Genomic DNA, 72,089 nt, shown 5'->3' on the forward strand with positions numbered 1-72,089 from the left:
AAGCTCCTGAAGTGAAGTGGACACCAAAAGCAAGCAATAGTTGCCTCTACAAGTCAATACAGAGTCTTTGTCATCGAATGAAATAGGGAAAAGCTCAAAAAACGACTTTTTCTTTGAAAACACTTAATAGGCTCTCAAAAACCACTTCGCATAGCCAAAGTGACTTTTCCAAAGGTTCCTCCAAGGTCTCTATACACTCGGATGCAAGTAAAGTCACCCACAAAGCTTCCCACAGAGCTTCTCCTTCCTCCCACAGAGCTGCTGAGCTTCCAAGCATTCACACACGCTCAGCTAGATTACCTGGGCTCTGATACCAGTTGAGAGTGCTCTAAACGGAAGCAAGAACGGAAGAGGGAGAGAGAGAAATAGAGAGCCACACAAGTTTTGGTGGGTGTAGAACACCCTAATCTTCTTTTTCATTCATTTATATATGTGTTTGAGTATTGTACATAACCGGGGTAAAGGCACAGTGACCTTTAACCCCCACATGTGTGTGTGTGTGTAGTAGTAGTAGTAGACATTTACAACACCCCTTTCCATAGTGAAGAGTAGACAAATCAGGAGTAGGAAAGAGAAAAGTTTAATAGATAAACTTTGCAACAATAAACATCACAAAAAACGAGGTAGCATCATTAAAGGATGAACAATTTTTTCCAAAAGAGAAAATGTGAGCAGTGAAGCTTTGATAAGTCATTGGCAGCATCACTTTTATTGAAGAGGGGAGTCTGCCTACCTGCCACCATCCAACAAGCAAAACAAGCAAAACAGAGAGAACCAATTTCAACTTTGGTTGGGTAAACAGGTGTCATCAACACCCCTCCCTTGTTATTAGAGTCACAATAAAAATCGATGCTTTGGCCATACATTTATCAAGCTAAAGTAGTGAAGATAATGAATCTTTATAGAAGAAGGGTTGGTTTAATACAGAGTAATGTTAGCACAATCAATCTAAAGGTTAAGAAGTAAAAATAATGCACCTTTGTAGTAAAAAGTGAGGGGTTAATAATAATTGAAATCAGAGATGGGGGGACAAAGGGTTTAATTAAGAGAGAGAGAGAGAGAGAGAGAGAGAGAGAGAGACAGGGAGAGAGGGAGAGAGGGGGGATTAATGCAAGGGGTCTTATGAAGGACCATAGATTTAAAAAGCCAAAGAATTTAAAGAAAAATAATGTGCCATATATTAACAAGAAGTAGAAAAGAACAAGGAAAGGAGTTTTTAATTCTAATGTGAGGGGAGATAATGCAAAATAGAGAGGGGGAATTTTAAAAAAACAAAGAAGGGGGAATTGTATGAGGAGTAAAATATATAAAGGGGGGGGGGGGAGAGGGAGCAATAAAGTGTGGATGGACCTATAAGTCCAAAGTCGACGCAGGGATCGAAAAGCAAGAAGCAAACATGTGGTCATCATACGGACACCAAAGAGTCATTTTAGTCAATCAGGTACAGTAAGGGATAGGTCATCGCCGTAGAGATACGCTGCACTGGGTGCAGCACTGCTGTAATAAAGGCTTTGACTGGGGTAAGTATAGTAGTGTTGCAGTCGAGGCCGAATGGGTAATTGAATGCAAAAGGCTAGAGGAATAGCAAAGGATTAGCGCATAGGGATAGTGGGCACAGGGTTCTAGACAACAGTAGTGCAGGGTCACCTTGGGGAGCAGCCGCGGATGTAGTACAGGGGGCAGAGATAGCCTGGGTAAGGTAGTAAGGGAGCTTGGGGAGTAGCTAGGTGAGAGGAGGGGGTAGAAGGAGGGCATTATATAGTGTAGGGGAAGGAAAAGGGGGAGCGATGTAGTTAGACAATTGGAGATAGTCGGGGGTTCATGGGTAGTGTAGTTAAGGAAAAGACTAATCAAGGGAAATTAAAAGCATTTAAGGGAACATAGGGAAAATTTGGGAATTAGGAAAAATAGGAAACTTAAGGGAAAAAGGGGGAAATTAAGGCCAATTAGGGAGTAAATGGGGCAACGAAGAGGGAAAAAGAAGTCGGGCATGGGAGTTGAGGGGAGGGGTCAATGTAGTCAGACGTGAGAGTTGAAGCGAGGGGTAATGAACAATGATGGGGTAAAAGGAAAAAGGGGGGGGGAAGTTAAGGTGGTTTAGGGGTAGTTAGGGGAACAAGTTAGTTAGTGAGTATAGTTAGGGAAAAATAGGGGGGGAAAGGAGAGGGAGGGAGAGAGAGAGAGAGAGAGAGAGAGAGAGAGAGAAGGGGGGGTTGAGAAAGATAAAAAAGGAAGAAATTGGGAAAAATTAGGGGGAATTTAGGGGGGGAAATGGGAGAAGAACTAGGTGAAAATTAAGGGGGAAAAGGGGATTAGGAAAATTTGAAAATTTTGAAAGGCTTTTAAGGAAAATGAAGAGAAATAAGACATGATAAAAAATAAGGAAAAAGAAAATATTAGGGAAATTTAAAAAAAAGGGGGGGGAAAGGGAAATTTTAATTAATTAAGGGGAGAATGAGGGAGTTTGAAGGAAAAGAAATTAAGGAAATTAAGGGGGGTTGTCGAGGGGAGCTCTAATGGAGCAAGTGGTATAACCAATGGAGGAAGGGATAGTAAGTGTGTGTGTGTGTGCGGCCCACCCCCAACCCAACCCAGAGGGTAAAACCACATGGTGGGGAGTAAGCCCACCATGACGAACTTACTCCCCACCTAATAGAATGCAAACTGAAATGTATATTAAGGTAGAAAACGAAAATGTATTATGTGTAAAAAGCGTTTTTTCACTGCCATTAGTGGATGCACAATATAAATTCCCTTCTAATTTAATTTTCTTTCCCCCCCTTCTAATTTAATTTTCTCCCTCCCGTCCTCCTCCCCCTTTAATTTAACTTACTCCATCATTCTAATTTAATTTTCTCCCCCCTTCCCCCATCCCCCCCCTCCCCCCCCAATTTAATTTTCTCCCCCTTCTAGCCTTCATCATCTATCTTCTGCCACCTAGCAAGGTATCCTACCTCCCCATTATGCTTTTCCCACTCCATTATTCCCATCTCTCCCCATATCCCTACTACCATGTTACTCTATTACACTATTACATCCCACTTACTAGCCACTTACTCTCTTGCTCCTTCACACTATTACTTCGTTATTGTTTTGCTCCATTAGTCCTGTTCCATCCTTACCTTCTATCATCTCAAAACCTCCTCCATACTTCTTTCATAAACCCCCTTTTTTCCACTTTTCTCACCTACACTCCCCTTCTACAATGGTCCTATATTTTGCCCTCTCTTACCATAAGACTCATTTTTAATCTCTCCATCACACACACACACACCCACCCACCCACCCACCCACACACACACACATTTCTGACAATCAAATGCAAGTATTGATATACTGTAATTGCCATCTTTTAGCATTACATTTAACAAGTCAAAAATCTTGTGGCTTGTTATGATCAAAGATTAACTCTCTATGTAGCCAATTCCAACAAAAGTGTTTTTTGGGACTTTTAATGAGTTATGAGGCTATAAAGAAAAAAGGGAAAAAATGGGATAAAAGCATTAAACCATGTAAAATTCAGGTCATATATCAATTAGCGCATGACCTTTATTTGTGACAAAATCACTCAAACATAAATGGTTGCTTATTGATAAATAGCATATTATTAAGCATTGCTTATTGGTTAAGAAATAAGAATTTATGCAAAAGGGTTTAATTTGCAAGTGACCCTTAATTTTTCAGGGGTAGGAATAGGAAAAGGAAATGTGGCCCTTCATTTCATGGGTGACCATTCATTTCTTAGGGAGCCCTTCATTTTATGGCGAGGACACAATTATAAATAACATGTGGGGAGCATAAAAGGTCACGACATGGTGGAATATTTGACTAGCCATATACTTGGATCATGGACTTCGTAATTCGTGACCTTCTGCATATTGAATGCTCAAAAGCTTTAAAGGTAAGAGCATACTATCCTCCTAAGGTACATGCCTACGACTTGTATAGTGACTATGTGTTATGATCTATAGTTACTAATCTTGACTCTTAAGTCAAGGCATTAGGTACTACTTACACAAGTATGCGGGTCGAGGTGACTTCTAGGAGCATACTACCTTGAAATTCCCTTAGCATTCATTATAGAATTGATGGGTGGCGTGCTAGACATTGTACATGATAATCGGAGTTTGGCTATGCAATAATACAATACTAGGTAGTGGCTCAATTCATATCCTCATACAAGGACGCATCTATGCTAGGTCGCGATCGCTGAGCAAAAGAGCTACAGTTGACATTACACTACCACACAAAACACCATCATAGGCCAAGCGCTATGCACGATATGCATGGGCATGGCATACCTTTAATGGACTGTGCGTAGAGTAGCAGACTACACAACCCAATGCATTTTGCAAGGGAGGATGGATTTCGAGGGACCTCGAGTCCTGTGGCCACAAGCCATGGGAGGAACATTAAAGACATTTAGATTATCTTAGGCTTTGCTTACGTTAAAATTGAATAAAAGCTATTTGTGTAATTTGTCTAGGCCCTTTAAGGGGACCTTAGGACCTATTATTTATACATTGGACCAGGATACCTTTTAACAAGACCAGGGGACCTTTGGACAATTGTCCATGGTGGCCCTTTTCGAACTCGTTATGCCTCAAGTACCTCATGCCCTTTTGGGGGGGTTTTTTCCTTATTAAAATTCTTTTTTCATTGGGTTTGTTAGAAAGTTAGTATTTCAGAGAGAAAAGGCATTACCAAGTTGGAAATTTGTCATTATAAAAACATATATGCCTATATTTTTCTAATGGCATTAGCTTTTTTATATGGCTATACCTTTATAAAGGGATATTTAATGTGTGTGAGGATTGAGGAATTTTACTAATCCTAATCTTTTTATTTTTTGTGGTTTAATCTTTTACTTTATATTTCGAACATCGATAACAAGTCCAGTAATGCTATGACACCTATCTTCCCTTTTGGTTTAAGCTATACTAACTTAAGCTTGTTGGATGGTGGTAGGTATCGGTGTTGCTGGTTGAAGTGTAGTGCAAAGGTTCTATCATGGAAATTTTCTTTATAATGCTAGAAATATTCTCTTTTTAGGATTCAACCATATTTTGTCTCTAGTAATACCTTCTTCATATATCATTTGATGTAAAAATGTTGTTCATATATTCTTGGACCTTCTTGAGGGGTTCTAATCTAAATCTTAAGCACACACACAAATATTTCCATCAAGGTTTGGTCACCCGGATTCCTTGAATATATAACTAACACTACATCTTATGGTTATTCTTCAGATGGCCCTATAGTGGCATGCTGATCTGGTGGATATAGGATATTCTGACAATCTTCCGATTCCTAGTCCTTGAATATATAACTAACACTACATCTTATGGTTATTCTTCAGATGGCCCTATAGTGGCATGCTGATCTGGTGGATATAGGATATTCTGACAATCTTCCGATTCCTAGTCCAGTGGTACAAGCTACTTTGGCCCTCATTGATAACAAGGAGATACACAAAAAGATCATTGAGCATGACATGGTGGCCAAGGAAGTAGGTAGTAATACACGTTGTTACATACCCTTGGCATTGAAGAATGGTCTTTGGTCCTTGATACAAGCCGAAAGAGTACAACAAAAGCCTATGCACTAATTTTTGAAATGGAAACTATGATAGATGAAATCATTTCCAACAATGATGATGTCAATGTGCGTCATCATGAAGAAATATTGCTTAGAATTGAAAAGGCTCCCATTATACATAAGGTCACTACTGAACTTTCTTGGTTCAAAAAATTTTCTATTTTTCATCTGAATAGGAGAAGTTGGATACTTTCTCCAACTTATCCACTACCTCAGTAGAACAAGAAGCTAAGGACAATCTCACCACACCACAAGGATCATCATGCATTCCTACATTGCCTGCTCAGGAGGTGGAATTTGATGTGTCGCAAGAGACCCATCAAAACAAGATGTGGAATCTTAATAATTTGAATCTATTAGCTCCTTTGAGCATAGATATCTTAAAATTTTGGGGCTTTAACTCCAGTACAGAAAGGGCTACAAACAACAAATCCCTATGGTGGAATTGGTTACGACCGTTCCTCAGGTGTGCCTATCTTTCTGACAAATGTGGTGGCTCTCTCATTTGGGCAGACCATGTTATATGGTATATGGTGAATCACTTGGATTTCTTTTACCTGGATATGAGTTTAGCAACATCCTTTACTACATTCCTCATATGGCTGAATGGACCAATGAAACCATCGTTGAAACTCTTGTCACTTTCATCTTTGTGAGATAGTTTATGATTCAAGGGGTTTTGGAATATGTAGAAAATCCAAAAGCCAAACTTTTTTCTTCAATGGATAATGAGCAAGGACTATCTATGATTGAAAAATTAATCAAACCCCCTTCCTTTTCAAGAGAAAGTGCGAACCTTGTGAAACCAAAATATGGTGGCAAAGGCAATCCGATCCCTTTTTGGGGTGGGGCCAGATCTAGAAGAAGTTTCACAAGAGGGGGACGTCATAATAGTGGCCATGGATCAACTTTTCCTTGCCAAGAAATTATGGACGTATCCACACCACCTCTAATACCCCTAGCAGTGTGGTTCTAATAATTGGGATAGTACTCTGGCTTCAGGCTCTAGCTCCAATAAGGGCAAAAGGCTTATGACCTACAATAACAGTAATGCTCCTACCTTGGCCAAAAAACTCAAATGGTCTTGTGTGTGACACAGGTTCTAGATCTCTGATGGAGTCTTATGGAAGATTGGTTTTCGTAAAAAAATCTCTTAATAAGGAAACTGCTAGCACCTTGCATCTTTATTACTCCTCTCAAGTTTTGGAGAGGATATCTCTGAGAGTGCTCTCAATGAAAGCAAGAACGGAAGAGGGAGAGAGAGAAACAGAGAGCCACACAAGTTTTGGTGGGTGCAAAACCACCCTAATCTTCTTTTTTCATTCATTTATATATGTGTTTTAGTATTGTACATCACCAGGGTAAAGGCACAGTGAACCTTAAACCCCATAACCTCCCACTTAAAGGACAATGTGCCTTTGAGGGAGAACAACTAGTGAGCATACTATCCAATGCCCATCAATACACGACAATACTCAAACCGCTGACTAGGTAGACTCTTCGTCAGCATATCTGCAGGGTTATCATCTGTATGAACCTTGACAAGCTCTATGCGCTTGTCCTCAAGTACCTCCTTGATGAAATGGTACACCTGACCTCAATGTGTTTGGTCTTTGCATGAAAGACCGGATTCCGTGCTAGCTGAATAGCTCTCATGGAATCACTATGCAATGTCGGTACACCTGTATGAATCCCCAAGTCTCCCACTAGCCAATCAAGCCATATAGCCTCCTTGCAACCCTCTATGGCTATAGCATACTCAGCATACTCAGCCTTTGTGGTAGACAAAGCAATGCACTTCTGTGCACGAGACATCCACGACACTACATCACATGCAAAGATGAACACATAACCAGAAGTGGATCTCCTACTATCCACATGCCCTGCATAGTCTGAATCTATGTACCCAAGTACACACATGTCTCCTTTACCAAAGCAGATGCACATCTCCTTGGTACCCTTCATGTACCTCATGATGCACTTAACTGCCTCCCAATGCCTCGTTCCTGGATTAGCCATATACCGGCTAACAACTCCCACTGCAAATGCAATGTCTGGTCTAGTAGCTATCATAGCATACATAAGACTCCCAACCGCTGATGCATAAGGAACCTTGGCCATCATGGCCCTCTCCTCATCTGATTTGGGACTATCTTTATGACTCAATTTCACATATGGAGGCAATGGAGTACTCACTGCCTTCCCCCCCTCCATATTGAAATGTTGCAATACGCGCATCATAGCCTCTTTCTAGCAAGAAGGCTCCCCGCAATCAGTAAGCATCACATAGTCTACCCCTGGAACAAACCTATCAGGCGACCTAGACACTCTATATGATCTTCTCAAGGGCATTTTAGCTTGCTGTCCCACCTGCATATCAGCCACATTTGGCTCATCATTTCATCCAATAGATGATCCATCATCTACCCTTGATTGTATACCTGTGGGAGTACTTGGTGGTACCATTTCTTGCACATTTGGTGCATGGATAGCTTGCTATCTATCAACATATGCAGGTGGATTCACATCCTGGAAAGTGATTCTCCTCATTTCCACATCCCTCATGGGTGTCTTATGCATCTTCTTTTCATTGAAGACTACATCATGGATGCGTATGATCTTCTTTGCTTCTGGATCCCAGAGACGATATCCCATCTCTCCACTTTCACCATAACCTAGAAAGATGCATTTCCTAGACTTAGGATCTAGCTTCTTTCGAAGCTCTTTCGGCACATGTGCATATGCCTCACATCCAAATATACGCAAATGAGAGTAAGAGGGCTTCTAGCCACTCCATGCCTCTTCAGGAATACCACCATCCAAACTCTTACTAGGTGATCTATTGATCACATGCACTGTAGTCTTCATTGCCTCAGCCCAAAAACCACCAGAAAGACTTGCATTGCAACCTTTCTCGGATGGTACGGTTCATCTTTTCTGCAACTGGATTTTACTCTGGAGTACGAGCGGATGTGAGCTCCCTCTTAATCCCATGTGTATCACAAAAATGCAAAAAGTCATGAGAGAGAGACTCTTCACGATTATCAGTCCGCAGGCATTTAAGCATTCTACCTGACTGATTCTCAACCAAGGCCAGCTATTTCTAAAATACCTGGAACACATCACTCTTCTGAGCTATAGCATAACCCCACACTTTCCTAGTTGCATCATCAATGAATGTCACATAGTATTCAGCCCCGCCTAATGACCATGTAGGCATGGGACCACATACGTCTGAATGCACCAAATCAAGCTTTTCAAACTCTTTCTTTCCCCTTCTTTTATGGGCTGATTTAGTCTGCTTCCCATAGAGACAGTGCTCACAAAATTCAAAATCAGAGAAACTCAAATGCGGTACATAACCCAAATGGCATAAGAGTTTCATTCCATTCTAGCTCATGTGCCCCAACCTGCAATGCCACAAAGAAGTGCTTGGATGCTCTATTATTGCAACAACATGATCAAATACCCCTGACACATGTAAGGGATACAAAGTCCCACACTTGGCACCCCTGGCCAAAAGCATAGAGCCCTTCTGAATTTTCCAACTCTGAAAGCCAGAAGTGGTGTGAAAACCAGCATCATCTAGCTGACCCACTGAAATAAGACTCTTGGTCAACTTAGGCACATGTCTCACATTTTCAAAATAAATGCAAACCCATTTGCAAAAGAAAACTTTATGTCACCTACTCCCACTATATCACATGCATAGTCATTTCCAAGATGCACACAACCTGTCTTTCCACTATCGTAAGTGGAGAACCATTCCCTATGGGGAGTAACATGGAATGAAGTACTAGAATCCAAAATCCAATCCTAGGAATATGCATCATCTGAAGTGGTAAGCAACTCTGCAGATAAACTAGACATGAAGAGAACGTCATTGTCACTATCATGTGTGACTACATTGATCTCCTCGATCTTCACTTTTCCTTTGTCCTCCCTTGGACTCTCTTCCTTTTGATTTGCACCCCAATTTGCATTCTTTTTCTTATCCTTTTGCTCTCTTTTCAGCTTGTAGCAATCCTTTTTCATATGGCCCTTCTTGCCACAGTGGTAACACTTAATGTTCTGTGCCCTGGATTTGCTACGAGACTTCCCTCTTTCTTGGGACTTCCCCCTGAACTGTGATCTTGCCCCTTTGGCTGCATCCTGCTTGTTGCCATCCATAGACTTCCGTCTAATCTCCTCGGCCAACAAGCTACCCACAACATCATCAAATTTCAGTATTCCATCAGGTGCAGTGTTATTGACAGCTGTACGGAAGGTATCCCATGATGATGGCAATGAACATAAGAGAAATATTGCCTTAGTCTGCGTCAAAATTCATCTTCTGAGCCTGAAGCTGGCTGAAAATAATATTGAATTCATTCAAGTGAGAAGCAATGGAGACCCCTTCCTTCATCTGCAGCTCAAACAACCTCTTCATGAGGTAAACTTTATTAGAGGCAATTTCCTTCTCATAAGTGGCACATAGTTTCTTCCACAAATCTTCCGTAGTGTGCTCATTTACTACTGTGAAATAAACTGACTCTGCAAGATGAAGTCTAATAGTAGACTTTGCTAATGCATCCATCTCATTCCAATCATCCTCAGACATATTTGCAAGCTTAGCTTCAATCCCTGCCAAGGGTTTAATCTGCTTCTTTTGAATAAGCACATCCCTTATTTGTTCTTTCCACAAAGAAAAGTTTGTCCCATCAAACTTTTTAATGCTGAAAAACTCCTTTTCAGACATGGAAGAGGATGCCATGATGCAAATAAAGCAAAATCCCAAATGCTAGTGCATGCAAGAGAGAATCACACCAAATACTAGGTGCACCCAAATGTGTATGCCACAATAGACTGAAATATCACCAAAACTCAAAAGCATCAAAAGATGCAGTTGATTCACGTGCATGTACTATGCATCCATATGAGCAAATCTAGCCCAAAAGACAATGTCAACTGTAATGGCAATCCAAAATGCCAATAAGTGCCAAATGGCTCAAGCATAAACATTGTCCATGGGCATATGCATCAATAATATCTCATCCAAGAGAGCATAACACTATCAGTGCATCACCTGCAATGTGTCAAAGCTGTCCCTCAGCATAAAATAGCATCCATGTGCAAAGCGTCCATAAAAATAGCATCCCACAAGGCAATTTGGGCCTATCAGCGCATCCAATAAGGACTGCAATGCATCCAAATGGCCTATAAATCATCCACTGCAACCCAATGCACACCACAAATGAGCGCACACTGCTCAAACTATAACCAGAGTGATCTGCATAAGGTATGCTTAAGAAATCATAGTCCCACGATAATGACCGCTACTGAAAATAGAACCTGAGATGCCTCAAAACATGGGCACCATTGCATAATCGGACTCAGCAAGAAAATCTGCAAATATCTCTCTTCTGTCGGAACTCCAAAATCCCAACCGATGAGTGAGAAATGGGAGTCAACACTTTTTCACTGCCATGCATAAATCTAAGGTTTCAAAACCTTAGAATGAAAAATGCATAACAGAGAGACGAAATCGAATACATAGAGATCTATAACTCTAAAAATCCTCCACCAAATCATGTAAGAACTGACAGGTAGGGGTTTTTGGGTGTCCGGAACGCAATGGGATAGATGGTTTTGAAAACTGTGGTCTCAATCACTAGGTCCAACACACGGATTGAAAAACGTTTTTGAAAATAGAGCTATTTGTAAACTCCACCGTAGTGGGAATGATGAGCAACATAGAAGTTTTAGGACCTCCTGAGTCCACCGGAACTTACAGATCTGCAAATGGTTGCTCCAAACTTGAGTTCCAACACCCGAGCTAAAAAACGCAGAAACTGACACAGTGAGTCACAAATCCAATGAAATGATCCCAGATTCAAGAATGAAGGTGTTTCCAAGCTCTTGAAGTGAAGTGGACACCCAAAGCAAGCAATAGTTGCCTCTACAAGTCAATATGGAGTCTCTGTCATCGAACGGAACAGGGAAAAGCTCAAAAAATGACTTTTTCTTTGAAAACACTTAACAGGCTCTCAAAACCACTTCGCAAAACCAAAGTGACTTTTCCAAAGGTTCCTCCAAGGTCTCTACACACTTGGATGCAAGTAAAGTCACCCACAAAGCTTCCCACAGAGCTTCTCCTTCCTCCCATAGAGCTACTGAGCTTCAAGCATTTACGCACGCTCAGCTAGATCACCCGAGCTCTGATACCAATTGAGAGTGCTCTCAACGGAAGCAAGAACGGAAGAGGGAGAGAGAGAAACAGAGAGCCACACAAGTTTTGGTGGGTGTAGAACCACCCTAATCTTCTTTTTTCATTCATTTATATATGTGTTTTAGTATTGTACATAACCGGGGTAAAGGCACAGTGATCTTTAACCCCCACAATCTCTTAGGGATAATCTGGTATCTTGTTTTAATAAATTCTATCCGAGTTCAACTATTATACTTTCCAATCTCATCTTTGGATGCAAGTATGATAAACCAATAAGTGGGATACTTCTTAACTCAAAAGAGGTATTCCATACTTTTTCATGGGAAAAGGACGAAGATAAGTGTTAAATGCTCTACATTTAAACGATTTAAAAGGTTTACTATGGAAGTGGACGGGGGAATACATCCCTTGTAAACCTTGTATTTTTTCTATAGCCCTTAAGTCCCTAAGTAAATTTTTGATGGATTTATTGTGGTGAAATGCAACTTAGTCAATAAACAATCAGCTATGTCATCTTTCTTAAAGGATTGTGCTGACCAACTTAAAACTTTCAATATTAAAAATTCAAGAAATATGAATTTTGGTTAGACAACAAGGATGTTTTGGATGAAATTGAGTGGATAAAATCACATTTGTACATTTCAAGATCAAACAAATGTGCTAATACTATGGTATTTGAATGCATTCAATGGATACCTGATATGGCTAGCCATAGACTTAATGGGTCCGACTTCAACCCATGCATGGAAGGAAGTACATGGACCATCCCAAAACAAGTTGCCTCTAAACTCTTTAGGGATTTAATTCACCTTTTACCTAGTGTGACACCATCTCATGATAATCTACCATTCTTGTGTTCAATATTTAAACCACAAAAGGGAACTGATAGATGGATTACCAATGCTAATAACTGCATCTATTCTTCCCTTGCAAAACTTCTTATGAGAGTTTATACACAATTATTGAATGTTTTAAAGGAATGGGCACCTAGCATAACCTATATTGCTAAAACCTTTTTAAAGACAGATTCATCTTTATTATGGATAGTCAATTCTATAATTGAGGTATCTCTTAATCTATCAACAAAAATCAACTCTATTTTTTGTGCAGACATAGCAAAATGTTATGAATCTTTACCTCTATATGCGGAGGATGGATTAGTTACCATACTTGCTAAAGCAATTACTCTAACCTTTAAGCAAAAATACATGCATCCCTTCATCTTGACACATTTTAATGAGTCAAAAGGAACATGGGGTAAACCAAAGTGGTCTAAATATATGACAAATATACAAGGGTCTATTTGCCTCGACCAAGATAAATTGATCTTATTACAAACATGGCTTATCACTCATTGTTTTGTACAATGTGGTGATAGAGTTTGGAAATAGGTTAAAGGGATTCCAATGGGTTTTTTGTGCTCCCCATTATGGTGCAATTTATATTTCTTTTGGTATGAGTCTTGTTTCATTTTTAGGCTCATGAGGCTCGGCAGAATCAACTTGTTACCACTCTTTGATCACGTGTTTAGATACATTGATGATATTCTATGTATTAACAACAATTTTATAAAAGATTTTCTTCATCCAAATGCTATCAGAGATCCAAATAATCCTTTTTGGATTTATCTGCTACCTATCATTGAGATTAAGGAAACCATTCACAAATCCATTTGTGTGTTAGATAAAGTAATAAATCTATCCACAAATTTTATGAATCTCTCTATTGAAATTTTGGGAGATGGTAGCTTTATAGTGGATAAGTTTGATAAAACAAAAGCACTTCCTTTTCCTATATCCAGATTTATCCACTTTCAATCTAATAGACCTATTGGTCAAGCCAACAAAATGATCCTTTCCCAGATCTTTTTTATTTCCTACCTATGCAACAATAATGCCAAGGCTGTTATGGCTATTTTAGAAATGGTCAATTTTATGACCAACAATGGTTTCAAAAAGCAAAAATTATTACACCTCATATGACATTTGCTAACGTCCTCGGAGTTTCCTGGAGCGCTACTTAAAATACCAAAACTAGTTGAACTCCTTGAAGGTATGATTCTATATAAAGAACTTTATATGGTTGTGGAGAATGGTAGGCACTTCCCATATTGGGGTGTCTACCATCACTCCAATTATGGTGTTGTGCCCACCATGGGATAAGGGCGAGTACACACACACACACACACACACATTCCTGACAATCAAATGCAAGAATTGATATATTGTAATTGCCATCTTTTGGCATTACATTTAACAAGTCGAAAAGCCCGTGGCTTGTTATGATAAAAGATTAACTCTCTTTGTAGCCAATTCCAACAAAAGTGTTTTTGGGACTTTTAATGAGTCATGAGGCTATAAAGAAAAAAGGGAAAAAATGGGATAAAAGCATTAAACCATGTAAAATTCAGGTCATATGTCAATTAGCGCATGACCTTTATTTGTGACAAAATCAGTCAAACACAAATGGTTGCTTATTGATAAATAGCATATTATTAACTGTTGCTTATTGGTTAAGAAATAAGAATTTATGTGAAAGGGTTTAATTTGCAAGTGACCCTTAATTTTTCAGGGGTAGGAATAGGAAAAGGCAATGTGAGAGGTGAGCTTTCCAACACCATGACCCCCTCAATGTGCCTTATAGGATTATTGCTAAAGGTTTGGCTAAAGCATGACTCCCATTTCTCTTCTATTTGGAGAGCCCTTTGAAGTAGACATGCTTTATTGGGAGATTGGGCAGAGATGATGAAAATTTATGATTGGCTAAAAATTTATTGATCTCATCTAGTACACTTAGTTAGTCAACTAAGCTTTGGGCCCTGTGCCTCTTTTTCATTTTGCATGTGGTAATCTCTCTACCAAGGGATTATAGATTGGAGAGAAGTAGTGCATGGAAGGAGTTGGGTTTAGTAAAGCTGGATATAGCAATATGCAACACCACATGGAGTGTGAATGAGGACCACCCCCTAATAAGAATACTTCCTAGAATATTTCGTGACTCAATGACACTTTGACTTGTAAATATAATGAGGATAGAACCAAATCAGCCAAATAAAGACCTTAGGCTCCTCCCTTGATACCACAATACCTTGGGGCCTGCATTATATAAACCTCCTCTTGCAGATTCCCATTGAGAATGCAGTTTTCACATCAACCTGATAAATTGACTATTGAAGCAATGGAGAGATTGTCGCATCCTTACTGTTAGAGAGATTGGTTTCTATATCTGGCTGGTTCATTGTCTATTGATGAGTCTGTACATCTATTCTATGCACATAATTGAAGAAGTTTGTGATTCCACACCCCACACACACTATGTGAGCTCTTGGGCTATTCTATCAGTCTTCGGCTAGGCGTACCCTCTGTTGGGTCATTTCTAACATGGTATCAGAGCCCAAGTAGAAGGCTCACAAGTGTGGGAGCCTGAAGGCAGGGACCTTGCTTAAGGACGACCACGATTCAGAAGCTCTTGGGAATCGACTTCCACAACTGGAGGATAGAACCCTTGCTATGGGGAACATAGAAAGTCACGGTAGTCAACTGGCCATATACTTGGATTGTGGACTTCATAAGTCATGAACTTCTGCATCGAATGCTCAAAATCTTTAAAGGTAAGAGCATACCGTCCAAGTACCTCATGCCCTTTTGGGGGTTTTTTTTTCCTTATTAAAATTCTTTTTTCATTGGGTTTGTTAGAAAGTTAGTATTTCAAAGAGAAAAGGCATTACCAAGTTGGAAATTTGTTATTATAAAAAAGTATATGCCTATATATTTCTAATGGTAGTAGCTTTTTAATATGGCTATACCTTTATAAAGGGATATTTAATGTGTGTGAGGATTGACGATTAAGGAATTTTACTAATCCTAATCTTTTTATTTTTCGTGGTCTAATCTTTTACTTTATATTTTGAACATCGATAACAAGTCCAATAATGCTATGATACCTGTCTTCTCTTCTGGTTTAAGCTATCTTAACTTAAGCTTGTTGGATGGTGGTAGGTATCAGTGTTGCTAGTTGAAGTGTAGTGCAAAGGTTCTGCCATGGAAATTTTCTTTATAATCCTAGAAATATTCTCTTTTTAGGATTCAACCGTATTTTTGTCTCTAGTAATACGTTCTTCATATATCATTTGATGTAAAAATGTTGTTCATATATTCTTGGACCTTGTTGAGGGGTTCCAATCTTAATATTAAACACACACACACACACACACACACATGCATGCACGTACGCACGCACACACATGTGTGTGTGTGCATATTGTCTTGTCCAGGATTCTACATACAAGCTTAGATTAAGATAATATGTCCTTCTTTCTTTTTAGGTGGTAGGGATTAACCCTCGCACAATCAAGCACTTGATACCTTATGGATTGATAGCTCATTTAGGATGTCCTTTATGGATTGGTAGCTCATTAGCATGTCCTTCAAAGTGCACTTCTTCTTGAGGTCTCCTATATACACTTACCCCTTGTGAGCATTGAGCTTACAAGAGCATCTAATGTACAAAAATCACCTACGGTAAAGTGTGATAAGAGAAAGATTGCATGATTCTTTTCACTGTACTACACAATGGTGGATTAGTTTGTCTTAATTACTCCTTTTTACCTGGTGTGTCATGTATCTCCAACACCACTTCCAAGGCGTGGGGACTCCAGTGGGCCTAAGGCCAAATGCCTTAAAGGTTGGTGGTATGACCCTTGCAAATCCTAGCCTTGTTTATTATCCCTAATACATGGGATCCTTTCTCAAACTTCTCCCCTCTCTCAAGAGTCTAGTGATATCCGTATGACATGTACACACCTTCCCTTTGTCCTCCCCTCTCTTCACTCCTTCCTTTCAATAACTTGAACGCTTCTATCCTCCTTCCCAGCTAGAAGGCAACTGGCTACTCCCACTCCTTCACTCCTTGGCTCCTTCTCCTTTGAAAGACGGTTGATGATCCTGTTGCTATCTTGTGTTTAGCATGACATCTTCCATTTGAGAACCACACTGAGGAGAAGAACGACTTTGACTCCTTCTGTAGATGACTCACCAACTACCCAAGCATGGGCATGTTTGAGATGCAGTTTCTCTTTGTTTGCTCGTTTGTTGAGTTTCCTCACACAAGAGAACGACATATTGCATCAATACCTTGCCTTATGCATGTTGTATAGTTTTGAGTTGACCTTGACCATGAAAATTCCTTGACAATAATCTTGTTTAAGTGGCATTGCCATTGCTCACCCTTAACCTTAAATTTCTACAAGGGTAAATTTATAAGCATTTTTTAAAAGCCATTAAGAGATTTAAGTTGACTCTCTAAATGCCAATGGGAATGCACACTTATGTGAACACTCCATTAAGAGCCTTAAGTAGTGTTGCCAAACTAGTGGTGGGTTTAGGCTCTTAGAGTTCTCCCCCATAGCCCCCCCCAAGACTAGCTAGGGCACTGTCCCCATAGCAAACATGTAGTGAGGAGACCTACTGCACCCGCTTTTGAGGATGGTTCGGGTGCTCAAGGGTACCCCATACCTCTCAGAGGGAGGAGATGATGTGGCAGCCATCGATGCAATGTTTCTCCACATAGAGCTTTGAAGGTATTTGGGCATTGAATGTGGAAGGATGTGGGGACAGGGGCTCCACACAACACTGTCAACAACGGAGTCTGCAAAGTGTCGATCCTGGCCATCCCCTTTCATAATGGTAAAGGATGCAACCATGTACATTCCATCTTCCGGTCAAATAATAAAGATTCAGAGCTCCACAACACGAGCATGCCACAGAACTCTTGCGCATTGTCGGTGCCTACAATCTTGGCCGGTAGATTGACCGAAGATCTGACGAGGTGATGCTCACGAGCCATCTGATGGAGATCTTAATCTTGAAAACGCGCCGCATGAACATCCATAGATCATTGTATGCACTGTTATGTGTAACAACTGTGTTGACGGCCGTGACTCACGCCATGTGTCACCACTGTCAGACGACCGCGAGTTGCCGCCAGGCGCCCATTCGGTACTTGTGCCTATGAACATGATCAAGCATTTTGCTGGGAAGACCGTCTATCCAATTTGAGAATTTCGAATCCGCAGATACCAACCATCCAAGCAGAGATTTGGGAGGAGGCTTGCCTCTGTGGAGCTCATCTGTTGGAGTAGCCGAGCTTATGGCCTCAGGTCGGCATCATTCGCAGCCTTTGCCCTCATCTCGTTCTAGGGTAAGCTCCAATTCCTCGTCTTATTTTTCTGACCGAGAGGCTCCTCGCGATCGTGACTACAGCTACCGGGAAAGAGACTATGAGCGAGAGCATTTGCGAGAGTCCTACAGCAATGATAAGGAAAGGGAGCGGCAACGTGATAGAGAAGGGGAGAGGTATCGTGACAGAGATCGAGAGAGGGAGAGGAACAGGGACAGGGATGGAGTAGCTGCGGAGAGGACGGCTAGGTTGGGAAGAGCTTGGCATGGCGAAGAAGAAACAAATCGTCGTGTGAGTCCATTGGAGAGGCCTTCTTGGAGCGCGGCAACGAAAGGAGCCTCGCTTGGGGTGTTTGGATCCATTTCTCCTCCTTCTAGCGAGGATTCCCTCAACAGTGGAAGCACGCTTTCGGGCCAGGATCGACGCAAGTCTCCAGGTGCAGGACAGGATACAGAAAGGGAGCCTGGGGAGCTGTCGAGTGGCAGCAGGTCCGGGGACGCGGGAGAAGGAGCTGTAGCAGGCCAACCCTCACGTAAGTCATCTAGTCGTTCACAGCATGAAGTTGATGGGGGGAATGAAGATGTGCTGGAAGGAGCTGTAGCAGGGCAATCCTCTTCTAAATCATCCAGGCGTTCACAGCATCAAGGAAGTGAAGCTGATGTGGGAAAAGGGGACAATTCCAGCCCAGCACCAAAGAAGAAGAGGAAATACTCCCCCATTGTCTGGGACCTTGATGAAAAACCCTCTCAGAAAGGCTCTAGCTATGTGGGTTCTTCTCTTAGGGTGAGTCCTGCAAAACCACGCCCAGCAACCTCACCCCCTTTGCCACCGCCCCCCGCAGGTTTGCCATCCTCGCCGTTTCCTCTACCTTTGCCTCCACCTCCAGCTTTACCCTCCCTCCCCACTCCCAAGCGCCACACCCCTCACCGTCACACTGCTGCTCAGCTTTCCACTCCCCCAACAGGTGTTACCCTTGAGACTCCTGCGGCAGGTTCCTCTGGACCCAATTCTACGCCTCCTAGTGCCGTGGTCAGTGCCTGTGTGTCAAGGCCTCTCTCTCTCTCTGGAGCAAAGGCTTCTTCGGGGAACAAATCTCTATCACCCTCGCCTCTTGGTTTTACGATGTCAGCCCCCTCCCCTTTTTCTCCTGAGCATCTTCAATTCTCACCATATGATGCAGAGATGGATACAGACCAACAAAATGTACAGGCGCGAGACTCTCATAGCAAATCTCCCCTTTCTCAGGATGAACCAGAACAGGGACAACTTTTCCATAGCCCCATGCAAGATGATAATACAGATACTGCACCGCGTATCAATATTGCTGCTTCTCGCTGGGCAGAGAAGAATGTTTCCCCAAAGTCACCATATATCAGCAGTGGAAAAGCAAAGGCCCGGCAATCTTTAAGTTCAGGGAGCGATGAAGGTCCTGTATCCTCAGACGAGGAGGGAGGCAGGCAGGGTAGTGACCTTAGTATATCACCTGAGTCAGGAGAGTACATCAAAGATAAATCTGAAACTTTACCTGGGGCGGCTGCTGGAAGTTCTTCAGGGAAGGATCATGAGGTCAGACTGGATGAGCAATATGAGAGGGAATTGAATGAGAGGGAGCTTATGGACCTTGATGAAGATGAGCATCATGAGGGTGAAGAAGAACGTCCTGAAGTGGACTCAGAGGAGGAAGAAGAACCCTCTTTACCTCCTGCCCCACCACAGCGGACAATTAATATGCTGCAAGGTTGTAGGAGTGTAGATGAGTTCGAGAGGTTGAATAAGATAGATGAAGGCACGTATGGTGTGGTTTACAGAGCTCGGGACAAGAAAACGGGAGAGATTGTTGCTCTTAAGAAAGTAAAAATGGAGAAAGAGAGGGAAGGCTTTCCAATGACTTCTCTCAGGGAAATAAATGTATTGCTTTCAATTCATCATCCATCTATTGTGGATGTAAAGGAGGTGGTGGTAGGTAGCAACCTTGACAGTATATTTATGGTGATGGAATACATGGAGCATGATTTGAAAGGACTTATGGAAACCATAAAGCAGCCGTTTAGCCAGAGCGAGGTGAAATGTTTAATGCTTCAGCTTTTGGAAGGAGTCAAGCACCTGCATGACAACTGGGTTTTGCACAGGTCTCTCTCTCTCTCTCTCTCTCTCTCTCTCTCTCTCTCTCCCCTGCCCCCCTCCCCCCCCACACGCACAAAGACACATGCATGCGTACACTTACGAGGAGATCTGGACAGGTCTCTCATATTTGCCCCCCTTCCCTTCTCCCCAAAGTTTGCCCCCTGTCTATCTCATTGGAGTTATAGGGTTTTGTTGAGCAATGCAGGATAAGCTTCATGCACTCAAGCCTGGATTCTGTTATACTGGGTTGCTGGTTTCCCCTACATGGTTTTGTCGCCAGTGGATGTCGATAAACCCTGTCTCTGCAGGCCTAGTGACAGGTTGGATCTATAAGAACGCTCATGTGTGGACATACAGATGCATTGTGGCACTTGGACCATGGTTGCCGCATGACAATCTGGGATGCATGAGTGGTCCCAGGGCTGCACACAGACCACATCTAGTTGCTGGCTGCTCTTTCAGGAGCATTTTGCTTCACATTGCACCTATAGTGTATACTTTGTTTCCCTCTTTAGTGCTGTCAAATTATTCTCTGCTTCTCTGAGCTTTTGTGTCTGAAAACAGCTGCTTGCTTGCTAATGTGGCATTCAGCTTTTGCTGCTGCAAGGCCTGGGGACAAAAGTGCAGTTTATAAACAAGAAATCAGCCCCATGGGCAGATACGAAATGCAAAAGATACCTCGGGGAGGATATATTGACGTTCAAAACACATTGAATGTGCAAAACGAGGACCCACGCTCATGACCTAGAGGTAGAAAGGGGCAAGGGACGGAAGATTGTGCAAAATCTGTCCCACAAGGGAAATAGAAAATGAACAACACGTGCTTCTATTGTGTCGAGCCTATGCACACATCAGGGGAAAAAAGGCAGCAGCACTGATAGCCTAAAAAATCTCTTGGAACAACCAGCCTACAAATTCTCTTACAGCATGATGTTTGTAGAAGATGACATGTGGGCACATGGCATTGGTGCCACATGAGCAAATGTGGGGGGATGGAATGGAGCTGCTACGTGGGCAGCAAGCATGCTGCCAAATGTGCAGCACATTGTTGTCCTTAGGTTAATTTCAGGGCAGCTCTGGTTACGAGCAGAGTGTGTGGGCAAGAGGACTGGGAGAACCCCCTGCAAAGGGCCTATGTATAGGCTGTTACAAGAGCAGCAAGTCGGCATACCTGGCTGCTAGTCAGGGTCTCCAAAGGTGCTAGTCCGCACCCCTGGTCCAAGGTGGTTCCATGTAGTGGTCCGTACAGCTGTACAGCTGACTTAAGAAGTTTGTTTGACTCAGCCCTAACAAGGGACGACCTAGACCGTAGGGTCAGTCAGTTGTTACGGCAGGGCCTTGGTGCCCTATGAAACAGAACTAGCCCTAACTCTAGCTAGCTCCAAGTAATTCTGGCTGACTGTACAGTCCTAGTTTAGATTATTTCAAATCTTAGGGCAGAAAGGAATAATTCAGAGGGCGAGTTGATTGCATAGGCTAGATCACTTCCATTCATTAGCTTACAATCACAATTCTGAAATGAACATGGAGCTTTAGATTTGGGGGAGAAGTAAGTCAGGGGATGGACTTGCAACAGTGACTTGTGAGGGGCTGCACAAGGACAAGTCAAGGTTAATTCCTTATTGAATTTCAGCTTGAGCCAAGAGCTCTGCTGTAGATATCCAATCTGGCGTTATAAGAGTGTTTAGATCTAAAGCTGAGTACAAATGAGACAGCCAGGCCGTTTATAGGATTAAGGCACGTGGCAACTCCTAAACAGCCTAGAATATATAGTACTAACTACAAAACCATTAACTTAACTAACCCCTTTGTTACAGTCCTCGACATCCAAAAAGAATTTGTCGTCGAATTCTGAGAAGTCACTGAAGCAGTAAAGGAAAACAGTGAGAAGCATAGATGGCACTGGATCATCTGCAATGATGATGCTCAAAGCCTCCCAAATTCCAATTACTGCATCAGCTGAGTAGTGCTTCACAATACATGAGGGCTGCCAAGAGGATTCGTCAACCGGAATGCCCCTAGTATTCCACATATGATTTATTCCTGAGTACATGGTCCTTGAAACCAATGATTTTCTCTGGAATGTATTGAACCTATCCTTCCTCATCCATGTGAGGTAATTCCTCAAGTGCTTGTTCAAAATGTCCCAAGTACTTCTTCAAGAGTGATGCAACCAGAATGTAAATATCCTAAGTCAAAGTACAGTTGACCATTTATCTGATCATAATTCAAGAGTTTTTCATTTGTGTTAATTATGGTCAAAGAGTTATTTTAATGGTCAGAGAATTCACTACGGTCAAAGATTCTTGACTTTGGTCAAGTAAACCTGACTTCGGTCGGGGTTAACTACGGTTAACCAGAGAACCACAGAGCTGACTACGGTCAGAGAGTGTTGACTTCGGTCAATGAGACTTGGCATGCGCCAAGAGGGTTAACTACGGTTAACCAAGATGTGCCAACTTCGGTTGGAGAGTTGTGCCAACTTCGGTTGGAGAGACCTGACTATAATTAAGGGGCCTCGACCCTTGGTCAAAGCCCCTTAATTATGATCAAGAGCGTTGACTTCGGTCAGCCAGAGAATAAATATATTTCTTATATTTGTTATGTGTGCACATGTGTTTAGTGGGGACGCCCACCGTGACTCGAATTAGTCTGTGTTATTTGCATGCAAAGCGCTAACAATTAATGGGTGCCATGGTGGTGCACTTTAATTAATTGTTGCAGGTACTAGGAAGGGTTATTCTCCTAAGCGCTACGGAAGCTTAACAAGAGTCTAGGAGGCGGTTCGCGTGACCAAGTGCTTCGAAGACTCTAGAGTTGCCCTTAGTGGCATGTAATTAGGAAAGTAATGTAGAAATGGACAAGTGGCTTGTTGCTAAGAAGGGGAGCCTTAGAGCTCATGTAATGATTCATTCACGTTTTGGATTTGTATGAACAGCTTCCACGCTGAACTCATGCACTTGATTTTCTCTTTGATGAATAAAAACCTTGGGGGGGGTCCAGCTCGACGATTGTCCTGGGCCCTAGTGTATTTGTTGAGAGAGGGAGAGAAATGAGAGTGTCTTTGCTGTCTTTTACGAGGAGGATTTCATTGGTATCAGAGCGTAAGGTCTCATTTCCTTCCTAGGAAGTGACGATCCAAGTAAGATTGAAGAGTGCAGGCTTTGGCGTAGAATAGTGACGGTATAGCGTAAGCCCAAAATTGAAGGTGTAGTGTTGATCACTAGCACGTGAGAATCTAAGGCGGGCGGCGTCACACGGAATACTAAAGTTATAGTGTATGAATTCCGTCATGCTGGTGTAGAGCTGCCAACAAAGTTATCTGTCTGGAAGTTGATGCAAGTAGTGAACATACGACAATGTGGCTATTGATAGCGTAAATGAGCTCCACTGCCATAGGTCCGACGACAGCAGAGGAAGGAGAATACGCCGGCGATAACTGATATGACAGGTGTCGTATGCAGACGAGGAGCAGACGATTGCTTGACGCTCAGGGCGGAGGGCTAGGAGGGATTACTGATGCTGTCACGCGGGCACACATGGTCCCCACGCAGGACGTAGTGTAGCATGGCGTTGGCGTGACGAGTAGCGACGAGATTCGTAGGTTCCATCGACCATTTCCTTGCGCAAGGGTTGCTGAAGGGACCAGGGTGCTGGCGTGACGCTGCCCAGCCAGCCAAGGTCTGAAACCTTAGGCATACGTGGCTTTTGCTGACGTGGCCAGGGTGCCAGCTAGGAGTACACGTGGCTTGCATAGGCACTGGCGTGGCAGCCAAGCAGCAGATGACGTGGCAGACAGCTCAGCAGATCTGACACGTGGCAGGAAAGGTAGCCAGCTGACGTGGCACACGTGTGACCTGGCACGTGGCAGTGATGTGTCATATGTTGACGTGTCAAGTTGACACGTGGCAGGTGACGGGGCAGTGAGGACACCAGCTGATGTGGCAGACCCACATGCAGGGATGACGTGGCATGCACGTGTGAGACGACCTGGCATTCCGACAGGTGACATGGATGTTGACATGGCTGACTAGGGGTTAATCTAACTCAACCTTGGTTAGTGGACTGGTTAAAGGTCCAGTTAGTCGACCCAACCCGTCTAGTCTGGTCACTGTAACCAGACTGTGACCAGTCCAGTTAGTCCAGTTGCAGACTAACCAGACCAGAACCAGTCAGTCTGGTTAGTGTAACCAGCCGGTTACTTCATCCAGTTACTGTCCCAAAAAAAAAAGGAAAAAAAAAGAAAAAAAAAGAAGACAGTTGCAGAGACTGTTTCTGCTAGCAGTTTTCACCTATCTGAGAGAGTATTTACTGTCAGAAAAAGCAGAAATCAGAGAAAATCAGAGATTTGCAGAAAAAGAGTATGCATGCCTTTGAGCAGTGAAAAGAGGGAAAAACAGATGCTTTTTGAAGTCATTTGCAGTAGCCAGAAAAGAGGCACACAGCTTTAAGTTTATGCCTTGAGTTGACAGCCCGGTACTGGCATAGATTGTGAATGCAAGACACCTCTTGTTGAGGTAATTTTCTCTCTGAAAAGCAAAGGCTGCTTACATCAGTTGCATACACAGTGTGTGTGAGAAACTTGCAGATCTCAGACGAGTTATAAGAGAATGGCTCAATCACCTATCCAGTGGGATTCACAAGATAGGGATGCACATCCAAGACAGAGAAGTGTGCAGCAAAATCAGCAAGAATTCGAGCAGATGGTACGCACTCGTATGCAGGAGATGGAGAATCTCAGAAGGGATCCAAGAGCTCAGCATTTGTTTGAAGGAAAAGCTATGCCTAATGCAGCATATGATGTGCCAATGCCAGAGGCACACTCTCGTGTACAGCCAGAGAAAGAGAGATCTCATAGGGGACGGTCTCATAGCAGGAAGAGATCGAGGCATCATCACCGATCTCCCAGTCCTTCACCGTCTACCTCGAGCTCGACTTCTGTATCTTTTTCTTTATCAGATAAACCATCCAGGAAAAGAAGGAAACACAAGAAGTCTAGGAAGAGTAAGTCTTCCAGAGAGACCAAGGAATTCAAAGAGGGAGGTAAAGCTGTCAAGTTTATGACCTATAATGGACAATATGGTCATACAGAGAAAGCATTGCAGTTCATCAGGCAGTTTGATGCTGCATTCGGTACAGAAAAGTTTTTAGAATCCTCTAAGTTAAGAATGGTCAGTTTGCACTTGACATCGACAGCTAGTGCATGGTGGAGTGCACAGACCACAAATGGGTCAGCCCCAAAGAGGTGGAAGGACTTCAAGAAAGCCTTCTTATTTGCAGGTTGCACCTTTCAAAAAGATCTCCAAAGGAACCCAAATGAGAAAGTATAGAGTAGGTCTCAATCCAAGAATTCAGGCAATAGTAAATGCTTTGGGGGCAAAGAACATTCAAAACCTTATGCATTCAGCTTCAGTAGCTAGTCTTGTGCCACTACAAGATCCATCCACGGTACTATCCTTGCATGCAGGATGTGTTGAAAGAAAGAAAACTGATTTTTCAAAATCAGAAAAGAAAGAGTATCCCAAGGTTGAAAAGAAAGGGTTTTAGCCTCAGAAGCCGAGGGGTACTCAGTTTTCAAAGTCATATAAAGGAAAATCCCCATTGACTCCTGAACAGATAGTTGAATTTCGCAGAAATGGGAAATGCTTTAAATGTGGGAAAGAGGGGCATATAGCTGCCCAGTGCCCTGAGAAGCCTTCGGGTTCTAAGGAGCAGAAAAAGCCACAAGTACCACCGAGGCCAATGGTGGAAGCAGTCCCAGATGTTTTGGGGAGTACCTGAGACTCAAAGGAAAAAGAGCTTTTGCTATCATGGGGAAAGATAATAGATCAGCAAGCATTAATCCTATTTGATCTAGGGTCTACAGACAATTTCATATCTGAAGATTTAGCCCTGAGATTAGGGATAAAAACTGAAAAGCTAGGTAGAGCTTTTGATGCTGATTAAATATTCCAAGGGAATCCAGTGCAAGTTATGTAAGAAATCCTAGATTTACTATATTTAGGAATGTGCTAAGGAACAGAAAGGAGACTGAAATAGCAGAGAACACGGAATATTTGTATTGCTTGAGTATCTGTAGTTGTTATCCATACAGTTGGGCCTCTCTTATGTAGAGAGTGAAGAGTCACACATGAAAAGGTGTGTACTCCAAAGTGTGTGTGCATGAAGAGGTGTGTATTCCTTGTGAAGGGTGTGACCCTTGAAGAGAGGGTACATTACAATAGGAGTGTCTCCTCCATAGAATGTCTCTTGTGAAGGGTTGTGCCTCATAGGAAGTGTCCTGTCGAAAGGGCATACCCTTCCACAAGTGTCCATTCATCAAACCATCCATAAGTCTAAGATATAGAGAAAGGAATACGTCACAGATCGTGACATCCTTTCTCACTCAAAATAAGACCCTGGTGGAGATAATGAATTGATGTAGAAAATATCATGGTAAATTCTGAAAATACTGCTGTAAAATGTCATGGTACTGCAGTAAGTCTTCATGGTACTGCTGTCATGGTCCAGAATACGCTCAGGAATAAGGAGAACATAATCGTCTTCGATTTCCCGGACATAATCACCTGCAGGAGGAACTGCTTCATCGCCTGGAATGTAAGTCTTTAGCCAAGAAATATGAAATGTCGGATGGATTTTACCCCATGATGGTGGTAATTCCAATTTGTAACTTAAAGGTGAATTTTTCTTGACGATCCGGAAAGGTCCATAGTATCTTGGTCGCAACTTAGGAAACACAGACTTAACCGTCTTATAGCGATGTGGGGCTACAAATAATAGCACCATGTTACCAGTGTCAAATTCCAGGTGACGTCTATGTTTGTTGGTAGACCGTTGATACTGCTCTTGCGCTTTTCGCATATGATCCTTGACTTGGAGTAGAATGTCTTGCATTTCTTGAACCAGTTGATCAGCTAGGGGCACTCGATGTTGAAGTACAAAATTCGTTGGTACAATCGGAGTGTGTCCATAAGCTGCTTGGAATGGAGTCATGCTGATGGCACTATGGAAAGAGTTATCATAAGCAAACTCAAGGAGTGGTAGATACTCTTCCCAAGCTGCTAGGCGTGACTGAATAGAATGTCGAAGCATTTCTTCCAGAACTTGGTTGACTCTTTCGGGCTGAACTAAACAGTAGAGTTATACCCAAACTTCAAAGATTCGAACAGTGAAATCCAAAAGTGACTGGTAAACTTAGGATTTCTGTCGGATACGATATTCTTGGGCAATCCATGGTATCAGAAGATGTGTTGTATGAAGAGTTTGGCGATGTCCGGAGCGTGTGCAATTCTTTTGCAAGCAACAAAGTGTGCTATTTTGGACAATCGATCAACAATTACCATAATCTGAGTGTTACCTCGGGAGGATCGTGGTAGTGTTGTAATGAAATCCATGGAAATACTTTCCCACGTTTCAGTTGGAACTAGAAGAGGCTGAAGAAGTCCTGCTGGAAGTCGTCGGCTTGCTTTCATCTGTTGACAAGATAAGCAAGATGTAACCATTTTGATGACGTCGCTTTTCATCTGAGGCCAGTAGTATGTTGCATTGAGTAACCTATAAGTCTTGTTGATGCTTGGATGGGCAGCATAAGGAACTACATGATGCTCTTTTAACAAAAGACGTCGAACATCCTTGTCATGTGGTACACAGACACGATCTTGATAATACAGAAGGTCGTCCGTATAAGAATAGGATGAGAAAATCTTTTGTTCGGAAGTCGAAGGTTGATCTTTTGAAAGAACTTGTACTGCTGTGCCAAAGCCTTTATCATTGAAATACTTCCCTTTGAATGAATTCGGAACATCCACAGATAATGTAGAGATTACCATAGCTGATGCTAGAGTTAACCTGCTGAGAGCATCTGCAACTACATTGCGTAGTCCTGGGATGTACTCAATGATTATGTGAAAGTTGGCCAGAAACTCAACCCAGTGTGCTTGTCGAGCGTTCATGAATGGCTGAGTAAAGATATACTTTAGAGAGTGATGGTCTGTCTTGACCACCGAGTCGGCTCCCATGAGATAATGTTTCCAAGACCGATAAGCATGTACAACGGCAAGAAACTCCTTATCATAAACCAGGTATTGGGTTTGGATATCGGAATGTTTATGGTTGTAAAAAGCAATAACTCTGCCTTCTTGCATCAAGACTGCTCCTGTAGTGATGTCGAAAGCGTCGGTCATGACCTCAAATGGAAGGTTTGGGTCAGCAATAGCCATAACTGGTGTGGTAGTGAGTGCTTGCTTGAGTTGTTGGAAACTATACTCTGTTTTGGGAAGCCATTGAAAAATTGCTGTGCTTTTCAATAATTCGGACATAGGAGTTGCGATTTCGGAAAACTGATAGACCTTTGTATGGTAGAAGTTTGCCAATCCGAGAAAAGAGCGGACATCATGAACATTCTTAGGAGTAGGCCAGTTTCGGATTACCTCGATCTTCTTGGGATCCACAGAGATGCCTTGAGCTGAAATAACATGTCCCAAATATTCGAGTTGGGTCTTGAAGAACTCACTCTTCTCAATGTTGATGTAGAGAGAATTTGTGCGGAGAACTTCAAAAACTTGGTGAAGATGTTGTTTGTGCTCATGTAGGGATCTGCTGAAAACGAGGATGTCATCGAGGTAAACGAGGACGAACTTATCAAGGAAAGGCCTGAAGATGTCGTTCATTAGTGTCATGAATGTGGCCGGGGCATTGTTTAACCCAAAAGGCATGACCAAACATTCATAGTGTCCATACTTTGTTCGAAAAGCTGTCTTGTACTCATCGCCTTCTCGTATGCGAATTTGATGATAACCTGAACGAAGATTAATCTTTGAGAATTGTGTTGCGTGTAGAAGTTGATCGAAGAGGTCATCGATGCGAGGCAATGGATAATTGTTTTTGATAGTGAGCTTGTTGAGGGCTCGATAGTCGATGCAGAGGCGCATTGACTTATTCTTTGTTTCCACAAGTAGTACAGGAGATCCGAAAGGGTTGCGACTGGGCCGAATGTGACCTTTGTCGAGTAGTTCGGTCACCTGTCTTTGGATTTCTTCATTTTGAGTGTAAGAAACCCGATAAGGAGGTTTCGACAGTGGATTACTGTCAGGAATAAGTTCGATTGGGTGATCCACTGGTCGTCGAGGCGGTAACTGCTTTGGCAATTCTTGCGGAAAAATATTCAGGTTGGGCTGGAAAAAAGGTTGGTTGAGGTATTCAGGAGGATCCTTTGTTGGTGTCTCCTCTACTGCCGTAACCAACAGAAGTGAAGTCTTTACTTGACGTTTATGAACCCACTTCTTTACTTGTAGGGCAGAGGCAATTGGGGTTGAAGGAGAGTCCCTAGAACCAGTTAGCTCAATAAGTTTTCCCTGATGGACAAAGTGGATAGTATGGCTGCGAAAACTGATTGATGGATCATAGTCGTAGAGCCACTGCTGTTCGAGTATGACATCGTACCGAGAAAGAGGCACGATGTCGAAGTTCAACTTGTCCGTATAATGTTGGATGCGAAAAGACAAGTTTCTGATACTGGTGTTGCACAAGAAGGTAGTTCCATTTGCGAGTTCAATCTGATAGTCCATGGGACTAGGACTGGTGGTCAATCAAAGTTTGTCGACCATAGAACTAGCTAGGAAGTTATGAGAGCAGCCACTGTCGATGAGGATAGCGACCGTTGTTCCACGAATCGATCCTTGGACACAAAGTACTTGAGTGGTTAGGGAAGGTTCGGGGTTGTTGGCAAGACTCATGTGGATGGTATTTGCAATTCAAACAGCTTTGCCTTCTTGTCTTGTGCTGGGGTAGCATCTTCTGTTTGGGAAGTGCTAGGTTCCATATTGGAATTTTGCTTTGGTCGCTTGGGACAATCGAACCATCTATGGTCGCCTGTACAGATGGTACAAAGTCCTTTTTTGTTGGAGTTGTTATTCTTGTCAGTGGCCACACCTTTATGTTGGGGATGACGGTGATGACTTTGTGAAGAAGAAGAGGCGCGATCTTTGGAGGAGTACTTCTTTTCGAATCCAGCATATGATTTCTGAGACGTGTGGGGATCTTGAGACTGTTGCTGACCTTGATTACTCGAGTTTTTTCTAAACTTGAGGTTATCTTGAGGGCAAGCACCTTTGGCCATAGTAGAGTTCTGTGTTCTATTAGCACGGAAGTCTGTAATGCGCTCTGCGTAAGCAATAGCGCCAGCTGTGGTGGTGATGTTTGCTTTGAGGACATCAATGCATAACAAGGGGTTTAGGCCTGAGATGAAAGCATGAAGGCAATCATCATCAGTTAAACCATCAATCTCCAGCACCAATGTGGTGAACTGAGAGATGTAGGAAGACGGGGAGCCTGTTTGCTCCAACTCTCTGAGTTTTGAACGTGCTTGGAAGTCCGCATTGGCAGATATGAACTGCTTACTGAGCACGTGTTCAAAACATTCCCAAGTTAACACACTTTTGCCGTCCTTTAAGCGTCGTTGCCACCATAGGAAAGCTGTATCCTTGAGGAGGGAGGCTGCCAAGACAATCTTTTTGCCTTCAGTGAGGTCAACACTATCAAAGTACATGCGCAGTTTTTCGAGCCATTGGTCAATTGTTCGGTAATTTCGTTGACCAGTGTAGGCTTCCGAAAGTTTAATGTCAAGTCTTTTAGTTTTGGAAGCTTGGAGTAAACGGTAGAGGGCACGGAGTTCAGTGTTTTCTACCTCTGGTGGGAATGAGTCCACATAGTCGTCTGGTTGCGTCACGTCATCCTCTGTATGTGTAGTACTGCGAGAATCTTGGAGTTGTTGGACTTTCTGGACCAAGTCGGAGATGCTGTCCTGAAGCTGGGAAATTTGAAGTTGAAGTAGTGCTTCGCCTTGTAAGTTGACTTCAAGGGTCTTTTTTGGACTTGAGTCGCTTATCTCTGGAGAGGCTGCATGCGAGCGTTGCGACATATCTGAGATCCCTGTGAGAAAAGCACGAACCTGCGCTCTAGTTTGTACCATTCCTGGAAGAAGATTCGGGCTGCTCCCTGAGGTTGCTCATGTTGGAGGGGGCAGGAGAAGCAGGATGGAACCAGCCATGGAAATCTGGTAAAGGAGGTCCTGTCTGAGGTAACACTGGTGATGCCAAAATGGGTGTTAGTGCTCGTGAGAGTACAGGGGTAGGTTGTAGAGTCCACGGATCTGAGAAGGGATAAGGAGCTGCTGTTGGAAGTGGAGGATATCCAAGAGAAGGAGTGCCTTCTGAGTGTAAATACTGTCTCGGGGAAGGTACAACCTGTGTAGGAGGATATCTGGGAGCTGAAGGAGGTGGAGAGTACCCTGGAGATGTTGAAGTTGAGGGGTAAAAGTCTCTCCAAAGATGGACAGAAAACTCGTGAGGAATATCGGGTTCTGGGTATCTACGTGTCTCGTGGAACATAACCTGGACTGTGCTGAGGAAGTAATGTAATTGAGGTGCCTCACGCAGAAGGTATAGGATGTGGTCCAAGTCACTGGAAGGGCACGTGACACAGAAGACCCACGGTGCAAAAGCTCCGTGCAATCTGAACACGATATTGTGTGGTAGATGATGCCTGAGGTGTTCTTGAAGGGATTGGGGAATTACCAGGGGTTTCCATGCTTTAAGGAGGAGGCTTTCATTTGCTGTAATTTGATAATGAGCGTCAAATAACAATATGAAAGAGATTCCTTAGAAATAGAATGGAAAGAATCCACCTGGCATAGATGAGATCTGCCAATTAGTTGCGTAGAAAAGGCCTGTAGAGCACTGTCCGGAGGTTTATGTTGCTGTCCTTGCAAGTCCACGTGGATATGTGAACAAGAAAAAGTGCCTGGCAAGACTTTCGAGGCAGATCAGGGCGTTGGCAGAGGCGTGGTGCAGAAAAGGGCAGATTGCATGGAACCAGACACGCTTTTCCTGCATTGAATTCAGAGGCAAGTACCTGTGGGGTGCGAGGAGCAGAACTGGGCCTGGCTGGTCGGAATTGGAAGGCAGCAAAAGGCCGCTATTCACAGGCTAAGGTGGCGAGATGAGCCAGCAAGATCCAGGCTGGTCTGAATTGCGATAGAGGGGCAGCGAGGCTGCTGGTCACAGGTAGGTATGGTGGTGATGCTCTAGCGAGGGCCGGCTGCCAAAAACGATCCAGTAGATTGTAGGATGGAAGCCTGACAAAGGGCGCAGCCTGCTTGCATCTGGCGCTGCTTGTTGCTTGCTTCCAGGGCTGATTTGCAGTAGAAGAAGATGATCCGGGCCAGGAAAGATGACGAATTTCTGGCACCTACGCTGTCTGGAGAAATCCGGGCAGTAAGATGACGATAGAGGCTGCAAAGGGGATCTGTTCGATCACAAGGTCTTGTAGGCAGGTATGCAAAAGAGCCGGCTGATGCAGGCCATCGAGAACGATGCAAGATGGAGGCCTGACGAGGGGCACGGCTTGCTGTAGGGATATGGCACAAACACGTATTGCAGAAAAGGCGAAACGTATTGCAGGAATTCGCCTATTGCTGGGTGGTGGTTACCAAAAAAATTAAAACGTGGGTTTAATTAACCCTTGGGTAGTCTAGGGTTAGGCCTTGGGTATCGGGCTGGTTCCCCTTTTTAGGCCCTCTAGGTACCCTTTTGTAGGGTGCTTGGTGCCAAAAGGTGTGCCTATTCTAAGGGGTGTGACCCTTGGAATAGGTGTACCTTTTCATGAAGGGGTGTGACCTTGTTTTAAAAAGGGGTGTCCCCACACGAAACGATGTGTCCTTTTTTCCACGATGGGGTATGTCCCTTGGGTGAGGAGTCAAATCTCTTCATCAAAAGGTGTGTCTGATGGTGGAAAAGGTGCGTCCCTTGGTTTTGGGACAGCCCAAGCACATCAAAAGACACGATTTTTGTCGTGTCCATTCACATCAACTCGTGATGTATATGTATATGGGGGAGATGGAGAGGCCATTGATGACTTTAGGTGGGGTTGGCGCTAAAAATTTTTACGCTCATTCTCTCCATCTCTTCCATGCACAATGTGCGCGGATATGCTTCTAGCGGAAAGAGAGGTATCAGATAGGCGCTAGAAGGTGGGGGGCATTTCCTACAGGCAGGAGCGAAATTTGCTCTGATACCACTGTAAGAAATCCTAGATTGACTATATTTAGAAATGTGCTAAGGATTAGAAAGGAGACTGAAATAGCAGAGAACAAGGAATATTTGTATTGCTTGAGTGTCTGTAGTTGTTATCCATACAGTTGGGCCTCTCTTATATAGAGAGTGAAGAGTCACACATGAAAAGGTGTGTACTCCAAAGTGTATGTGCATGAAGAGGTGTGTATCCCTTGTGAAGGGTGTGACCCTTGATGAGAGGGTACATTACAATAGGAGTGTCTCTTCCATAGAATGTCTCTTGTGAAGGGTTGTGTCTCATAGGAAGTGTCCTGTTGAAAGGGCATACCCTTCCACAAGTGTCCATTCATCAAACCATCCATAAGTCTAAGATATAGAGAAAGGAATACGTCACAGATCGTGATAAGTTACTCCTTTGATTGGAAAGCTTCGTGTCCATGTGCAGAGCTATGTAGATCAGGAGGACTTCTTAATTTCTCCTCTCAAGCAGCATGATGTTGTGGTACACCGTGGTTCCATCGAAAGGAAGTAACGATAGAATACCTTGAGAGGGTGCTGAGTTTTATCCATAGGGGGAACTGATGTTACATGTGGTAAAGCAATAAAGTCTGCAATTTTCGCGTACATGGTTTTTGTAGAAGAAAAAGAGAATGATATGCATGTTGAAATGAATGATGCAGACAAAGATAAATTTCAGTTTCTCGTAAACTTTAAAGATTGCTTTTTCCGATACTTTGCCAGGGGAGTTACCCCCAGAGAGACCAAAGGATCATCAGATAGAGTTAATGCGTGGTAGTGAGCCACCAAATAGACCACCTTATAGAGTTAGTGCGACTCAGAGAGAGGAGATTATGGCTCAGGTGCAGGACTTGCTTTCCAAAGGGTTGATTCAGCCCAACTCGTCTTCTTTTTGCTCACCTGTACTTCTAGTACAGAAGAAAGATGGTTCTTTTCGAATGTGCATTGATTATCATGCATTGAATAAGATGACCATCAAAAATAGATTTTTGATACCACGCATAGATGATGTGCTTGACCAACTCAGAGGAGCAACAGTTTTGAGTAGGATGGACTTGAACAGTGGCTATCATCAAGTGAGGATACAACCACAAGATGTGCATAAGATAGCTTTTCGCACTACATTCGGGTTGTATGAATACATACTGATGCCTTTTGGGTTGACAAATGCTTCAGCCACATTCAATAGAATGATGGATCGCATCTTTTGAAAGTACAGGCATTTCACGGGTACTTTCTTTGATGATATCCTAGTCTTTTCAAAGACAGAAGAAGAGCACAGGGAACATCTTGCTCAAGAACTTCGAAATCATCAGCTTTTTGCCAATAGCAAGAAAAGTGAATTCTTTTTGGAAGAGATCCATTATCTGGGGCATATAATATCGAAGAATGGGATACAGATGGATCTTGCAAAGATCCGAGCCATCCAAGAATGGCCTGAGTTGAAAACTGTGCATGAAGTCCGTAGTTTTTTGGGACTTTGCTCCTATTACAGGAGATTCATCAGGCATTTTGCTGATATCGCAGCTCCATTACATGACCTTATTAAGAAAAATGCAGCCTTCACATGGGGAAAATCACAAAAGAAAGCATTCAATACACTCAAGGAGAAGTTGACTACAGAGCCTATTCTTGTAGTCCCGGATCTTTATCAACCTTTTGATGTTGATTGCGATGCTTGTGGAGAGTGTGTCAGGGCTGCATTACATCAGAATGGACATGTAGTACTACGGTGAACCAAGATGTGCCAACTTTGGTTGGAGAGACTTGACTATAATTAAGGCGCCTCGACCCTTGGTTAAAGCCACTTAATTATGATCAAGAGCGTTGACTTCGGTCAACCAGAGAATAAATATATTTCTTATATTTGTCATGTGTGCACATGTGTTTAGTGGGGACGCCCACCGTGACTAGAATTAGTCCACAGTGTGTTATTTGCATGCAAAGCGCTAACAATTAATGGGTGCCATGGTGGTGCACTTTAATTAATTGTTGCAGGTACTAGGAAGGGTTATTCTCCTAAGCGCTACGAGAGCTTAACAAGAGTCTAGGAGGCGGTTCGCGTGACCAAGTGCTTCGAAGACTCTAGAGTTGCCCTTAGTGGCATGTAATTAGGAAAGTAATGTAGAAATTGACAAGTGACTCGTTGCCAAGAAGGGGAGCCTTAGAGCTCATGTAATGATTCATTCACGTTTTGGATTTGTATGAACAGCTTCCACGCTGAACTCATGTACTTGATTTTCTCTCTGATGAATAAAAACCTTCGGGGGGGGTCCAGCCCGACGATTGTCCTAGGCCCTAGTGTATTTGTTGAGAGAGGGAGAGGAATGAGAGTGTCTCTGCTGTCTTTTACGAGGAGGATTTCAATACATTATAAATTCTGGAAGATGGGGGCAGCTCCAACTGGTAAGCCACTTCACCAACTCTCATTAGAACTTTGTAAGGGCCATTGTATCTAGAAGCAAACTTAGTATTAGTGTTCCCCTTTAGAGAAGCATGTCTGGACTTGTGGAGCCTGAGAATCCCACAATCTCCCTCCTCAAAATAGTGTTCACAGATTTATAGAGGTAGGGCTGCAGGATCTTGTTCATGAGTGCTGGGAATGTTGCTGGAGCATTAGTGAGGTCAAATGCCATCACCTTGAACTGTATAAACCTTGCTTAATTTTGAAGTCTGTTTTTGGCTCATCCTCCTCCTTCATCCTTATTTGATGGTAGCTTGATCTTAGTTAATCTTTGCAAAGAACTTGGCTCCCCTGAGCTCATCCAGTGAATCATCAATTCTAGGGATAGGAAATCTATTCTTTACAAATTACAATAAATTTATTTGGATCCTTGTATTCAATGCACATCCTACATGTTGGAAAAGTCACCTCCCTATCCATAAGCCCCCATATGAGGAGAGCATGGGGGAGGTGTAATTATGGTTGATGGGCTGCCACATGGGCAGCACATAGGCTGCCATGTGCACCTAAGGGCATACCTGGCAGGTTGCAGTCTCACTTGAGGCCTGGGACTGTACGGAACAGAAGTGATTGTTAGAAATAAACCAAACAGAGGGTATGTACAGTGGAGGACTGATAGAATAGCCCAGGAGCTCACACAGTATTCCATCCAATGGACCCAATACAATAGAGGGCCAAAGTCCCACCAAATCGTGGTTCTTGTCCTCACCAAAAGATGCTGTCCTAGACACTCCTAGATCCTTGAGTCCACGTGCTCCTTGATGAGCGTATGTAGACTTTAGTCTCCATGTCTGATCCCCCGCACCTTGCTGCCCTGAGTGTCAGCCTAGGTGTGCAGCCCTTCATCAAGCTCTTTGTCTGCAGTACACAGCCTGCTTGGACCTCCAGAGGCCCCAATCTGCTGCTCCTCTGCTCCAGACCTGCTCCCTGAGGGCTGCCCTGGTGGATGTGTAATGAGGCCCAAAGGCCTCCCTTTTATAGGGCAAGAGATGCCCCATATGGACGGACTAGTAGCCCCCCTTGTTGGCCGGCTTGCAGCCTTAGAAACCGACCCATGAGGGTCCTACTGGCCAACCCAGTACTCCCCTCCATTGGCGCTCCATTCCAGGCCCCTTTGAGCCCTTCAATGTGGCCGACCTGCAGCCCTAACCAGTCACCTCTTTGCAGGCCCATTGCCTGATGCCTCCATCCTCTGCTCATCCTGCCACTTGTCTGGCCATGTCCAAGCCTTGGATCAGCTCCATCAGTTCAGTACCTTATGACACAGGCCTCTGTACTGGCTCTCTTGCAGGCAGCAATGTTTCTGGACAGTCCCAGCCCTTCCACGCAGTCAGGCCTGCTCCAGATCAGCTGTACACTTGATGACGATCTTCTTTCAGTCCACGAAGATACCAGGTACCCCTCTTGCTGCCCATGTGGCAGCCCCCTCTTTCTCTTTTCTCTGGAGAGATGCCCATGTGGCAGGTCTTGCCCTAGGTCTCTCCTCCCCATGCTCTCCTCATTTGGGGGTCTACAGATGGGGAGGTGACCTTTCCAACAGTGTTGACATCAGTAACAGTACGGAGCAGATCTGTGCATGCTGGACAGCGTGGCAGGCGATGTCAGCAGTACGGATGGCAGATGGGTGTTGTATGGCTGCCCGCAGGAGCTTGTATGGGGTTATGGCAGGGTTTCCAGCGCCGGGACAAGTCTGCAGCAGAGGCGAGGAGTTTGCAGGAGAGAGGCGCCTGTTTGGAGCAGGTCTCTGGTCAAGAACAGACCCTGATTTGGGGCTGTTATGGGTCTGGGTCACTGGCTGTATGCCACAGGGCCAGACAGTTGCATGGGGACCTGGTTGGGGCTGGTCAAAGCCAGTCAAACAACGTGTCATGTTCTCTTAAGTGTGCTTAGGCACATAGGACTAGCTCAGATAGCACGGGGAGGCTAGGGGCTAGGCAGGCGATTCTCAGTTGGGTTGCAAGGGCAATGGACGAGTTAGGGTTTCTGCTATTTTTAGCAGCATTGGGCTCGAGCCTATACAAGGAGCCCAAGGGTTTAGTTTTTGGGATGCAAGTCAGAGCAAGCTTGGCTCTTCCTTGCTGGTCTGGATCCTGGACCGTGTTGCGGACACGCAATTCCTTTCTAGCTTGCCTGGATTCCCAACGTAGTTTTGAGGCCCTGTGGGACACCAAAATGGTTGTGGACTGGTTGGATGTAGATGTTCATGCCAGCAGCCCATCTTGTGGCTCGGGGGATGCTCGGATTCTATGGGTCCTGGACCCATGTGTTGGAATGGTCACCTCCCCATCTATAAGCCCCCCTACGAGGAGAGCATGGGGGAGGTGGACCTAGGGAAGTATAGACTGTCACATGGGCAGAAAATGGGGCTGCCACATGGGCAACACATGAGCTGTCATGTGGGCAGCACAAAGCTATGGAATCCAGGTGCCAAGGAAGGGCCTGGCAGAGGCTGTACAATGGCGAAACAGGGCGCAATTGGAGGCGCAGCATGGCGACCTGTTTGGGCAGGCTTGTGTGCAGGGTTATGGCCTGCAGCAGGTCCTGAACATGGCGGGACAGGTACGGACCTGTATGGCTGCAGTACGGCTGCGTACGGCTGCGTGGCGGGGGTCTGAGGGCAGGTGTGCAGCCTGCAAAAGGGTCTCCAGCAGCAACAAAAGGGCAGCCTAGCAGCAGCTTAAAAGAGCCTGGCTAGGGCCCTAATATAGGGCTGGTTGGACCAGCCAACCAAGTTGGCCAGCAAGCAGACAGGTTGGCCAGTCTGGTCGGTTCTATGACAGCCCCTTGGGGGCCTATATTAGGAGGGCATTCAGCCCTCACTTTACATCATCTGGTGCAGCACTTCAGGGAGCAGGAGCAGCAGACCAGCAGCCTATGAGCCTACATCCAGGAGGACATAGAGGCTGGAGAGTTGCAGACCTAGCTCAGCAAGGTGCTGCCCACCTAGGCTGATTGACAGGCAGTAAGGTGGAGAGGATTGCTCTAGACAGAGAGTCTACATTTGCTTGAGGTTGAGCACGTGGGCTTAGAGATCTAGAAGTGCTTGACATCTAGTAGGAGAACCTTTTGGTATTGTATCCTGTCCTACTTTGTGGATGGACGGAAATATAAAGAGTTGCTTCTATATTTGTTTCTGAGCATTGTCTATTTATTGGCTTGCACATCTTTGCACATTAAGTCAAGAAGTCTGTGATTCAACACCCCACACGCACACTGTGTGAGCTCCTGGGCATTACTATCAGTCTTCCGCTGTGCGTACCCTCTGTTGGGTAATTTCCAACACCGTGAGCATCATGGGTGGGTGGTGAGCTAGCCTGCTCCATTCCTTTGTGGTTCTATGATCGATTGTTTGTGCTTGTGTGCAGGTCCGGATTCCCAGGAGTGATCGTGGTCTTGTTAGTTGGTATTAGAGCCAGCTTATAGAGAGCAAATTTGTTGTAGGAGAAGGTGATTTCGCTTGGCTCTTCCGGGTATGTGCAAAATTTGTACTGCAGTGCAGTGGCTAGTGACTGCTGAATTTCGTCAGTCAGATAGGGATGGAGTAATATTTGTGTGTGGGAGGATGTGTCTTGGCTAGATTTTGGGATCGACGCCTGCTAGAAAGGGAGGTTAGTCAGTTTCGTTGGAGATGAAGGGGCCGATGTGAGGGAAGATTGGCGCATGGTTTCGGAGGGTGTCCGGAGGACGATTTCTAGGGTTGGAGATGCGTTTGGGCTCGGAGAAGAGGTTCAGGGTGGAGTTTCTGTTTGGAAAGCCGAGAGGTGCTCTAGGAAGTAGGCGCCTACCTTGAGAGAAGGGGAGATCTCCGTCAGGTTGAGGAGAGACTGGCGAAAAGCAACCTTGCTCGTTGTCAGAGTAACCCCCAAGACAAGCATGTAAAATTGGAAGGCTTCACTTTTTCAAAAGCTAAGGCACCAGTTTGGGGCAAAAGGCTCAGATTTACCTATAAATATTTTGCTTTGTGGCATTCAGCTCAGGATTCTCTAGCGCCTATTGGGTCGAGTATTCAACTTGCTGTCTCCTTGCCTCCTACCATTCAGACGCCTCTTTCTTGCTCTCTCTTTCCCTTGGACAGCAGTCGCATAGCTGTCCAGGCTTTCCCTCATCTTGCTGGTTCAATATTCGGCCAGCTGATTGGGCTTTTGCTCTGCCAACCAGCTGTTCGTTCAGCCAACTAGTTGTTCGAATAGCTTGTGAGCCAGCTGCCTCTCTCTCCAATCGAAATTCTGGCAGGACTATTGCAGTACAGCTCTCTACCTCTTTTCGAGTTTTGGTTGCTGGATTTCAGCATGGCTGATGCAAACAATCTCCCTCAGGTGGACCACCCTACAGGAAATTCCAGCCAGCCTTCCTAGATGTTTGAAAGAGAAGTCGATATGGACAACTATGATGTCTATGAAGATCTAGTTACGAAAGACGCCTTCAATCGATTCCTAACACGTTCGGAGGCAAAGTTTGAGAATCATGAGTAGATGTTTCAGCAGATCACTGCGATGCAGACTCATCTTTAGGCTTTGACTCACATCGATGCGATGGCTTTGGTTCTTGGACTGAACATAACTCCAGCTCAGTTTTCAGGGGAACATAAAGATTGCAAGAAGGAAGTGGTTGATACTTGGCTCCATAAATGGCAAGTACATTTCAACTTTCATTCCTATTCTCATAACAAAAGAGTTCAATCAGCAATTAAATACCTAGCAGGAAAAGCTTTTCTTTGGTGTAAGGAATTGAGGCCTCAGCCAACCACTTGGGCAGAGTTTGAGGAAGCTTTTAGAACTGAATTTCTTAAGAATATGATATCAAGTGGCTAAGTTCAAAGCCCTTGATATGACCAAGTAGAATCTGACTTTCTAGACATATCTATAAAAATTCAGGGATCTACAGACTCGGGCTACAAAGATGGATCCTATTACCTTCTTGTGGATTACCTGACTCATAGAGGTTGCATGTCAAGAATAATAAAAGCACTACCCGGAAGGAGGCCATTCACTTTGCGCGCATATATGATGATACAGTGGCCTCCACCAAGAAGATAGCTGTACCCGAGAGGCAAGGAAAGAACAAAAGAAAGTTCTTTAATTCAGCTCCTAGAACGAGAGAAGTGAAATCTTCGTATGTACCTTTTCAAACAGCAGAAATTGACTAAAGGCAGCAAGGAGCGCTTCCTTCGATCACTTCGGCCTCGGAAGGAAAGGTGATGTTTTATTTATGAGGAGCATTGACACACTCGGGCTGACTGCCCCAAGAAGCAAGGAACCTCACAAGGACCGCTACCAAAGCTCAAATTGGGACCACCTCCCAACTAAAAGATAGCATCTCAGACTACTTTGACATGCATTTTTGTTAATGTTCACACCCCCTCATTCTTGTGATTGTTCTTTTAATAACTCATTGTTTGGCCCTCATGTTCTTGTTGGGTGTTGGAAGCAATGGAAGCTAAAAAATGGAAGCAAGAAGGAGAAAAACGAGATGCTGTAATAGATTGTTGCAAAAATTGAAGTGTGGAGGCTCAAGGGAGAGCCAACATAACAAAACCCAAGGGCTAAATGCCCTAACCGGACTAAGTGTCTTAACTGACCTAGATGGTACATAAACTAATTGTACCAATAGTCCTAACTGACTATAACTAGGCCTACAAGGCACATACCAAGGTATAAGTGGCATCCATGGATAGCCCTAAATATCTAGTGTCATGGTTGTGCATGTTCGTCCTGTAGGGAAATAGCAACCTATGACTGTACAGAGTACAACGGATTAAGTTACAAAAGGTACTACGTTTCAAGCTCGCCGAAATGCCTCAAACTTAGGTCGAGGTAGAGCATTCGTAAAAAGATCTACCAAGTTGTCTTCAGTGGGAACATAAGAACTCAATATCACCTGCTGATAATAGCTCTCTGACATAGTGATAGTGAACCTCAATGTGTTTTGTGCGAGCATGGAAAATTGGATTCCGTGCAACAGCCAAAGCACTCTGACTATCATTGAAGATGACGGTAGTAGTAGTCTGACATGCACAAAGATCTGCAAGTAGCTTCTGAAGCCAAACACACTCCACTGTAGCTGTAAAAGCTGCTCTGTACTCAGCTTCACAGCTAGAAGTAGCAACTGTACTTTGCTTCTTGCTGAACCAAGGAACACATGAAGTACCAAGCAGAAAATAGTTGCCTGTCATGACAAGAGAAATCACTAATCCGTGATTAGTAGACATTAAAACATTATTATATATTATACGCCAATGGTGTAACATGTATTTGTATTTATGATGAACACCGACCGATTTGTTATGGCGGTGGATCATTTGAGTAGATAGGACTAGTTGAGTTGGAGCCATTGCTTCAGACGGCATCGAATTTGGACATGTGATACTTATTTTATTAATAAAGATATGCACACACGTGTCTAGGTCCTAGGGGCAATAGGAAGGAAAGGGTGCATTAAGGTGCATCGAATGGTAGATGCATGGGTCGTAGGATAAGGGTAGGTGTAAATGGGAAGATAGAACCTGAGTGATCTCAAGGGTCATTGATGAAAGGGTATCACCCTTTCATTGTGAATCTCACGTAGCATTCTCTCTACCACATTGCATTCATCCGCCATCTCTCTCCCACCTTGCATGTAGGTTGAAATAGAAACAAGTTCTCGCACGAGGGTGCTCTTCCCCATTGGAGGGCCAATCGGCATTCAAATTCAAGTGAGCACGACAGAGGGCGTAAGCGTGCGAGAAGATTGCGTGGAAGAGGGCCGCACAAGGAGCCGTCGCGTTGGAAGGCCGCACGAAAGACACCAAAAAAGAGCGTAGCATAAAGCCGCGAGCGTTAAGGATCGGGCGGACGGAAGGGCAGGGGGCATACCGACGGAGGTCTGCAGATTCGCGGGTTGGTTGGCTCCTGGGCGCAAGTTGAGAGACCCGCTGCAGCAAACCGACAGAAGTTCGTTCATAAAGGCCAAGCTTCGCAGGCCCTGACGAGAGTCCGGTAACCAAGGTGCGAGTTTCAAGGAAGATACTTCTGATTCTTGCAAATCCCGGATTTTGGAGCCCTTGAGGTAAGGGCTTTCTCTGAATTTTTCCCATCTTTGGACGGGGAACGGGGTGTCCTAATGGGGCGACCCCCCCCGGTGCGAATAGATCCTTAAAACCCTTAAACCGTGAGTTAAAGATGCCCCATTGTTATCCCCAACGGAAAGTCGGATCGGAACAAGATCTTAAGGGGGTGATCCACCCACCAAGTACCCCCTACAACGGTATCTAGAGCTCCAATCCACTCAAAATAAGTAGCCCAAACAGAGCGCACCAGTTCACAGCAGAAATATAAGAAGAAAAGCCTAAAAGAGAAGGAAGAAGAAGTCATTTGAAGTGGTTTTTCGACATATGCGAAGCGGGAGTCGGAAAAGTACCACCAACTCTACAATACTTGACTTTTTCTGTAAAATAAATCCCTTTCTGAAATTACAGCAAGTCATTTTCTCTCTTGTATTACTAAAAGGAAAGAATGGAAGAAGAAGGGATACTTAATAACGAACTTGTCCTTTTTCCTCCACTACCAAAAGGACATAGGGAGAGAACACGATCACCTCTTCTTGAAGAGGATAATGTAGATGAGAGTTACACACATATTGAGTATGATAACCCACGTATAGAATTGCCTTCGTCTCCCCTAGGTAGTGAGCTGGGTTTCTCTGGAACAGGCTGGTTTTTCTTTCAGCCTTTTCTCGGTTTTTTTCCATACTCAGCACCTTCGGGGCTGCTGTCTTGCATGAAAATCTTTCAAGCATTAATAGAAGGTTCCTTTCTTTGGAAAAAAAGAATTGCCTTTGTCTCTCCTTTAAGAATCTCTTGATAGGAAGTTTTCCTTCAGAAATGAAGGGAGAAACGAGTCCATCCAAGAGCAAGGCGTTGAGTTTACGCCTTTAACTCAAAATCCGATACACATGGATTATAATCCAAGTGCAAGAGGGAGAGAGGAGTCTCCTGTTGATAAGCTGGTTTCTCAGCTTAGCCATATGATTGAAGAGTCCATTATGACAAAATTTAGGGACTAAGAGAGTGCTGAATTTCGGGGATGACAATTTAAGTACCCCCTCGAAGAGAGCCAAATTTCAACCTCGAGAGAAAATAGAGTTCCCAAAGTATGATGGAGCAAGAGAGGCGGATAAAACCCTCAATTGGATTCGCCATTTTGAGCTTTGCTCTTGCCACAATGCATCTACAGAAGGATGCTTTGATGTGGTGGTCCTTATCACAAAGGGGAAAAGAGCTTATTCTTCAATGGTTCAAATTTGTAGAGCAGCTTAAGGTCACTTTCATGCCTCCGAGGCATGAAGAAGAATTGACCTTCTGCTGGGAAAGGTTCACGCAATTCGATAACGAGAGTAACGTTGAATTTACAGCTAGGTTTTGGCTTTTTAGAGTTACCTGAGAAGAGTGAGGATGATAGAAGGAAGAAGTATTTAGCAGCCCTAACCCCGAAAGTGAGGTATGAGGTTGAAATGTTCAACCCAACCACCTTGAAAGACCTCACTAAATTGGCTGAGATTGTTGAGAGGAAATTGAATCCTCGTAAACCCTTCAACAAAGGAAAGGAGAAAGCTATTGCACAAAATGTTAACAGCCAATCATGTCCTGGATGGATACCATTTTCTTCCATGACTGATGATGAGAAGAAAAAGCTAATTAAGGAGGGTAAATGTTTCGGATGTAAGAAACATAAGCCAGGGCATCCATGGCATAAATGTCCTACTCTATTAGCCAAAATTGCCAAAATGAATTCTATAAAAGGGAAAGGCAAAGCATCCAAGCAGGAGGGTGAGGCCTCTACCTCCTCATCCCAGGACTCTACGGTGAACATAGAACCAAGAGTAAATGCTATCCATTCAGCCAACACTGATGTATGGATGTGTGAACTGAATAGAGAGTAGGCATATTCATTGTAGAGTATGGACAGAGGATAAATCTGTGTAGAGTGTCTGATGGGATGAATAGGGATGAAATAGAAGAGTTAAAAAGAAACAAAGATTGAAGGTCTATAGTTTCTATAGACTAAGTAGTTCTCCATCTCAAAATCATCTATAGCCAAGGTCTACCTAGTTCTATGAAACATTTGGGTGAGAGAATTGTTTTAATACTGACCAGTTTGTTGAGAATATGTTTCAGCTTATTGAGCAGGTTACTAAAAAGAGATTTCAGCAGCTTGGTATTCATAAGAGAATTCCGAGTATGAAGAGATATTGAAGAGGCACTGCAGAGGTACTTCTGCATTTTGAATATTCAGCATCAAGAGGAAAGATGGGATTTAAGTTTTGCTTCAGAAGAGATCGTGTACTGCCAAGAGAAGACTATTTGCAGATTATGAAGAGGAGATGCAAATGCAGAAGTAAAAGAGAAGCGTACGCAAGAGAAAGAGACAAGAGAGGATCCAGAAGAGAACTTTTGCCCATTCAAGCAGGAGGGAGTATCATGATGAGAAATTACTAATCCGTGATTAGTAGACATTAAAACATTATTATATATTATACGCCAATGGTGTAACATGTATTTGTATTTATGATGAACACCGACCGATTTGTTATGGCGGTGGATCATCCTAGTAGATAGGACTAGTCGAGCTGGAGCCACTGCTTCAGACGGCACCGAACTTGGACATGTGAAACTTATTTTATTAATAAAGATATGCACACACGTGTCTAGGTCCTAGGGGCAATAGGAAGGGAAGGGTGCATTAAGGCGTATTGAATGGTAGATGCATGGATCGTAGGATAAGGGTAGGTGTAAATGGGAAGATGGAAGTTGAGTGATCTCAAGGGACATTGGTGAAAGGGTATCACCCTTTCATTGTGAATCTCACGTAGCATTCTCTCTACCACATTGTGTTGGAATTGGAGTCCTAGTGTGTGTGGTCCTAGTGTGCGTGGTCCTAGAGTCCTAGGAGTGTCCTATAGGGGTGTTAGTGTGAAGAGTCTTGAGGCCACTTGTGCCACCTCATGTGGTAGATGTGATTCGTCACCTAGATTATAGGATCTAGATTCTCTTGTGTGTGACCTCATCTATGAGGTGTCTGTGTGGGAAGATAAGGCTTGCCCAGCCTATAAAAGTGGCTATGTACTTGTTGTAAAGATATCTATCAACATCAGCTATTGTGCCTCAGCTCTTGTCTCCAATCATGTCTCTCACCCTCTCCCATTTTCAACAGCTGGTATCAGAGCCACCTTGAAGCGTTCTGCCCATACCTCTCCTTGAGGTGATGAGCGTCATCAACGAGGAGCTGCGTTGCCACACCTGCGCTGCCACGCCAGATCTGAGTCGGCCTCCCTCGCAATCTGCTCATGCCTTGCTGCTGCCGCCTCTCCGCTATTTTCCCTGGCGCTGTACGTGGGAAGGCTGTGGGGTCCGAACCCACGCGCGCTTGTGCGCCATATTGCTTGCGGAGCTTCTATCAACACCCCGAGCCTTAGCAAGGAAGGTCCGTGCGGAGCTGCAGCACCCACCATCAGAGCACATAGGCGCCCGCATGACAGGCGCTGCATCCTAAGTACTACCGTAACTCGCCATCTCTGGTTGAGCGCAATAACTCGTCACCTACTCGCCATCTCTGGTTGAGTGCAACAACTCGTTACTTGCCCGCTGCCACAAGTGCCATTTGACCGAGCCCACAGGAAGTCATTTACCAATCGTGGAATCTGTGCCATGCATCCTCCATGAAAGCACCAGCAAAATGCAATGTACTAGGCGGTTATTCAAGGCCTAGTTCATCAACAAGGCTCGACTTGCAAGTGAGCTTGGATGAGCTCCAGTATGAAAGCCTAGGGCCATTGCCCTCTAGGATGGCTACCAATTGTTGTTTGTGTGAGTTGTCTATCCGTACTTGGCATCCTAGATAGTGTGCTGTTTGGCCTTTGAAAATGCACTAAAAGCAAGAGCCTCTCCTTATGTGCGGGAGTTCTTTGTATCCGTGAGAAAGCCAACTAACTTTTTCTTGTCGATTCGAACGTGTAGAAATCAATGACATGTCTAGCTTTGTCTGCTGTGTCACCGTCTCCTGCTGCTGTTTTATTTGTCTCAATAGAGTCTTTCTATGTTGTTGCATCTCGTTTAGGTAAAGGCTGATGCAGACCTGATCATGAAAGTCGATCAGCCAAGATAGTGGTCCAAACCGGTATGGGACGAGACCCAATGGAAATCCTCAATGCATGTATGGCTCCTTTGTCCTCTTGATAGTGGGGTCTGATGATTGTGAGAGACCCTAGACAATAAGCCATTCTTGGTTAGAACCTTAGTCTAGTTTTGAGAAAGAACCTTATTCTAATCATGGTAGAATGGATGGCTTGGGCACCTTCTGCGAGGGGGTGTCCTAATTGTTGTAACCATAGTGATGATGTTCCACAACACATGTTAATGAGTTTCTTTACTTTAGGTTGCTCCACTAGGGGACTAGGCAGGCATCGGGTCTACCTTCCTGAAGTGATCAGTATGAGGGTGTATAAGCACGTTGTGTTTCTTCTAGGCTGGCAATGCCCTGACTATTTTGTGCAAAAAGAGCTGTGGTAGTAGGTTGCGGAAACTTTTGAAGTCATGGGCTCTATTCCATCTTTCATAATTACAATGTGTTCTATATTAAAGCTACAATTTCAGGCCTATCATGATAGTGCCTAGTGTAGTTTCTTGCTTTCTTAGTTCTTGGTTTTTCCTAGGGTGGTGGTTGATGCAGTGCTAAAACATGCAGGGATCTCAAGACTTCGAATCTGCTGCTAAATAATCGTGGTCAACTTAAGATTTGCGACTTTGGTCTAGCAAGACAGTATGGAAGCCCACTGAAAACGTATACACAGATGGTGGTCACGCTTTGGTACAGGTGATGTGTGATGCTTCCTTGTAGTATGTGTGCATGCCCTTTGCTACATTGATTTAGTTTACCATAGTTTATAATTAGGAATCAAAGTGGAGGTTTAAAGCCCCTTGGTCCGATAGCATTGCAGATCATCTATGTACTCTCTCTTGCTAGTCAAACTGTTTTTTTGTGACTGCAGGGCTCCAGAATTACTGCTTGGGGCCAAAGAGTATTCAACAGCTGTAGATATGTGGTCTCTGGGCTGTATCATGGCAGAGTTCCTTGCTAAAGAGCCTCTATTCAATGGCAAGAGTGATCTGGACCAGTTGGACAAGGTAAACGCCTTTCTAAAATCATAGATTTTAAGAAGCAAGAATTTGTGGAGAGAAGGTTTTAGGATCTAATGTGGTTATTTTGGGGACCTTAGTGTTGGAATGGTCACCTCCCCATCTGTAAGCCCCCATATGAGGAGAGCATGGGGGAGGGAGACCTACCCCACAGAAAAAGAGAGAAAGGGGCTGCCACACGGACAGCATCATGGCTGTCATGTGGGCAGCACATTTAGAGAGGTGCAGGAGCAAATCAGTGGCGATTTGGAGCTCCAGACAGAGGTGAGGAGTGGCTGCATGATGGCGACACATGGCGGCTGACCTCAGCAGCAGTACGGATCAGTACGGCACTGCACACGTGGCTGGAGAGAGCCTGGCAGAGGGCAGAACCAGCAGGACAGAACGGGCAGAGGTGGAGGCTATGGTGGGCCAGCCACCTGGTCATAGATATGCCCAAGAGTAGGGCCAAATGGGGGCTGCCCTTGGGGCCAAGCAGCAGCCCAAAAGGGCCCAGCAATAGCCCTTATATAGGGCAGTAAAGTCGGCCCAGGAGGGGCCAGAAAAGTCAGCCAGGGGGGGGCAGGAAGTACTGACCCAGTTGGCCAGATGTAGGGGTCTGGGTCGGTAGGTTTTCTCAGCCCTTGGGGCCTATAAAAGCAGAGGCTCTTGGCCTCATTCTATATCATCTGGAGCAGCAGAGCCTCAGCAGACTGGAGCAGCAGATCAGCACCTATAGGGCCTACATCCAGGAGGTGTATAGGAGGCTGAAGAGCTGCAGACAAGCTGAGTTAGGGCTGCACACCTAGGCTGACATCCAGGGCAGCAAGGTGTAGATATCAGTCTCCAGAAGCTCGACAAGGAGCACGCGGGGTCGAGTGTAGAGATAGCCAGCAGATAGGAGAAGTACCTTGTGGTAAGATCAGAGGACCACACCATTGGTGGGACTCTGGATATTGTGTCCATAGCTTTTTTGTATTGTGTCCATCGCTTTGGACGGAAATATATTATTTTGGTGGTTTCTCTATCTGGTTGGTTCATTGTCTATTGATGAGTTTGCACATTTATTCTATGCACATAAGTTGAAGTTTGTGATTCCACACCCCACATCACACTGTGTGAGCTCTTGGGCATTACTATCAGTCTTCCGCTATGCGTACCCTCTGTTGGGTCATTTCTAATCAGAGCCCAAGTAGGAGGCTCACAGGTGTGGGAGCTTGAAGGCAGGGACCTTGCTGAAGGACGACCCTGATTCAGAAGCTCTTGGGAATCGACTTCCACGACTGGAGGATTGTGCCCTTGCGAGAAGGAGGGTGACTCAGGTTCAGTTAGGTGCGTTCAGAGTTCTGGTCTACTGAAAAAAAATAAATAAAAAATTTGAGTTTGGTTGACTTTGCTGTGTGGTATAAATAGCAGAGATGTTGACCTCTGCAGCCTCTTCAGCTCCTGCTCTCCCTTCCTCCTCCCCTAGTTTTCTCTCATTCACTATCCCTAACTTTGGAGAGTCTGGGAAACTGGACGGGACTAACTATCCGATCTGGAAAGTGAAGATCTGGAGTCATTTAGTGGCTCGGAAGTTGTGGAAGCTGACCACGGGAGTGGAGGCGAAGCCGAAGGACATGGTGGACAGGCAAGGGGAGATAGTCATGGCAGTAGATAGAGAGGAGCTCGAAGCTTGGGAAGACAGAGATGCCCATGCTCTGGCATTAATCATAGGGACTACGGCGGACTCTGTTTTTTCACATATCCAGATGGCCGAGGCGTCAGTAGAGGCATGCGTCACTCTGAAGGATCTGTATGAGACGGACAATGCCTCCCGGATTTTGCTTCTTCATCATCAACTCTACAATTTTGATATGGAAGAAGGAGATACGGTACATAGCCACTTGACGAAGGTCAAGGTGGTGAGGGATCAGCTAGCAACAGTTGGTCAGAAGACAGACTCATGCCATTTGGCCTTGATGGTACTGAGGAGAATACCTTGGAGTTTCAAGAGCTTTGTTACGACTATGACAGCAGGACAGAGGACCAAACCTCTGACGTTTGAGGAGTTGGGTCCATTACTGCTACAGGAGGAAGCTTGGGAGAAGCTCTACAATGAGGACAAAGACGACAAGGCGATGCTGGCGAAGGATTACTCTGGCAAAGGAAAGGGCAAGCCTAATGGTGGTAAGTCCAAGAAAGACGACTCTGACGACGAGGAGACTTTTAAGAGGAAGCAGAAGAAGAAGTGCCTCTACTGTGATACGCCAAGACATTTTGCAAAGGACTGCAGAAAGAAAAAGGCGGATGAGAAAAACAAAAAGGAGTCCGACCTAGATTCAGAGGGAGAGGCCAAAGCAAATGTGGTAATCAAAGAGTTGTTCTTGGTGACATTACCGAGTGTTACCGAGGTCAGATACGTTGATCAAGAAATAACAGTGAGGATGTCTGACATAGAGATATGGGTCAACGAGAAGTCAGATACCTTTGTGGAAGGACAGCATGGAGCGCTTGGTACCTTCTAGGTGTGTGGCTGTTGACACTAACACGAGGGTGGATTTCATGGAAGGCCCTGGGGTCTCATGGTCAGATGGATGTTGTACTTCAGAAGGGGACAGTAAACGATTACACAGGCTCTTGGTGGGTGCCTCATTGAGGTACAAGGTTTGCTTTCAGAACAAACACACAGGCAGTTTAACAGTCTGGTATGTACTTGATATTTTGCATTTGAGCCTTTATAGCATGCTGTGGAGAAACTTTACTCTTCATTTGTCTCAGGTGATACGAGATTGGAGCAAATTGGCCTTCTTCGAAGGCAGAAGGGGAAGTATTGGTGCTTCTTCAAATCTTGGACGCAGATTGCTAGAAGGTGATGGACAAAGAGTACTGAAGCCAGAAGAGTACCTGCTTGAGAACTCAGCGAGAGTTCATGGTCCAGGTTATTTTGAAATATTCATTGGTTGCAGACCTTGCCAAAGGAAGGACGGGTTGAAACAGACCCTCAGAGCATGGTGCCTGGAAGACTCCAGGTTGTTCACTCATTATGAGGGGGACAACTGGAAGATCATGAGGGCTGGATTGCTCGAGTTCGAAGGCAGGAACGTGACTGAAGGAGGTGGTGCCAGGAGGTGCTACCAGAGATGGACCTGTGTACCAGGATGGTGTGCGGAAGCGGAACCAGACTTGGTGGAGCAGGAGCCACTGGATGGAAAGACAGGAAGAGAAAGTCGTCATCGACGTGTTGGCATTGGGCCTGGATGTGTCGGTGAGAGGGGGTGTTGGAATGGTCACCTCCCCATCTGTAAGCCCCCATATGAGGAGAGCGTGGGGGAGGGAGACCTAGGGCAGTACCCCACAGGAAAAGAGAAAGGGGCTGCCACATGGACAGCATCATGGCTGTCATGTGGGCAGCGCAGAAGGTGCAGGAGCAAATCAGTGGCAATTTGGAGCTCTAGACAGAGGTGAGGAGTGGCTGTCATGTGGGCAGCACAGAAGGTGCAGGAGCAAATTAGTGGCAATTTGGAGCTCCAGACAGAGGTGAGGAGTGGCTGCATGATGGTGACACATGGCGGCTGACCTCAGCAGCAGTACGGATCAGTACGGTGCTGCACACGTGGCTGGAGAGAGCCTGGCAGAGGGCAGAACCAGCAGGACAGAACGGGCAGAGGTGGAGGCTATGGTGGGCCAGTCACCTGGTCATAGATATGCCCAAGAGTAGGGCCAAATGGGGGCTGCCCTTGGGGCCAAGAAGCAGCCCAAAATGGCCCAGCAATAGCCCTTATATAGGGCAGTAAAGTCAGCCCAGGAGGGGCCAGAAAAGTCAGCCAGGGGGGGGCAGGAAGTACCGACCAGGTGGGCCAGATCGAGGGGCCTGGGTCGGTAGGTTTTCTCAGCCCCTTGGGGCCTATAAAAGCAGAGGCTCTTGGCCTCATTCTATATCATCTGGAGCAGCAGATCAGCATCTATAGGGCCTACATCCAGGAGGTGTATAGGAGGCTGAAGAGCTGTAGACAAGCTGAGTTAGGGCTGCACACCTAGGCTGACATCCAGGGCAGCAAGGTGTAGAGATCAAGGCACGGTGACCAAGTCTATAGAAGCTCGACAAGGAGCACGCGGGCTCGAGTCTAGAGATAGCGAGCAGATAGGAGAAGTACCTTGTGGTAAGATCAGAGGACCACACCATTGGTGGGACTCTGGATCTATCTCTTTTTTATTGTGTCCATAGCTTTGGACGGAAATATATTATTTTGGTGGTTTCTCTGTCTGGTTGGTTCATTGTCTATTGATGAGTCTGCACATTTATTCTATGCAGATAAGTTTAAGAAGTTTGTGATTCCATACCCCACATCACACTTTATGAGCTCTTGGGCATTACTATCAGTCTTCGGCTGTGGGTACCCTCTGTTGGGTGATTTCTAACACTTAGGTGTGTTTCAACATGATAGCAGTTTGTATGGTCCTTTTGTTGTGATCACCTTTCTTCTAGATGTACCCTTTCCCGTGCAGCTTGTAATTTTTGGAAAGATTCATAGGTTTCTTCTTCTAAGAGTACCCCTTTTCCCTTCTGGTAGTGGAGTGCATGAAAGTATTGCACACCTCTGTTACCTAGTTTTTCTAGATATCATTGTTTTCTGGGTGTTCGCAGATAGCTTTTTCTTGCCTCCTGGTTGGCTCTGTTTGGTGTGAGTAGAATCAATAACTGGAATCATTTGGCATTACCATCCTAATTCAGGCTTGAGAATGAGATTTCTTGGCTAATAGCTTTTTCTTACCTCTTTGTTGGCTCTGTTTGTTGTCAGTGGAATCAGTATTATTTGTCATGAATTCTAATAGCTTTTTCTTGCCTCCTTGTTGGCTCTGTTTGTTGACAGTGGCATCAGTAATTGGAATCATTTGTCATTGAATTCTAATTCAGGCCTGACAATGAGCTTGTTAACTTTGATTGATGATTGTTGATTCTTAGTATATAGATATTCAAAATTCTGGGCACTCCAAATGAAACCATCTGGCCGGATTTTGCGAAATTGCCTGGTGTCAAGTGCAATTTTGTTAGACAACCGTAAGTATGGGTGGTATGTGACAAATGTATTTGCTCTCATGTGCTCTCATGTGTATTTTGTTGTCTACTGATTGTTGAATTGTTCTTTGCAGCTTCAATAGATTGAGGGAGAAGTTTCCTCCTACAGCATTTGCTGGAAGGCCACCTCTGTCTGAGAAGGGATTTAATTTATTGAACAGGCTTCTATTGTATGACCCCAAAAAGGTATGAGTATATATATCAATAGGTATCATGAAACTTATTTCATGCATGTTGAAAGTGCATGGGGATGAGTTTAGGACTCCATGAGAACACAATTGGTGGCTTCTTAATACCTCCTCATGTGTGTATGTGTAGCGTGTAACTGCTGAAGACGCACTCAAGCATGATTGGTTCAAGGAGGTCCCACTTCCTAAAATGAAGGAGTTAATGCCGACTTTTCCAGCTCGTAGCGAGCATGACAGGTGAGTTGATTATTACAACTGTGTATCACAGTAGCTGTCTCATTGTTATTTGCAGTAAAGCATTACCATTTTTCTTATTTGGACACAGTTTTGTTCTGCAGTGATTGTTTTGGTTTTGTACTTTCTGATGTTTTAGCAAGCAAACGATGGGTATGACGTATATCAGAGTTCATTGATCTGGCATGTGCTGGCTTTGTCTCAGGCGAATGAGAAGGCTTATGAAAAGTCCTGACCCATTGGCCGAGCAGCGAAAAAGGGAGCTACGACAAGCTGAACTAGGTGCAGGGGGTCTGTTTGGTTAATTGCTGATGCTGGCTACTCAGATACTTGGGACATGGTTATATGGCTTGCTTTGACTGACGAATTGATACATAGTGACCTTGAAGTTCTTAGCACTGAAGATGCTTTTCCAAAACCAGCTTTGTAGAAATGGCAACGATTAGAATTTAAATTTTGTAAGAATGCCGGGATGCCTGTTAGTGGCTCAACTTAGGCCTTGAGCTTCACCATTTCTTCACTCAATTGCTTGGTTTACAGTTTTAAACTGAACTCCAGTTGCAGGGTCAAATTTCCTTAAATGCATCTTACAAAGGTCTACGAAAGGTTCCAAATTTAGGGTTTTCCTGCAAATCCAGGGCCAAGATAGACACCAAAAAAGAGAGGAGAGGACAGGTGGCAGCTTGGAGGAGAAGAGCATGCCACGTGTCACAAAGGAGGAGCTTTTGGATGGAGACTTGGAGGAGGGAGGAGGTGGAAAGACAAGAGGTAGGCTTTGCGGAGGAAGTAGAAAGACAAGAGGCAGCTTTAGGGGCAAGGAGGAGATAGAAGGTCAATGGAATGGAGGAGAATGGAAGGTCATCTTGGGGAGGAAGGAGCAGATGGAAGGTTAATGGAATGGAAGGAGGAGATGGAAGGTCTCAGAGCCATGGGTTCAAAATTAGCCAAAATTTAAGAATCAAAGATTTACCTTCAGATGGGGAGTGGTTGAGGATGGTCATGCATCTTTGCCCATGCAAAGCATGGTTTAGTACTCGTTCTACCTATTTCATTCCACCTATATGCTTGAGGATCCCCTCGCTAGTGGCAACAACATGATTGTATCTTGTTCTTTGGTAACGAACCTAGAAGAAGCTTGCATGGCATCGGCACGTTCTTGTGTCTCCATTGCACCTGGATTCAAAAATGAGTGAGAATGGTGGGGAGCATGTTGGGCACGGTTGGTGCCATGTGGCAAGCCCTTCGTGTCACTTCTTGCCTTGTTTCTTCCTTTTTTTAAAACCTCATTTTTTGGAGCTTTGGGAAGGTGACACATTAGAAAGAGAATCTTGAGTTCTAGATAGTACAGATATAGATTACCCACAGACAAAGGAAAAAATACAAGGAGGGTGCTTGTTAGTATATAATGACATTTATTATATACCATATAGATATAGATGGAACGGGATACCACCCTAACAATATCATAAATGATGAGTGTGTAACTATGTATGGAAGAGCTCACTACGCAAGTGTTGGGAAAGAAAGAAAGAAAGCAATCTCCTTATTCTTCAAATTAGGGGAGAATGAATGTCGTTAAATGTCTACTCCTTTAAACAGTATGACAATATGACGTATAGAGAGAGTGTCCTTTTTTAGAAGTCTTCACATCAGCATCTTAGCCAAGGATGTTGACAGTCCAGCTTGCAAATCACAATTTAGTATTCTTATTTTGGATGTTTACATATCCAATGACTAAGATTGTGGGGCCCATTGCCACCATGGGAGAAAGAGCAGGCGGTGGCTGATGCTGCCTACAGAGGGGAGGATAGGAAGAAGAAGGAAGAATGTGGGTGCTGAGAGGGCAGGTTGTGGGTGACTACAATTGGGGGAGGAGGGAGGTGGAGGAGGATGGGGATTGGGATCCATTGGAGGAGGGGGAAGATCCAGTGAGCGGGGGGAGGAGGAGGAGGAGGGGGGGCCGGGGAGCCTCCGAAGAGGAGTTTCCAGATGCCTGTCGCGCGGTGCTGGTGTCAGGATGCTCTGGCCTCTTGTGCACTGGGGGGACTACATCAAAAGAAAGTCTCCTCCTCTGAGGTTTGAGGTGGGGCTGGTGAGCCCCCTCAGGTTGACTCCCCTGAGGCATAGGAGCTGTCTCACTTTGTGTCCTCAATGTCTGGCCCACCACCTGTGATTCTGTCGAGCCCTTTTACAAGGCTTCTTGTGCTTTACCTTAGTCTAGGTCCCCCTGTAGAGCTCCACCCAAGGTGTCTGGAACTCCATCCACTATCCAGATTCTCTCTCGGCTCTCTTAGGATGACTAGTTCTCTGGTCCTAATGAGGGTAAGGCAGATCCCTACTCACCCCCCTCTGGCACTCACATGCTAGATGCTCCACATATTTGCATCGCAAGCACTGGCTTGGAAGTCTACAAATTTTGATGCACTATTTGAACTCATCCCCACAACAATTTCGAGGAATATCTCGCCTAGAAGAGTCTCTTGGTGAGCAACTATCAACCTAAGTTCGGGGATCCATCGATTTCTACCATTTTCTACCATTGACGTAGTCGTCTAGGGTGGAAGCTCCTACGTTGTGCCAAAATCTCTATGAATGGAGTGGAGGAAGGTTTGATACTCCTTTAGGAGACCTGGGAAGCAAAGCGTCACCAGGAAGTGGGGCACATGGTGTGTCAAATCCATATTCTCAACCGTGAAACCGTGATACCAAGGAATGAAGTACATAACGTGTGGACCAAGCGGGACAGGGCTCTGATCTACAAGGGCATGGATGGTGTAGGGGGAGCTCAACTGAAGGAGGAATACCCCTTCCCATAAATTGTAACCTCTTGGATGTGGTCACCCTCTAGTGAAAGGCTCACGTGGATCTAATGACGCACCTGTCTCCTTGTTGATGTGATGCCTACTATCCTACCCACAATAGCACTGTCCTATAGTGACTTGACTGATTTTTGCAACTATTGCTTGTCTTGTGGGGAAAGGCGGACCTTAACAATTTGGGGAGTCCAGGATGCTTCCATGTGAGCTCCTTTGGCCAGACCAAGGGTCACCATCAAGGTACAATCCACAGAAAGGAACCAAGCATAAACTCGATGCTGCTAAGAAGGAGGGTGCAGTGAAAAAGGGAAAAAGAGGAAAGAGAGGGACAAGATCCCTAAAAAAAGCCAACTATGTCATGGATCTCAATCCGGGAAACTCGTTGTCTATGTATCCTATAAGTCGGCATGACACGGTCGATCGCAAAGGTGTGGCCTCCCTCTTTGAGCTAGGCCACCATCCCCCATGTGAAATCCATGCTCATCCTCTGCATGCTAGCAACAATCGTGAGGGTTGCCAACCAAATCTGTTGTGCAGTGAGGCAGCCCCAAAAACAGTGTGGGATGGTCTCCAAAACTCCATCCCCACAACCAGTGCATCTGCCATCAATCTGCATCTACTCCAGCCAGGGGCCGATGGGCAGACCCCCATATGCCAACATCCAAAACAAGTAAGAGATCTTCCGCGGGGGCAAACTCATCTAGAGGTGGGGCCAAAATCGGCCTATGACCTCTCGTGGGACATCATGCTCTAGCCAGTAGCGCTTCTCTATCAAGTTTATAGCATGATCGCCCATTTTAGGCTCTCGTTTCTCACAGGAAAGGATGGTATGATAGCCCACTTAGGCACCCTTTTTAAAGGAGGGTCTCTAAACATATATATATATATATATAATATATTGGAAACATGCATACTCAAATATGTATGTTTTGGACCCTAAAATTCTTGTTTTCAAGTAGCCATGTAATCCTTTAGGTCATACATTATGGGCCTTGTAGTTTTAATGCACTATAATGAAGAGTGTTTGTATAAAAGCAAGTCATGTCCTCAATACTCATTTCAAGTTCCTCCAAGCATGTGTCAAGCACTTCCCATCACTCTCTCCTTGCTCTCTCCCTGCCCATCCCCCAACCTTATTTTTTAACCCCTCTAATGAACCTATGAGAGGAAACCCTGCATGGAAGCTTTCAACTCGAACAAAGAAGTCCATCGAGCATGAAGGAAAAGTGCACACAAGAGAACATGCAATTTTTCTCAAAACTGTAGCACCTCCATCAAGGAAAATCACACCAATAAGCAAATAGTTTGATCCTCCATCAACTAAAACCACACCAATGAAAAATTTGGTGAGGTAGTAATGAGTGTGATTTTCAAGCTCACCTGGAGCACCCATGCATATCATGCAACCCCTTGCTATGTGCCATAAAATCTACCAGTTCTCTTTTCTCCATCGTAACGACACTGGAAGGCTATTGAGCCATGGTGGACATGTAGAAAGGGTGCCGTGATACTAGAGGGTATGGAGTGACTTCCTTCTCACCCTTGCATGTTTCAACAAAGGGGGGGCTTGATGTTTGTTTGGCGCTTCTCTTTCTATTTGGGAGAAGCGTGAAATTGTGGCATCTATGCCTTTTTCCACATGGAGGCACAGTTTCCTCAATAGAGGCCTCCTCCTCCAAGTTGTAGTTCTCTTCTTCTAAGCTTAGGATTCTACCTCCTTGCAAAAGACGGAGTCCAGTAGTTTGTTTTCCAAGCTTCTAGGCTCGAAGTCTCACCCTAAGCAACCTGTGCCTAGGGAGTTTTGGAGGGTCAGCTCGTGAAAGTATCTTGAGATTCCAGATGAGTACCCTCTAGCACTGGAGATGATGATTATGATTCTCTAGCCCCACAAAGGGGGTTCCATTGGAGTGGTGGGCTCTTGCACCCACGCTTTTATAGGGTTTCAACTTTGCCTCCACCAAGGAGGAGAGGTGGACCCCCATGCTTTTCAAATCCATGATGAAAAAATAGATTTTTCACATGATGGTAGAATGGATGGGCTCCCAAGGGCTAGACATTTGGCTTACACATGGGGATTTAGCTCTTCTAGCTTGGCTTTCCCCGAGAGAGGCTAAGGCGTAGGCATGAGCAAGGCGGTAATCCACGTGAGGCTAGAGATACAGCTCACATAGGTCACCCATTGGTCACTTCACTAGTGTGTGGCCAAGCTTGGATTAGAGGTCTTCTTCATGATGCAGTGGGCTTTGAAGGTAGGCATGGCAATAATCATACCTTTGATACGTTGACACACAGATACAGACTACTCCCCCTCCAAACCCCCCCGCAAAGTTGCAGAAGTCCGGCGATATAGTTTTACAAGCTCCTTCACATAAGAGAGCCCTATTTTTCCACTCCTTCTCCTTATGAGTTGGAACGTGCACGGACTTCATGATCGTGCACATAGTCAACCATAGTATCGTATACTTTGACAAGAGTTGCAGAGGATTGTGGTCGGGCGAACAGTAGAATTTCTTTTGGTACTGGAGTAGGGAGAGGCCCACAGGTCCCCTTGCTTTAGGCCGGAGTGGAGGGGTTTGTATTTCAGCCTCTCAAGCAATGGTCCTAGAGGTTTATGACTAGAGCGAGAGCTTATTATAGGATGGGTAGTTTGGATGAGTGCATGTGTGGAGGAGCCGAGGATTGGGATTTTGCACGTGTATGCACCAGCATGCAGGTAGCACCACCCATGTTTTAGAGGTAGTTGACATAGTGCCTCCCATGTCGACTCTTTGATTGTTGGTTTAATTTCAACAACCTTGAGTTTGGCAAGGACAAGTAGGGAGGAGCTTCCTTCTTTGAGATGCCTACAGTAGCAGAGATGAGCATATGAGAGCAATTATCTTTGCGATCAGTGGTGGTAGAGATCCTTAGAGAAAGATAAAGCTCACCACGCTTGCTAGTAGCCTCCATTTCTCTTTTGGACAGAGGAGGCAGGATGGCTTGCTGGAGCACATCGACAGATTCTACATTGGGGTTGGGCAATACGCAAGGGGGATCCACAAACATTCTAGTAGGTAATATGATGTAAGACCATGCCCGTATTGTGCTTCACCTAGAGTAACCCTGCCCTAGGCTCCCCTAGAAAGGGGTTTGCATACCTGACACCTTACTGTAGGAGGAGGAGGAGGTGTAGTAGGCAATAGCTACGATTTGGTGGTGGCCCAAGGATGTACCTAGGGATGCGTAGTGTGGGTGATGGATGAGATCCTTAGAAGTATTGCAAAGCTTCAATCTCAGGCCCTTAGATGGAGACATACCCTACAAGAGAGAGAGAGAGAGAGAGAGAGAGAGAGAGAGAGAGAGAGAGAGAGATTTAGATGGGATCTAGCATCCATCGAGAGACTTAGACAATAGGATCACACCTCCCAGTGGCTTAGAGACTAGTATGAGATAGTGAGGTTGGGTCTTCATACCATGGAGGTCAGACAAGCCAAGTATTCATACCACCCTCTACAAGCCATATGGGCTTAGCTAGGCAATAGGATGACCAGACATTTCTTCCAGGTCACGGGGCCATGCTCAGCCATGGTTGTGCGATGCTCTGGGGCAGATGAATACAAACCAGTAGGAGATTCTCGAGATGACAAGATATTTCTATCGATGGCTTTTCTCCAAGGAGGAGTCCATCGTGACCATTGTAGCTTGTGAGGTGGTGTGGGCACAGATTCTGGTAGTGGTCCAGCCGAGTTTTAGTAGATGGCTAGCAGCCTCATTCATGAACAAGGAGTTGTGGGAGGCCCTCATAGCCGTTCCTCCTTAGAAGTTCCCTAGAGAGGATGGCTTGACTCTAGCCTTCTTTCAATGCTTCTGGGAGATCATTCTCACCCCCGTTTGGCATCCTAGGATATTTTTTATTTAGGATCACTTCCTCAATCCTTGAGTTGGGGTTGGATTTGCTTGATTTTGAAGGGAGTAGATATTCAACAATGGAGACCTATCACCCTATTAAACACCATACAAAATCTTGGCCAAGGCCTTGAATTTGTGGTTAAGGCCTTGGATTTGCAGGCATACCAGTTTTGTTCCAAAGCGCAACCTCCTAAACACCTTCACCTTTTGGGAGGTGGTGTATTGGGCCAAGGAGGAGGCTTAGCTCTATCCTTTGCTTGGACTTTGAGAAGGCCTATGACAGGCTAGGGTGGTAGCTTATGGAGGGCACTATTCAGAGATTGGGTTATTCACAGAGATGGATCCGGGGGTCTCATCTCTTTATGCAAGGAGCTCCAATTAGGTGACCATCTGTGGACATATAGGCAAGGCCTTCTTTCTCTCTCACTCGATAGAATAGGGCTACCCCCTTCCTCTTCCTCTTTATAGCGGAGGCACTGGGTTACTTTCTAGGATCCTAGGCTACAAGCCTCATAGGGATGCAACTCCCATGGCAAGCGGAGGAGCTGTTGGAATCTGAGTTTTTAGATGACACAACCTTGTATGTGGAGGGCTGACCAGTGAGCCTAGAGCAGGCACCCTAGCCATTCATTTTGAGGCCTCTGAGGCAAGGATCAATAGGCCACCTATGCTGTATCGTTAATGAGAACTGGCAACAAACAATTGAATGAACAGGGAATCGACTACTTACTAAATATATTGGCTTCTTTACAGGCAGCACTATGGAGGTCTAAGAGGTCTAGGAGGTCCAAGATTGGGGGGCTTCCTTTGACTTTTAGTGGGTTTCATAGGGAAAAGCAATGGGATACCTTGGCTTCTAGGTGGGGGGTGCGTCAATTTTATGAGCAAAAACCTATGAGCAGGTTTATCCGAGCGTGTTTTTCAACAGATTTAAAAAACTATATTTCCTTAGGAAACATGGTTTTTACACTTTTATTTTCACTAGAACTAGATCCCTTTATCATAAAAATGTATAGAATTGTCACTCATTCAATTTTATATAACATAAATTTTCTTATTCATAAACATCCTTTGTACCCCTGTTATTACCTTTTAAAAAGTGTTGAAAAATAATTCCTTTAAGGAACATCCCTCATAATCACTCTCAATGTAATAATATTATACATATATAATCACTTATTAAACACATTTATATCAATATGGTAAGAGATTTTTAGTGTTTTAATAGCATAAATAACAACAGGTGCTCTCAAAACATCCCTTGTCTTCCTTACTCCAAGTGTAATAATAGAAGGAATACCCAACTCATCATCAAGGCTCTGCTCTGCTGAGCCACTAGATTCACCATCCACATAAGAGTAACCTGCATTCACATCAACCATGGGCATACCACTATTTGCATCGCTTTAAGGAGATTCTCCTGATCTCAATCTGCCTGTCCATGGTGAAGTATGTGACCCACTACTAGAGGACATTACAGGTCCATTAAAATTTTGTGATTGCTGCTGCGAATTCTATGTAGCATTACCATTTTGTACATCTACATCATCAATCACATTTACTAGATTATACCAGCTGCTCATCTCATCAAAAACATCTCTGCTCATTGTAAACTTACGAGTACAAGGGTTATAGCATCTATATCCTTTTTGTTTTGGAGAATAACCAATAAAGATGCACTTCTCAGCTTTTGGATCCAACTTGGATCTCAACTCATTTGGCACATGAACATAGGCAATGCAACCAAAAACTTTCAAATGAGAAATATCTGGTTTCCTACCAGTATAAATCCCCTCTGGCGTCATGCCATGTGTTGCTGCAGTAGGAGTCCTGTTCATTATGTAGAGCATTGTAGCAACTGCTTCAGCCCAATAATAATCTGGCAGGTCTTTTTCGTTGAGCATGGCAAGAGATACCTCTCCAATATGCCTGTTTTTCCTTTCTACAAGTCCATTTTGCTCTGGGGTATGACTCCATGAATATTGCTGCTTTATGCCATGCTCCTGCAGGAACCTTGCAAACTCATTTGAGAGGTACTCTCCCCCTCCATCTGACCTTAGGGATTTTATTTGCAGGCCTATTTCTTTTTCAACCATAGCTTTAAAAGATTTGAAATGCCCAAACACGTCACTTTTCTTTTTCATAAAATACACCCATACTTTTCTCCTATAGTCATCAATAAAAGTGACAAAATAATGACAGCCTTCAATAGATGTAGCTTTAGTAGTCCACACATCATAGTGGATTAATTCCAATGGCCTCTTACACTCTTGAACATGTCTAGGAAATGGTTTCCTTGCCTGTTTTCCAAATTGAAAGGCTTCACATGTGAAGAGAGTTGGAGAGAAGTATGGAGTCTCACTTGCAGCTTTCTCACATACACAATGGGGGAATACACACAAAGGTGGAGGCTGAAAACAATTTTCCTCTTCTTAGTTGTGAAAGCCAAAAGAACTCTCTCTAAGTACAAAAAGGAATAGGTGAACCCTATCTGTGGGTCTCAAACCAAACTCAGCTAACCTAGGTGGCATACTAACTGAGCAACTAACTAGAGTACATAAAGATAGCTGTCATCCAGCTATTATTCATGGGCGGTGTACCAACTGCATCTACAGCTAACAAGTCGGTGACATAAATGCACAACGATCACCTTGGCATATCATGAGCAGAGCTCGATATCTCAACACTACCCCTCGAGCTCAATCCCAATTCCTACACACCAAGCACGTCTATGAACTTGCGTAGCTTCTCTGCACCCAATGCCTTCATGAATATGTTAGCTACCTGATCCTCTGTGCGGACATAAACCAGATCAATAAAACCTACTAGAACCTTCTCCCACACATAGTGATAATGCACCTCAATGTGCTTTGTTCTAGCATGATAGAGTGGGTTATTTGCCAAGTGTATACTGCTCATGTTGTCACAATCAATGACAAGTGGTCCATCTGTAGACTGATGCATATCATAAAGCAGCTTATACAACCAAGCTGCCTCACATGTAGCCATTGCTGCACCCATATACACAGCCTATGTGCTCGACAAGGAAACTATAGGCTATTTCTTGCTGCTCCAAGTGGCTGCAGCACTCCCAAAAGAGAACACATATCCACTGCTAGATCGTCTATTAGAAATACTACCAGCCCAATCAGCATCACTCCCAATTAGCATCAGTGTATCCATGCAACTGTATCTGAACCCTAGTCTCATAAAATATTCCATACTGCAATGTGGACTTCACATACCTCAGTATGCATCTAGCCGCATCCAAATACAGTTTCCTTGGAGCCTGCATAAACTAATTTACCAACCCAATAGCATAGCTTAAATTTGGCTTGGTAATAGTCATATAAATCAAACTGCCTACTATGCGTCTGTACATAGTAGGGTCTTCCAAAGCTCACCTACATTTGCGCTCAACTTCACATTCTACTCCAAAGGAACTGAAATAGGCTTGTAGCCTATCATCCCATATTTGGACAGCATGTCCAATCCAAACTGCCTCTGCAAGAGCCGTATCCCACTTGTGGATCTAATCACCTCAATGGCCAAGAAGTAACGTAGCTCTCCCAAATCCTTCATCTCAAAAAACTTCTTCAATAGCATTTTCACATGAAAGATATCTTCATCACTATCACCTGTGATGATCAAATCATAAAATAAATGACAAGCAACATAATGCCTTTCTCTACTTTTCTCACATAAAGTGAGAAATCTGCCGTAGAAATCTGAAAGCCAATAGTGACAAGATACTGTCCTATCTTGTCAGACCATGCTCTGGGTGCTTGCTTCAAGCCATACAAGGCTTTCTTCAACCTACAAACAAACTCAGGATGAACAGCATGCACATAGCTTGGTGGCTACTCCATCAGGACCTCTTCTTGCAAGTCACCATGCAAGAAGGCATTCTTTACATCCATCTGATGTAAAGACCATCCCTTTGATGTAGCCATAGCAATGACTGCTCTTACGATTGCCATCCTTGCAACTGGACTAAATGTTTCTTCATAATCAATGCCATATGTCTGTGCATACCCCTTGACAACTAATTTGGCCTTGTATCTGCTCATAGAACCATCTGCATTGTGCTTCACCTTATAAACCCACTTGCAGCCAATTGCATTCTTGTCTTTAGGCAAAGGCATCAATTCCCATGTAGCATTTGCTACTCCATCAGGATCTCTTCTTCCAAGTCACCATGCAAGAAGGCATTCTTTACATCCATGTGATGTAAAGACCATCCCTTTGATGTAGCCATAGCAATGACTGCTCTTACGATTGCCATCCTTGCAACCGGACTAAATGTTTCTTCATAATCAATGCCATATGTCTGTGCATACCCCTTGACAACTAATTTTGCCTTGTATCTGCTCATAGAACCATCTGCATTGTGCTTCACCTTATAAACCCACTTGCAGCCAATTGCATTCTTGTCTTTAGGCAAAGGCACCAATTCCCATGTAGCATTTGCTTCCAAGGCATCCATTCTTCATCCATGGCTTTCTCCCATTTTTCTTTTCCCATGGCTTGCTCAAAAGAAGTGGGTTCTGGTTCATGTATCACTTTGACCATATAGGCATAGTGAATGGCTATAAATCCATCATATTTCATCCTATCCACAACATAATTAACTCTAGTAGACCTGTGCAAAATAGGCTCACTACCAGGTGCTCTCAAAACATCCCTTGTCTTCCTTACTCTAGGTGTAACAATAGAAGGAATACCCAACTCATCATCAAGGCTCTTCTCTACTAAGCCACTGGATTCACCATCCACATAAGAGTAACCTGCATTCACATCAACCATGGGCTGATCTACTTTCTCTTTTCCCTTTCGTGATACTTGCATACCACTATCTGCATTGCTTTGAGGAGATTCTCCTGATCTCAATCTTCTATCCATGGCGAAGTATGTGACCCACTGCTAGAGGACACTACAGGTCCACTAAAAATTTGTGATTGCTGCTGCGAATTCTGTGTAGCATTACCATTTTGTGCATCTACATCATCAATCACATTTACTGGTACATACCAGCTACTCATCTCATCAAAAACATCTTTGCTCATTGTAAACTTACGAGTAAAAGGGTTATAGCATCTATATCCTTTCTGCTGCAGAGAATAACCAATAAAGATGCACTTCTCAGCTTTTGGATCCAACTTGGATCTCAACTCATCTGGCACATGAACATAGGCAATGCAACCAAAAACTTTCAAATGAGAAATATCTGGTTTCCTACCAGTATACCTCTCCTCTGGCGTCATGCCATGTATTGCTATAGTGGGAGTCCTGTTCATTATGTAGACTTCTGTAGCAACTGCTTGAGCCCAATAATAATCTGGTAGGTCTTTTTTGTTGAGCATGGTAGGAGATACCTCTCCAATATGCCTGTTTTTCCTTTGTGCAAGTCCATTTTGCTGTGGGGTATGACTGCATGAATATTGCTGCTTTATGCCATGCTCCTGCAGGAACCTTGCAAACTCATTTGAGAGGTACTCTCCCCCTCCATTTGACCTTAGGCATTTTATTTACAGGCCTGTTTCTTTCTCAACCATAGATTTAAAAGCTTTGAAATGCCCAAACACTTCACTTTTCTTTTTCATAAAAGACACCCAAATTTTTCTGCTGTAGTCATCAATAAAAGTAACAAAATAATGACAGCCTCCAATAAATGCAGCTTTAGTAGCCCACACATCAAAGTGGATTAATTCCAATGGCCTCTTACTCTCTTGAACATGTCTAGGAAATGGTTTCCTTGCCTATTTTCCAAATTGATAGGCTTCACATACCTTATGCATTTTTGCAACCTTGAACTTAGGCAATCCTGCAATAATATTTTGGGCCTACATTAATTTAAGTCACAGTACATTAACATGACCAATGTGTTTATGCCAGATATCAATATCTGCAACTACACCGGTCCCACGTGCAAACATTGCTGCACTCAATTCAGGCATGTCCACATCCAACGTAAACATCCTACCTTCTTCGTCCCTTTTGCTATCAAGCGACCTTTATTTTTCATATCCTCAACAAAGCATCCATGAGGATTAAATCTGACCTGCAAGCCCTGCTCAACCATTTGACCAATAGAAACCAGGTTCTTAGTGATATTCGGGACATGAAATACATCAGACGGGTATTTCTTTTTCCCATCTTGCATAGACAAAGGAATTTTACCAATATGCACAATAGGATGTGCAGTATCATCATCAGTCTCCACAAATCCTAGTCTTTCCATTTTCCTTGCATCCTGCGTCCATTCTGCATGACCTGTCATGTGGTTTGACGCACCTGAGTCAACATACCACACATCATTGCTTTCTTCTACACTTGTCACAGAATTGGTCATGTGCTGCACCATAAACAAATGCTCATTTCTATCATCACCCTGTCTAGTAGAGGATGCATAATTGCCTTGCTGCAATTTTCCATTCATGATGTCATTTTGCTTTTTGTAGCAGTCTTTAGCCATATGACCCATTTTACCATAGTAGTAGTGTTCAACATTGTTGTTTGCATTTTGGCCTCTTTGCCATCCACCAGGACCTCTTTGGCTCCCCTTGCCTCTAAGGTTACCGTGTCCTCCTCCATAGGACTGGTTTTCTTGAATTTATTGCATATTTTGATTTTTGCCACGGCCTCTAGATCATCGGCTTGCTCTACCTTTGCCTCTACCTCTTCCAGCATTTGAGTAGAAGACAACTTCTTTTGAAGTTCCTCTTGAAGAAGATGCACTACCATTTCTCTGCTCTTCAAAAATTAGAAGAGCAATCAACTTTCCAAAATCAAAAAAATTCTCACGGACGGCAATGGGTGTCTGAAACTGTGCATAATCCTTTCCTAGACCATTCAAAGTCACAGAAACTAAATCATCATCTTCCACTGGCGACCCAATGGAAGCAAGTGCATCTGCAATCTTCTTCACCTTCATGTGGTAATCATTGATGCTCATATTTTCTCTCTGCACATTATGCAACTTCTTCTTGAGCTGCATTTTCCTAGCTTGCATATTTGTGCTATACATTTTTGTCAAAGTATCCCATGCCTCCTTCGGCGTGCTTGCATCCTGAATATGCACAATCATAGAATCTAAAATACTGATAGACAACCAGTACATAACTTTTCTGGCTCTCGCATGCTAGCCTTTAAATGGCTGCAACTCCTATTGATTGGGAACATTAGGAATAACTCGTTCTTATTCAGCTCCAGTAATGAATTCCCAATAGCCTTTTCCCTTAAGGAAATTCATCATTCTAAACTTTGGGTGCGTATATATTATGAGTGGTAACCCTTGAGTGGATTATCCGAGCAACACTCAATGGAGTTATACTTGAATGAATGTTTTTTTATGGAATATCTTTTTTTTAAAACCTCAATCGATAGCGCTCATATTAGCGCATGTTTCTTTAATTGATTTTATAGTAAACCTCTAGGTATTTTTGCAACTTTGGAAGTTGCTAATTTATTGCACATAGTAAAAATCTTACTAGGGATTAAAATAGAGGCAAGCTTATGCAAAGATAAGGTCTTATGGATAATTTTCTTACTTAGATGTCCAAATTGAGTGACATAAAAATAGCCGTATTGTTCTACTTTAACTTTAATCTTGCATGCATGTACCAAGGTACAAAGAGCCAAAGACATATAGCCTTGGTTTGAATGCTCTCATGATGCAATTGTGTGTATTATATTTGCACATTCATTGTATTTTCTATAAGCCTCAACATGCCATGTTAAGTGTCGATACCGATTAAACATTTGCCAGTACTCCTAGGGCTATTCCAAGGAAAAAATTAGGACTAGTGGCATTGTTCACTTTTAAGTACATATGCTTATTAATACCTCCCCTCAAGCTTGTGAGATTGCCAACAATTATTTGTTTTTAGTCTTTCTAATTTCTAACTCAATAGAGGGATGGATATATATTTTAACAATCAAAGATGTAAACTATGAATTCAGAATTTGCAAACTGCAAACTCTAAATTTAGAGTTCACAAACTACAAATTTATCTCTACATTAAGGTATGCGAATTTAGAATTTCCAAACTGTAAATTAAAACCTAAAAATTACAATTTCCAATACATTTCCAAAACAACTATAGGTAGTACACAAGACTATGTGGGCTATAAGAAGAACTAATGCAGGTAGTGAGGTGAGGTGAGGTGTCAAGGATACTGAGGACAAAGGAATCAAATGCCACAAATTGATAGATCACAAGGGTAGGACGAGAAAGAGAGGTGTTCCTGCACCTAGCTTTTTTGGGAGAATCAACACCAAAGCAGGCATTCTAAGGCAATTCATTTGGTTTTGTGGGGATAACATGGACACGCATGGACATCATCAAATTGCATTGAAGGAAAACCATCTGAGGTGCCGAGGGAGTGGCCTATTGAGAAGGGGATAAGCCTAGATGAGGAAGAAATGAGGCTATTAGTAGCTAGAGGATTTAGATTAAAAAAACAATGCACTAGGGCCAAATCTGCTGATTTAACAGGTAGACTGAGCACAAGGGATGGCATGGTTGTGGAATGGGTAAGTGAGGTGACATGTGAAATGAGAACAAGGACAGCTAAGTCTATTTCCTTGGAATGTGTTGTTCACAATGTTAATATAGTTGTCCCTAGAGAGCATGTGGAGTACCTAGTTTCCACTCCAGGATCACGTAGAAAAGGGAGCAAGTACAATGTTGTGGTTTTAGTGTTTCCTTCATGTACATGTCTAGACTTTATGGGCCATTCTCAAGGGCAAAATGAATATATCCCATGCAAACATCTGTATTACATTTATATGCAATACTTGGGTCTAGATGAGAAGATACACATGTTCATTCACCAATCTGCTCTAAGTAGGCAAGAATTCTACCAAGCTCTACCTACTTGCTGAGAAGGGCATTTATCTCTACTCGTAATTATATCAAAGGAACTTGCATAGGTGCATACAAATATTGTATGACCACGGTAGCTTGTGTTGACTTCTTGGGTGCATTTTGATAGTCATTTGCTTGACACAATATAGCTATATGTATGTAAACAGTATTTTCTTGCCCACAGCTTCTTTAAGAGTTGTATATGAACAATGTATTACTCACCACACTATAGTTTTTGGTGACCTTTTGTTGGGTTTGAATGGTCCTTTTATAGAAATCTATCCATGTCTCTCAATTCAATCTTCCTGAGATTCTAGACCATTTGACTATAAATTGTTTGGAAGAAATATTATTTTTACTTTATTTTTTTGCATGCTCGAAAAATGCTCGTCCCCCTAAACTTCCATGCTGGGAAGTTGCTCTTGTCAAGCTTTTCAGTGACAATCTATGAAAGAGCATCAGACGCCATTATAGAACACTTCAAAAAACACAACTGCTGCCTCACAAGGGCAAATCTGCAGCACTAAAGAAAGTGGTATTTGACCACACAGTCACTTCCTAGTGACGATTTTGCATCAACAGGAAATAAGAATGATTCTGTAACTCCCAATATCTCTGTGCATAGGCATACGATGCAATTTTTGCGGCAACTTTTCACCGACCTGTAGAATAGTGGTCACACAACAAAAACAAGGCACCTTTCTAAGTGCCTATGGAACTGCCACCAAAACGGGCCTCGAAATGGCTGTGCTACCTGCAGAGATTTGCTCCCAAACTCGAAAAAGGAAAGCAACACTAATCCTCTTACCAAGACACCGCAAACTTGGTTTGCTTTCTTGAGCTCCTTACCATGAATCGAGTTCTGATACCATGTGAAGACAATGGGAGAGAAGTAACGAGTCTCACTTGTAGCTTTCTCACATACACAATGGGGGAATACACACAAAGGTGGAGGCTGAAAATAGTTTTCCTCTATGTAGCCTAGTTGGCGGTGTCCCAACTCTATCTGGACCCGTCCAGCCATCAGGCCACACATGGCCCCCATCTGGTGTCCACCAACCCAGGACCTACCGGATAACCGAGCTACTCAAATGGCTTCTCCTCATATGGGGGGCTTACAAGTAGAGTTAGCTGGTTCCCGCATAGTTACACGAGAGTGGAGCATTGATATCTAACAACATTTAGTCCAGTTGCAAGGATGGCAACTGTAAGACCAGTCATTGCTATGGCTGCATCAAAGAGATGGTCTTTACATCAGATGGATGTAAAGAATGCCTTCTTGCATGGTGATTTGCAAGAAGAGGTCTATATGGAGCAGCCACCAGGTTATGTGCATGTTGTTCATCCTAAGTTTGTTTGCAGGTTGAAGAAAGCCTTGTATGGCTTGAAGCAAGCACCTAGAGCATGGTCTGACAAGATAGGATAGTATCTTGTCACTATTGGCTTTCAGATTTCCAAGGCAGATTTCTCACTTTATGTGAGAAAAACAGAGAAAGGCATTATGCTGCTTGTCATTTATGTTGATGATTTGATTATCACAGGTGATAGTGATGAAGATATCCTTCATGTGAAAATGCTATTGAAGCAAAAGTTTGAGATGAAGCATTTGGGAGAGCTGCGTTACTTCTTGGGCATTGAGGTGATTAGATCCACAAGTGGGATATGGCTCTTGCAAAGGCAGTATGGTTTGGACATGCTGTCCAAACATGGGATGACAGGCTATAAGCCTATTTCAATTCCTTTGGAGCAGAATGTGAAGTTGAGCGCAAATGCAAGTGAGCTTCTGGAAGACCCTACTATGTACACACGCACACGCATAGTAGGAAGCTTGATTTATATGACTATTACCAAGCCAGATTTGAGCTATCCTGTTGGGCTGGTAAGTCAGTTTATGCAGGCTCCAAGGAAACCGCATTTGGATGCGACTAGACGCATACTGAGGTATGTGAAGTCCACATTGCAGTATGGACTATTTTATGAGACTGGGATTCAGATATAATTGCATGGATACATTGATGCTGATTGGGCTGGTAGTATTTTTGATAAATGATCTACTAGTGGATATGTGTTCTCTTTTGGGAGTGCTGCAGTCACTTAGAGAGTAAGAAACAGCCTACAGTTGCCTTGTCGAGCACAGAGGCTGAGTATAGGGGTGTAGCATTGGCTGCATGTGAGGCAACTTGGTTGCATAAGCTACTTTATGATATGCATCAGTCTACAAATGGGCCAGTTGTCATTTATTATGACAACATGAGCAGTATACATGGCAAATAACCCAGTCTATCATGCTAGAACAAAGCACATTGAGGTGCATTATCACTATGTGCAGGAGAAGGTTCTAGTAGGTTTTATTGATCTAGTTTATGTCAGCACAGAGGATCAGGTAGCTAATATATTCATGAAGGCATTGGGTGCAGAGAAGCTGCGCAAGTTCAGAGACTTGCTTGGTGTGCAAGAATTGGGATTGAGTTCGAGGGGGAGTGTTGAGATATCGAGCTCCACTCATGATATGACAGGGTGACCATTGTGCATTTATGTCACTGACTTGTTAGCTATAGATGTGGTTGGTACACCGCCCATGAATAATAGATGGATGACAACTATCTTTATGTGCTCTAGTTAGTGGCTCAATTAGTATGCCACCTAGGTTAGCTGAGTTTGGTTTGAGACCCACATATAGGGTTCATCTATTCCTTTTGTACTAAGAGAGAGAGTTCTTTTGGTTTCCACAACTAAGAAGAGGAAAAATGTTTTTCAGCCTCCACCTTTGTGTGTATTCCCCCATTGTGTATGTGAGAAAGCTGCAAGTGAGACTCCTTAGTTCTCTCCCACTCTCTTCACACCTTGGCCATCATGGACATCTCCTCATTTGATTTGAGACTATCTGCTTGACTTAGTTTCACATATGGAGGCAATGGAGTACTTACTGCCTTCCCCCCCTCCATATTGAAACATTGCAACACTTTGGTAACATACTCCTTCTGTGAAAGCCAAAGGAGTTTCTTACTTCGGTCGTGCATGATGCACATGACTTGGAGGTCCCAAATCCTTCATGTCAAAGGCCTTTAGCAACCAAATGGGCCTTGTACTTAGGCACATCATCACCTGTGACCTTTGTCTTGTAGACCCATTTACATGGCAATGCTTTCTTTCCATGTGGCAAAGAAACCAAGTCCCAGGTCTTATTCTTTATGAGTGAACTCATCTTTGATTGCATAGCATACTCC

General features: G+C 43.9%; 1 protein-coding gene across 4 annotated transcripts; it reads left to right on the plus strand.

Annotated features, from left to right (window-relative positions):
- Positions 1-17,499: 17,499 nt before the first annotated feature.
- LOC147900577 (uncharacterized) lies at positions 17,500-53,921 on the plus strand. 4 transcript variants are annotated; one of them, XM_087376746.1, is made up of 7 exons: positions 17,500-20,112; positions 47,377-47,505; positions 47,681-47,816; positions 52,760-52,848; positions 52,941-53,052; positions 53,185-53,291; positions 53,494-53,921. In XM_087376746.1, the coding sequence occupies exons 1-7, from the start codon at positions 17,954-17,956 to the stop codon at positions 53,591-53,593; spliced, it is 2,832 nt and encodes a 943-aa protein (XP_087232872.1). In that variant the 5' UTR covers positions 17,500-17,953; the 3' UTR covers positions 53,594-53,921. The 4 variants fall into 4 exon arrangements, 2 of the variants coding, with proteins under 2 accessions (XP_087232872.1, XP_087232873.1); XR_015541292.1 differs by lacking the exons at positions 53,185-53,291; positions 53,494-53,921 and having other exon boundaries at positions 52,753-52,861; XR_015541291.1 differs by lacking the exons at positions 53,185-53,291; positions 53,494-53,921 and having other exon boundaries at positions 52,753-52,848.
- Positions 53,922-72,089: the final 18,168 nt, after the last annotated feature.

Source organism: Dipteris shenzhenensis, chromosome 7, assembly GCF_047967505.1.
Source record: "Dipteris shenzhenensis isolate YYH24624 ecotype China chromosome 7, Dip_SZ_1.0, whole genome shotgun sequence".
NCBI lineage: Eukaryota > Viridiplantae > Streptophyta > Polypodiopsida > Gleicheniales > Dipteridaceae > Dipteris > Dipteris shenzhenensis.

What these genes read in the sequence shown, in the direction of transcription:
- LOC147900577 (XM_087376746.1), top strand. Translation starts at nt 17,954, where the DNA reads ATGGCCTCAGGTCGGCATCATTCGCAGCCTTTGCCCTCATCTCGTTCT. An exon ending in ATCTGGACCAGTTGGACAAG is followed by an intron (nt 47,817 to 52,759) that starts GTAAACGCCTTT and finishes CTTAGTATATAG; the next exon opens with ATATTCAAAATTCTGGGCAC. An exon ending in TATTGTATGACCCCAAAAAG is followed by an intron (nt 53,053 to 53,184) that starts GTATGAGTATAT and finishes GTGTATGTGTAG; the next exon opens with CGTGTAACTGCTGAAGACGC.